Below are 61,375 nucleotides of genomic sequence, written 5' to 3' on the forward strand. Positions count from 1 at the left end.
GGTTCCGGCGGCGAGAGGCGCGCGAGAGGTGGAGGAGGCGGCGGAGGAGAGGGCACGGGGACGGTGAGAGCAGGGGCGGGTTCGTCATGGGCCGCATTTCTGAATGGTGGGCCGGAATTCGGTCGGTGGACCAAGCCATTTAGGCCCTGGCAAGATTGTCGTTTAGCCGATTCGTTTTACGGGTTTGGACTACAGCCCAAATAATTTTTTCCAAGGTTTCTAAGGGCACCTCCAATAATAATTATTTTTTTGAACTTTCGAATAATAATTTATGAGTTAGCTCTAAGCATATTATTTTATTTTTTAATATTTTTTATTTCAAATTATAAGATATTTTGGCTATATATCTAGACATAGTGTATACTCTTTCCGTCCTAATATATAAGGTATAACCACTTTTTATTTAAGTGATCAAGTCCTACAATACAAAACGTGTTCTCTCTCTATCTTCTTGAGGCATGTGTATCCATGAAGTAGTACTAGCATTATGAGAGAGAATTAAATATGTTCTTTGGCGTGGACCAAAGGTAGTTTACGCCTTGTATATATACTAGGACGAGGGAGTATCTAAGTGCATAGGAAAATCTATGTATCTAGAAAAGCTAAAATATCATATAATTTAGAATGAAGAGAGTAGAAGAGAAAGAAAAACTATATATTGATCAAGTGCTAGTATCGTACACATACTCCAAGATCATGTAGGTTTGTAATGTAGGGGTTATTCATATCATGAGAGATGTGCTTGTAACACTAGAGGAATAAAAAGAAAAAGGAAAAATGGAAAAGGGAGACTAATGGGAACGGGGATCCCAATCTTCTGTCAGGTGGTGGTAACTATCATTGTGGCGGAGAATGACACACTGATCCGGCTTCAGATCGAAAGATCGAACCCTGCAATCTTAGCACCACAGCTCCTCTAGTTATCAACCGAGTCATGGACCAAGTTGACCTCGCCAAGAAGGCTAATCCCTGCCTACGCAACGAAGAACACAAGCAAGAACAAGAAAGAATACAACCAAATTGTAGATGAATGATTAATCTCATGAAGTTGGGGTCTCACAAACCGATAAACAGTGAAACTATTCTTGACAAATTAATCTAAGCAAAACCCCCAAAGCCTAATGACGGCGGCGGCGTATGATTATAAAGGTCTTAGGGTTATCGCCTACCCTGGACGCGCCCCCTAATGGGCCCAAACACGATACACGGTCCAACGGACCAAAAGATGGTGTCGCAGCACCCTGGCAGATTTTGGATGCTGACTTATTTCGACGATTCCTGTTGATTCCAAAGAGCTTTTGATGTGAGACCACTAGGATTGGCTTTCTTATCAAATTATCTTTCTATCCATATATGGATCGTCAAAAACGGAGTCTGAATACGTCCTGGGTGACCAGTTTAAGGCAGACTGGTCCTGGAGGCCGAGGCAGACTCGAAATCATGTTGGACCGGCCGTTCGGTTCCTGTTGGACGTCCTTACTGGTCATCTTTGCCTCCACCATGTCCTCTAAGTCCTTCATGACCCTCTCCAATATTCCTAAGCAAGATAACATCATTAGGTAGTAGTATATTCTCAAAAGTATAAAAAGAATCGCTTAAGAACGACTCACCTCTAAATTAAGTTGACGCATTCGAGCCTGGGTCATTGGACCTTGCATAACGGTTGGAGGATCAGCGGGTACATCTATGTGGTAGAACCACCTAATCTAATGCCTCACAGGAGTGCTTGTCTTCCATTATACACTAAGCACTCAAGGGAGAACACTAAATTACTCGGTTCTGTCGGGCACACTCCAGGAGAGAACCCGAAAATCCACATTTTTGCCATCAGGATCTCAAATGAGAGGATAAAGCTTACATTATTCTTAATCATTTCTTACATCACTTTTAATACAACATTAGAGTATTTATTATTATAACAGTGGAATGAAATCATATTATCAGAGTTATGAATAATTTAATTGAACAGTGAAATATAAACAGATGATCAGAATTACTGCGGAAAATAAATAGCTATTCATAGCATGATAAAGCATTGATAAATAAACTATGATAACAGATTATAGAACTTCTGTTTATAAAAACATTTGGTGAGGGTTATAAATAACAACTACGATCATAGCGTAAAGGAATCCTCGCTGAGCCCACCAAGAGGAATCCACACACAAGAGTCAGCTTTAGCATCCACCTGTCACCTACAACAGGGAGAATAAAACCCTGAGTACTCAATTGTACTCAGCAAGACTTACCCGATAGGAGAAAAGAAAAGACTCCAAGGATATGCAAGGCTATCTGGCTTGTGGGTTCATTGCATTTGCAGGAAGCATTACTAAGCATGCATCCTTATATTCGATTTTTATTAACAGCCACATTGGTTCATTAACTAACCATTCTATGTAAGCACCTGTGCTACTTTCAAGCAGGTGGTAAGCAATCAGATTTCCTTTTTCCATCTTCCATCTTTTATCTTTCAATTCTTACTACGATGCTAAACCGCAGACAAGCTGTACCGGATTTCTCGGCGATTCACGAATCAATGCCCCCAGCTGGGTACCCCGAAAACACACGCCCCACTTGTACCTAAGGCACAAGCAGGACCAACCCATCACTCTCCTGTCCCGGGTGTCCAGGTCCCTGTCCAAACTGGGACTCTAAGCCCCCGCCCTTGAGTCCTGGACTCAGTGCAGTGCAAGGACCTCCTCCACCAAAATAAAACCCTGACAGTCGGTCCAGAAAGAGCCGAATCCGTGACAAGAGAGCAACAAGTCTTCCAAGTGCCCATACCTAAGTATGTGCTCGGGATAATAAGTCTGTGACTTGCCTAGAGCCTTATGCAACGATCGGTCCTTAACTGACCAGACAGGGAAAACAGTGTAACCAAGCCATGCCCCACATCCACGGCGACACAACCTCTTACACCCACCAATACCCAAACCATATCCCTGCCCGGTCACCATTTTTCCTTTCCACCATTTATATTTTCCAAGTGATAATAATTCGGTAATATATTTCCTATCTCTCGCGAGTGACAAACAATCACTCGACTTCTACCGGAGTTCTATAGCATAGCAATCTACACGATCCAATCATACTAGTAAGACTCATAGAATAAAGATATATATGCAAGTGGGTTTCATTCAACTCCTTAAAACTTAATGCACAAATATAATTTAAACTGCAGAAAAGTAGGGGTTATGCACCGGGGCTTGCCTTCAGCGGGCACGATGTCAGCAAAGTTAGTGACGGGTGGCTCCAGAACGTCCTCCTACATGAGGATCTCCTCCTCGTACTCATCGATGGCTTCGTCATACTCTTGCTCGCCCGCAGTCACAAACTCTACCAACTTGTTATCTACATGCATGAAATGATGATGCAACACTTAGTAATACGGCAACAACAACTCTTAAAATAAGAATACATCTACCAAGCTACTAAGCTAACTCTAATGACTAATACGCAAAGTTACCTATTATTCCCCACTAACAGGTATGAAACATTTCATGTATTATCTTAGCAACTAAAGGCATCCTTATTGTTAATATCAATTTACTATATAGATGATAAAACAAGGTGCACTAGCTACCATATTTATCAACATATTCTAAGGCCACAAAAATTACAGTGAGCACATAATAATACAATGAACCTACTGTAAAAGAATTTTAGGGCTAGCACTTCTACCAATACATCACAAAAATTTTCATTCTCTAAATAACCATAATACTAACAAGCAACCTAGAATTAATAAGTAACCATAAAACATTGCAGAACCATATGAACTAATTACACTAATAGATAGATCATGAATTTAGGAATATAACAAAATTTATTTCACAATTAAAAAATAAATTCAAATGAGCTCTAGAGATGACGAAAATGATATTATCGGAGGAGGCTAATCATGCTATTAGGCTTGTTGACCAGCATGTGACTATGAGTCTAGAAATAATAAAGAAGGAGAATGAAGGAATCCTTGCAGGTTAGCTACCTCGGTCGATTATAGCTCAAAGAGGGAGATTGACAGAGCGTAGCCTTCCTAGGCAAGAATAGAGGAACTCGATTTAGAGAGTAAGATGGTGAGCGGCGGAGTGGGACGGCTCGGTGGGCTTGGTGTGTCCTTTATAGGCAGGAGACACGAAGGCTAGAGGGGGAGCTAGCATTTAGCTAGCTGGTCATGTGAATTGGATTTCACGTGATAGACTTGGAGTGGGTCTTTGGTCATGAGTGAATTAATTTAGATGATGGACTTTGAGTGGTCTTTGGACTTAATGAGCACATCAGGACTGGAGTGTGCTTTAGGCTAAACTTGCTTGGCAGTGGGGTGCTAGTTCATTCATGTAGGTCAAGGAATTAATGGGGGAGGAGACCACAGGTCAAGGAAACATTAGAGAATGAGAAGATCAATTGCAGACTAGCTACCTCAGCTGATTATTGTAGCTCGGGAGAAATCGATAGATGCAGCTTTCACGGGCAAGAACAGAGAAACTTGATTTGAGATAAGCAAGTGAGCAGCGGAGCGAAATGGCTCAACGTATCCTTTTAAAGGCAGGAGACGCGGGGATGGAATTAAGCAAGGATAAGGAGGACGGCGAGAAGGTTAGGCATGGCTACTGTGAATGAACTAGAGAAGCGTAGGCGTGACAACGACACGTCGTAAGGTTAGTGGCTAACTAGCTTGCTTAAAGGTAATAAAGCGCTGCTCGTGCACGCCGTGATGCTCGGGTGAACAGTGTTTTCCACTGTGCTACAGTACTTTGCTTTGCTGCAGTGGTCCTATAGTGCTACAGTACCCCCCGTGTGGAAAGGGTGCCTGAGAAGTGGAGTGCCCAAAGGGCAAGTCTTGACTACATAGGTGACCATGACCAAAGTCTGAACCATCATCATACTATGACTGGCTAGGTATACCTTTTGAACACAATAGTGTAGTTGTGGTTGGCAGGCCAGCTTAGTCTAATCACTGTCATCAGCTTCTAGTCCTTTGTATGCTTCGGAAGTTATATTTTCTATTGGCTGCACCTGGTTCTGGTTGCGGTGACTCACTGGCTATACAACCAGAACCAATTCTAGGAAGATGTTGACTACCTGTAGTCAGAGTACATGGGAAGGATCCAGATTGTTATTAGTCGTGCATTACTTACGAGCATCCTAACTGTTAGTGGTAGACATGTGAATCGTGATATTCACAGTCGGCGTCGGCACGAGGCAAACAGAGGGATGGCGAGCTGGGGAGGGAGAGCAGAGCTGTGGCATTGGTGCACATACGGTAGTTCGACTCAGCAAATGTAGACCGAAGTAATCAAGTCAGAGACACAAGCAAAGCAAAAGCCAGGGAGCATGGATGCGGATGGATGAGGAGACTTTGCAATGCAGAGAATTGCAGGGCCACGATGAGAACGAGACAGTAATCAAAAGTAATGCCAGGCGAGTACGTTGCACGCCAAAAAAAATAAACGAAGCTGATGCGCTCTCTTTCTTGTCCGTTCGTGCTTAACAAAATAAACCTGTGAGTTTATATATATGTATCGTTCTATTTATTAATGGATTTTATTTTATTTATAAAAGTTGATTTTTATGCTTAATCTAACCGAACAAACCGTTTGCTAGAATCGTCGTCGGACATTCCTAAATATTTCTATGCACTGAGTAATTTAACTTGGGCGTTTATTTGAGTTCACAAAACTAAGTCACACATAATTCGCTTATCGCCTCAAGTACGTTTTAATTTAAAAACCCGAGAAACTCATTTCAGAAATTTTTCTTAGGCCTAAATCATAGTGCTAAACGACATTGTAACACTAGGGGTGTTACAACCAACCCCCCTTAAAAAGAATCTCATCCCGAGATTCGAAGTAAGAACCAGAAGAGGGGAAAATGCGATCTCATTCCGTAGATCAGGGATTACACAAAATATTACATGACTTCGAATGCTAACCACACGAGGATCTAGGGATACATGGTTAAGAGCAACCTGATACAACCGAGACTTAATCTAGAAGTCGAGATAGATGAGGACAATGGAGAAACAACACGATAATGATTATCCAAAACATGGCATAGCACCAATAGATCCAAAAACAGTCGACTGAGAAGTAAAACATCGCGAATCCTAAAACCGAACTATCCAAAGGAACTTGAACTTCTTTGGTGAACCAGATCCTTTCTTCTCTTCAGGTTACATCATCACCTCAGACTAATGAACCTAGCTTCACAAGGTCAACTGGATTTCATAGCTCTGCTTCGTATGTGAGGGGAATGGGGATAAAAAAGAAGAGCAAGGACCAAGGATATCTTATAGTGGTGAACGGAGGTGGAGCGCAAATCACTGGTAGTGGAGGCGGAGTGGATGGGATACATAGACGGTTCATGCTATGAAGATAAGATTGGACATGGTGCGCTTCCTACGTGAGCGATAGAGGAGGAAATAAAGGAGAAGAGAGGAGGTCTGCTCGAGGAGACATGCGTGCAGGCAGTTGTGTCACCAAAAGAAGAGAGAAAGGAGAGGGAAGGGGAAATGAGGGGGGGTCCGGTATGGGGAATGATGGTGTGGGGTAGAGAGCCGACCGGACGCCAGGAAAAGTAAAAGCGCACAGTGCACAAGGACAGCGAGTGCGGCACAATGCTGTGGCCACGTGAAAATGGGGCGATAATGGACCTGACACCGATGACGTTTGTAGGACACGCAAAGTAATAACCTGGCATATGTAGTGCAGTCAACTAAACACAGGGCTTGGGACATGACATCCCCTCAGGCTTTTCAATTACTCCCGACTATCCACTGCTAACTTTCCTTACTACTCTTCTTTTGCTTTCCTTTCCTTGACCACATCCGTCTTTTCTATAGACTGAGACCATGTCATATTTTCTTCCTCCAAAACCACCTCTTTTTATTTACCTTAAAAGAACACCATTGCATCAATCTATTGTGGATTTCCTGTTTAAACACCTAAACATTTCTAAGGAAATTATTTGTAGCAAAGCGGTATGGCAGTGTAACTTGGTAAAAGTACATGGTCAACAACCTCGATACCAGCGTGTGCCGAGTAGCGTCACCATGTGGCAGCTGTTCCATAGAGAGCCCTCGGTTTCATCGCGGCAGCATAAGCTTTTAACCAGGCAACTATTACCAACTTACACGCCATGAGGGTGGTGGGGTCATAGACTATAGAATAAGAGGAGTATTGCAAGAGAAAAATTCAAACAACAAAGGTTTCCGTCACAACAAGGGACAAGGAATTCAAATGCAATGGCGGATTTGTTTTAAAGAGATTCAAGTGTTCTGCTGGGACATCTACAATTAGTCGATATAGTGTCCTATGTTCATGGCTAATCTGCTGGCATCTGAATGTCAACTTCTCTTGCAACCCGCTTAAAATCGCCCATGAAACTCTTAAGCACATCTAACGAACTTAAAGTAGATAAATGCAATAAACACAACGAACTAAATAAAATGCATGTTCCAACGGTCTTATATGAGTACATCATACAAGCATTCAGGCTCCCATTCATGATACAGCATTCCCTATGGTCAGACGATCTCAACACTATGGATGACAGCAACAGCAAGAGTACAATATGAAGGACAACGATGAAAAACACTACTACTATAGGTACAACATCCCAAGGCAGCTAATCTACATCTTCTCATGGCAATGGCTGAGTGAGAGGAATCAAGGGCTCGACTTCTAACACTTCCGAGGGTGGGGGTGCTGGCGGTACTGCAACACCAATCCTTCTTCTTTCTGACGGGTGGATAGGGATCCCTTCCAAGATTGGGGCATCCTACCGTTCAACAGCCAGCGTCCTCCACTTGGCCCTGGTGACAAGATAGGCCTCACATAGCTGATGGACATGCTGATCTTCAGCCTCCTTCAGAGCTTCCGACATGACAGTCTCTCGGCTCTCAGTAGCTACAGCACTGGCATGCGCTTCAGCGAGCTGCACCACGAGCATCCGAGTGAAGATCTCAGCCTCCTCAGCTCGATGGAGGTAGATTCTCAGTTCCAAGGCTTGCCGGTTGTACTGCTCATCTAGAGCAAGCAGGTATGTGGTCAAGTGCACCATGGTGGGACTGTCATCTTGCGCATCCCATCCTTGCAAAGCCTCCATGCGGGCCCTCCTTGCCTACCGATTCCTGTCCAAAGGTGGAAAGAACCGCATGGGGGTACGGGCAATGGGCTCCTCATAGATTTGGCAGAGGTACCACAAGGCTTTGCGTGCCACAACCTAGTAGGTGTTGGTGAAGCTAAACCCAGTTGCGGTCACACTCCAGGCTTTAGTGAGGTCAGGGAACTCTTCACTCTTCCCGATGTAGACGGTAACCTCACACCGCTCGGTGCCATGCTCCTCATACTCACGGCCCTCATACTCAGGATGAGCTTTGACTCTGAGCTTTTGCAGGGTGGTATGTAGGATTTTGGGAAAACCCTCAACGTTTAGGCAGTAACTACTAACCCAGGCTCCTGCCATTTCTAGCGGTGGTCGTGAGGAAGGCTGAGCGAAAGCTTGCTCAAAGGAAAAGCTAAGCGAGCTAAAGTGCACTGAGTGGTGATACCAAGGCTAACACAGGCTCTACTTATAAAGGCGGAGCGTTCAGTGGTCCTAGCACGGTTCACCAGGGTTCCCGCATGAGATTTCTATGATGAATCGACCAAATTCCGCGTGTTCGAGGCGAGCGACGTCCAAGGCCATTACTGACTAGTACGACTGCAGGGCAAAGGTCCGATAAGAGCGTAGAAAAGGGGTATGGGGAGACATGGGTCACGACAGGCATGAACCATGGGTGAACACGAAACATGAAGCTATAGTGCAGACCTAACTCTGGAACAGGAACACATCCGTCGTGTACAATATGACACGCGTGACACCTATGGATGGCGTATAAGCAATACGGCACTACAATGCACAACCAGGATATGCATGAATGCACGTCCTATACGTCCTTCCACTGTTGGCAACATATAGGGCAATCGTTTTTAGAGTTTTGGCACATCGTTCTCTCCCTGTAACTAGTCGATACTATCAGATTATGCTCGAGTCAGTGTACCTGCAGAAACTTGATTAATCCTATCTAAGTCAGCAGAGTGCCATCTATCTTGGATACATAACCATAGTAATAGGGCTACTTATATAACTTCGCATGTAAACATCCTAACTTTTTACAAAAATGGGTTGTCAAATTTTTGCTTAGAAAAGGATTTGAAAGCTTTATTTCCTCATTTATACTCTGATACCACCTATGGCAGAACCGCCTAATCTCATGTCTCACAGGAGTGCTTGTCTTCCATTAGACACTAAGCACTCAAGGGAGAACACTAAATTACTTGGTTCCATCGGGCACACCCCAGGGGAGAACCCGAAAATCCACATTTTTACCATCAGGATCACAAATGAGAGGATAAAGCTTACATTATTCTTAATCATTTCTTACATCACTTTTAATACAACATTAGAGTATTTATTATTATAACAGCGGAATGAAATCATATTATCAGAGTTATAAATAATTTAATTGAATAGCGGAATATAAATAGGTGATCAGAATTATTACGGAAAATAAATAGCTATTCATAACATGATAAAGCATTGATAAATAAACTATGACAATAGATTATAGAACATCTGTTTATAAAAACATTTGGTGAGGGTTATAAATAACAACTATGATCACAACGTAAAGGAATCCTCGCTGAGCCCACCAGGAGGAATCCACACACAAGAGTCAGCTTTAGCATCCACCTGTCACCTGCAACAGGGGGAATAAAACCCTGAGTACTTAATTGTACTCAGCAAGACTTACCCGATAGGAGAAAAGAAAAGACTCCAAAGATATTCAAGGCTATCTGGCTTGTGGGTTCATTGCATTTGCAGGAAGCATTACTAAGCATGCATCCTTATATTCAATTTTTATTAACAGCCACATTGGTTCATTAACTAACCATTCTATGTAAGCACCTGTGCTACTTTCAAGCAGGTGGTAAGCAATCAGATTTCCTTTTTCCATCTTCCATCTTTCATCTTTCAGTTCTTACTATGATGCTAAACCATAGACAAGCCGTACCGGATTTCCTGGCGATTCGCGAATCAATGCCCCCAGCTGGGTACCCCAAAAACACATGCCCCACTTGTACCCAAGACACAAGCAGGACCAACCCATCACTCTCCTATCCCAGGTGTCTAGGTCCCCATCTAAACTGGGGCTCCAAGCCCCCGCCCCTGAGTCCCAGACTCAGTGCGGTGTAAGGACCTCCTCCACCAAAATAAAACCCTGACAGTCGGTCTGGAAAGAGCCAGATCCATGACAAGAGAGCAACAAGTCTTCCAAGCGCCCATACCCAAGTATGTGCTCGAGATAATAAGTCTATGACTTGCCTAGAGCCTTATGCAACGATCGGTCCTTAACCAACCAGACAAGGAAAATAGTGTAACCAAGCCATGCCCCGCATCCACGGCGACACAACCTCTTACACCCACCAATACCCAAACCATATCTCTGCCCGGTCACCAATTTTCCTTTCCACCATTTATATTTTCCAAGTGATAATAATTTGGTAATATATTTCCTATCTCTCGCGAGTGACAAACAATCACTCGACTTCTACCGGAGTTCTGTAGCATAGCAATCTACACGATCCTATCATACTAGTAAGACTCATAGGATAAAGATATATATGCAAGTGGGTTTCATTCAACTCAAAACTTAATGCATAAATATAATTTAAACTACAGAAAAGTAGGGGTTATGCACCGGGGCTTGCCTTCAGCAGGCACGATGTCAGCAAAGTCAGTGACGGGTGGCTCCAAAACGTCCTCCTACATGAGGATCTCCTCCTTGTACTCATCGATGACTTCGTCATACTCTTGCTCGCCCACAGTCACAAACTCTACCAACTCGTTATCTACATGCATGACATGATGATGCAATGTTTAGTAATACGGCAACAACAACTCTTAAAATAAGAATACATCTACCAAGCTACTAAGCTAACTCTAATGACTAATACGCAAAGTTACCTATTATTCCCCACTAAACTGGTATGAAACATTTCATATATTATCTTAGCAACTAAAGGCATCCTTATTGTTAATATTAATTTACTATATAGATGATAAAACAAGGTGCACTAGCTACCATATTTATCAACCTATTCTAAGGCCACAAAAATTACAGTGAGCACATAATAATACAATGAACCTACTGTAAAAGAATTTTAGAGCTAGCACTTCTACCAATATATCTTAAAAATTTTCATTGTCTAAATAACCATAATACTAACAAGCAACCTAGAATTAATAAGTAACCATAAAACATTGCAGAACCATACCAACTAATTACACTAATAGATAGATCATGAATTTAGGAATATAACAAAATTTATTTCACAATAAATAAATAAATTCAAATGAGCTCTAGAGATGATGAAAATGATATTATTGGAGGAGGCTAATCATGCTATTGGGCTTGTTGACCAGCACATGACTGTGAGTCTAGAAATAATAAAGAAGGGGAATGAAGGAATCCTTGCAGGTTAGCTATCTCGGTCGATTACAGCTCGAAGAGGGAGATCGGCAGAGCGTAGCCTTCCTAGACAAGAACAGAGGAACTCGATTTAGAGAGTAAGATGGTGAGCGGCGTAGTGGGACGGCTCAACAGGCTTGGTGTGTCCTTTATAGGCAGGAGACACGAAGGCTAGAGGGGGAGCTAGCATTTGGCTAGCTGGTCATGTGAATTGGATTTCATGTGATGGATTTGGAGTGGATCTTTGGTCATGAGTGAATTAATTCAGATGATGGACTTTGAGTGGTCTTTGGACTTAATGAGCACATCAGGACTAGAGTGTGCTTTAGGCTAAACGTGCTTGGCGGTGGGGTGCTGGTTCATTCATGCAGGTTAAGGAATTAATGGGGGAGGAGACCACAGGTCAAGGAAACATTAGAGAATGAGAAGATCAATTGCAGACTAGCTACCTCAGCTGATTATTGCAGCTCGGGAGAAATTAATAGACGCAGCTTTCATGGACAAGAACAGAGAAACTTGATTTGAGATAAGCAAGTGAGCAGCGGAGCAAAATGGATCGACGTATCCTTTTAAAGGCAGGAGACGCGGGGATGGAATTAAGAAAGAGAAGGATAAGGAGGACGATGAGAAGGTTAGGCATGGCTACTATGAATGAACTAGAGAAGCGTAGGTGTGACAGCGACATGTCATAAGGTTAGTGGCTAACTAGCTTGCTTAATGGTAATAAAGCGCTGCTTGTGCACGACATGATGCTCTAACTCATTGCATATGCATTTATGATCTAGTGGAGTGCTAACACCCTTGGTAATGTTTGTGAAAATATGCTAACACATGTGCACAAGGTGATACACTTGGTGGTTGGCACATTGGAGCAAGGGTGAAGAAGTTAGAAGTGAAAACAAGTTGGTCGTGAAGATGCTGGCGTCGGTCAACTGACCGGACGCTGGGTCGGAAAGCACCAGACACTGGCAGCTTGCGTCTGGTCGAACTAGTCGATCGGCATAGTACCTAGGGTATTGCACCAGACGCTGGTTTGTGTCCGATTAAGGTGGACCGGACGCGTCTGGTCGAAGAAATACGCCTCGGGGAGCTTACTGGAAACGACCGGACGCTGGGGCTTCAGTGTCTGGTCAGTTTTGCCAGAGCGTCCGGTCACCTCATAGCCGTTGACATCTAACGAACAACGTTTAAAGCTAGTGACGCATGGCGTCCATCGGGCAACCGGACACTGAGGGCTGGTGTTCGGTCAGTTCGACCGGAGCATCCGGTCGGCCCATGTTATGCCCAGTGAAGGGGCATAACGGCTCTATTTCATGGGGGCTTCTATTTAAGCCCCATGGCTGGCTATGGCCCACATCTTTGGCCATTTTTATTGACATAGCAACCTTTTGAGCCTAGCTAAAGTCCTCTCACTCATCTTCATCATTAATTCATCATCATAGTGAGTTTGGGAGTGATCCAAGTGCATTGCTTGAGTGATTACATCTAGAGGCACTTGGTGTTCGTGTTTTGCTGTGGATTTCACTTGTTACTCTTGGTGGTTGCCACCACCTAGACGGCTTGGAGCAGCGAGGATCGTTGAGCGGAGGGTGGTGATTGTCTCCAGCTCTGATCGTGGTGATTGTGAGGGGTTATTGACTTTTCCCCAGCGGAGTGCTAAAAGGTACTCTAGTGGATTGCTCGTGGCTTGTGTGATCCTCATCTTGTGTTAGTTGTGTGGCACCCTATTGAGGGTTTGGCATGTGAAGCCAATTAGTGCATGAACCTCTAAGTGAGTGAATCACCATAACGAGGAGTAGCTTGCTGGCAAGCAAGTGAACCTCGGTAAAAATCATTGTGTTCATCCTTTGATTCTAAGGTGATTGGTCTTCATTGTTATTCATCCTTGTGATTGATTGGTTCACTCCTCTACACAGCGGTATAACTATCTTGATCACTCTCTTTACATTATCGCAAACTAGTTGACAAGCTCTTTAGTGTAACTAGTTGTGAGAGCTTGCTTGGTTAGTTGGTGTGGCTCTTTAGTTAGCCTTTGAGAGCACACTAACATAGGGTAGTGTCATACCTCTTGTGTGAATCAACACTATCTAAACTAGAATTGTAGTAGGTGGCTTGCATTTTGAATAGGCTAGCGCAACACTTGCTTTGTCTCATAATTGTCTAACCTTTTGTTAAGTGTTGTTGTAGAAATTTTTATTAGGCTATTCACCTCCCCTCTAGCCATTAGGACCTTTCAAGTGGTATCAGAGCCGATGTCACCGTTATTTGAGGCTTAACAACCTTCGGTGTTAAAATGGCTCAAATCAACAACACCAAGAAGTCACCCCAATTTGATGGCACAAATTATCCTTATTGGAAGTCAAAGATGACAACACACATCAAGTCAATCAATAGAAAGGTGTGGAAGGTGGTAGAAACCAAAATTGAGATTGGTGATCCGAAGAATCCCACCGCCGCCAAAGAAGTGCTTCTCCAAAACAATGACATTGCTCTAAGTGCCATTTATGATGCAATTGATGAAAGAACATTTGAGCAAATCAAGAATATTGAGATGGCACATGGAGCTTGGAAGAAGTTGGAAGAATCATTTGAGGTCACTCAAGCCATGAAGGGTGCAAAGGCATATATCCTCAAAGAAAAGTTTGCAAGCTTCAAGATGAAGGAGGATGAGAGTGTGCCAGAGATATTTCATAGGCTTCAAGTGCTTATCAATGATCTCAAAGCACTTGGAGAAGAGGTGAAGGACAAGGACTTCTCCCACAAGTTCTTGAGATGCTTACCCTTAAGATTTGGTACATTGGTCACTATTCTTCACTATTCTAGTGAGGAGTGGTTTGGACACCATGACACCAAACCAAGTATTGGGAGATATAATGACCAATGATACTTATAGAGATGATGATAAGAAGGAAGAAAAGAAGGAGAAGAATGACGAGAAGAAGAAAAGCATGGCATTCAAAGCCACATCATCCAAGGGCAAAGCAAAGCAAGAAACTTCAAGTGAAGAAGATGAATCTTGGGATGATAATGATGATGAGAAGATGGCTCTATTTGTCAAGAGATTTGGCAAGTTCATGGTGAAGAAGGGCTACCGTGCTAGAAGAAAGAAGTCTTCATCCAAGAACAAAGAAGAGTTAAGAAGGTGCTTCAAGTGTGGAAGCAAAGATCATCTTGTTACTCAATGCCCATACAATAGTGACAATGATGATGACAACAAGAAGAACAAGAAGAAGGAAAAGAAGGAAAAGAAAGAGAAGAAGGATAAGATGGCCTTCAAGAAGAAGAAGGGTGGTTCATATGTAGTCACTTGGGATAGTGATGACTCCTCAAGTGATGATGATGATGATAGTGATGATCACAAGACCACCAAGAAGAAAGTTCTTGCAAGCATTGCCATCAATGAAAAGCCTTCTCTCTTTGAATCTTCATCATGCTTCATGGCTAAGGCCACTAAGGTACAATCTTGTGACGATGAAAGTGATGAAGAACATGTTGATGATAATGAACATGAAAATGAAAATGATAGTGATAGTGATGATGATGAACCTACTAAAGATAAATTAATTGACATGCTAGAAGATGCTAGAGAACACTTTGATATCAAGAGAAGGGAATGCAAAAGCTTGCGTAAGGAACTAAAATCCCTTAAGCAAGCCTTTGATGAGCTCAATGCATCTCATGAGAGGCTAGAGGAAGCCAATAAGAAGCTTGGCAAAGCTCACAAAAAGCTTGAAAAGGCTCATTCCACTTTGCTTGATGAGCAAAATAAAAGGAAGCATGTTGAAACTTGTAATGTAGGTTTAACTTGTGATATAATAGATGAATCACTATCTATGCCTATCATTGTTGCTCCTACTAACCCTTCTTGTAGCACTTCCACTTCTACCTCATCTAGTAGTGATGGTCTCACTTGTGACACCTCACTAGTGGTTGAGAATGAGAACCTCAAGAAGGAGGTCACTAAGCTCACTCACACCTTAGCTAAGGCTTATGGTGGTGAGGACCACTTGCTTATGTGCTTGGGTAGCTAAAGAGCTTCTCTCTACAAAGAGGGATTGGGCTATACCCCTAAGAAAGGCAAGGTGGCCTTTGCTCCTCACAAGACTAGTTTTGTGAAGAACAATGGTCGGTTTTGCACTAGTTGCAAGGAAGTTGGTCACAAAGAGCAAGAATGCAAAAATAAGAGTAAAAATGGTAATGTATCCTTCATTAAGCTTGATTCATGCTATATGCTTACTAAGGGTACAAATGGTGTAAAGGCTAAGTTCATTGGCAAACCATAGATGGGCTCAAAGAAGAAAGCCATTTGGGTTCCAAAGAGCTTAGTAACTAACCTTTAAGGACCCAAGCAAGTTTGGGTACCTAAAAAGAATTGATCTTCTTTTATAGGTCAATTACAAAATTGGAGGAAGGCATTAGGTTCTTGATAGTGGGTGCACTCAACACATGACCGGTGATGCAAGAATGTTCAACTCAATCAACACCAATGGCAATAATGGCTATGATAGTATCACATTTGGTGACAATGGCAAAGGCAAGGTTAAAGGGCTTGGTAAGATTGCAATATCCAATGACTTAAGCATATCCAATGTGTTGCTAGTAGAGAGCTTGAACTTCAATTTGCTATCCATGGCTCAATTGTGTGATCTTGGATTCAAATGCATATTTGGGATAGATGATGTAGAGATCATAAGTGTAGATGGCTCTAACTTGATCTTCAAAGGCTTTAGATATGAGAATCTATACTTGGTTGATTTCAATGCTAGTGAAGCTAAATTGTCCACATGCTTGTTCACTAAGTCTAGCATGGGTTGGTTATGGCATAGAAGGCTTGGTCATGTTGGAATAAAACAATTGAATAGATTGATTAAGCATGACTTAGTTAAAGACTTGAAAGATATTGTGTTTGAAAAGGATAAGCTTTGTAGCTCTTGTCAAGCCGACAAACAAGTTGGAAACACCCATCCTAAGAAAAGCATGATGAGCACTAGTAAAGCATTTGAGTTATTGCACATGGATTTATTTGGGCCAACACAATACACTAGTATTAGTGGAAACAAATATGGATTTGTGATAGTGGATGACTACACTAGATACACATGGGTATTCTTTCTAGTGGACAAAAGTGATGTATTTGCAATATTCAAATAATTTGTCATGGGCATTCACAATGAGTTTGAAACAACCATCAAGAGAGTTAGAAGTGACAATGGTAGTGAGTTCAAGAATACTAGAATTGATGAGTTATGTGATGAATTTGGAATTAGGCATCAATTCTTGACCAAGTACACACCCCAATCAAATGGCCTTGTTGAGAGGAAGAATAGAACACTTATTGATATGGCAAGGTCTATGCTTAGTGAATACAATATGAGTCAATCCTTTTGGGCCAAAGCTATCAATACGGCTTGCTATTATAGCAACCGCCTCTATCATCACCGATTGAAAGAGAAGACACCATATGAGCTCTTGAATGGTAGAAAGCCCAACATTGCATATTTTCAGGGTCTTTGGTTGCAATATGCTATATCTTGAAGAAAGGCACAAGATTAGGCAAGTTTGACAAGAAATATGATGAAGGATTCCTACTTGGTTATTCCACTACAAGCAAAGCATATAGAGTTTGGAATTTGGATAGTGATACTCTTGAGGAAGTTCATGATGTTGAATTTGATGAAACTAAGGGTTCACAAGAAGAAAATAAGAACTTAGAAGATGTTAGAGGCATTCAACTTTCAAATGCCATGAAGAACATGGATATTGGTGAATTGAGGTCTAGGCAAGTGATTGATGATGAAGATGATCAAGTGCAAGTGCTCTCCAACTCAAATGTGCAAGATGATACAAATCAAGTTAGTGCAAGTGACTCTCATGACTATGAACAAGATCAAGTGGCTAGTACATCATCTTAACCCAATGATCAAACAAGTGCAAGCAATCAAGTTCCAATACTCCAACCAACAAGTATTGCAAGAGATCATCCTTTGGATACAATCATTGATGATATTTCTAGAGGTGTACAAACAAGATCAAGATTGGCATCATTTTGTGAACACTTCTCATTTGTGTCATCCATTGAACCAAAGAAGATAGATGAAGCTTTGATGGACATTGATTGGGTGAATGCTATGCATGAAGAATTGAATAACTTTACAAGAAATCAAGTATGGGAGTTGGTAGAAAGACCAAAGGGACACAATGTGATTGGAACCAAATGGGTCTTTAGAAACAAGCAAGATCAATGATGGGATAGTAGTAAGGAACAAAGCAAGATTGGTAGCACAAGGCTATACACAAGTTGAAGGTCTTGACTTTGGAGAAACATATGCCCCGGTTGCTAGGTTGAAAGCAATTAGAATCTTGCTAGCCTATGCTTGTGCCCACAACATCAAGCTCTATCAAATGGATGTTAAGAGTGCATTTATCAATGGTTATATCAATGAAGAAGTATATGTTGAGCAACCTCCCGGTTTTGAAGATGATAAGAAGCCCAACCATGTGTACAAGTTGAAGAAGGCATTGTATGGCTTGAAGCAAGCACCTAGAGCATGGTATGAGAGATTGAGGGACTTCCTCCTCTCTAAAGGGTTCACAATGGGGAAAGTTGACACCACTCTTTTCATCAAAAAGATTGGAAAAGATCTATTTGTTTTGCAAATCTATGTTGATGATATCATATTTGGATCAACCAATCAAGAATTTTGTAATGAGTTTAGAAAGATAATGGCTAATGAGTTTGAAATGTCCATGATTGGAGAATTGAGTTACTTCCTTGGTCTTCAAATCAAGCAATTAAAGAATGGTACATTTGTGAGTTAAGGCAAGTACATCAAGGACATGATCAAAAAGTTTGGAATGATTGATAGCAAAGTCATTAGCACACCAATGGGAACCAATGACAACTTGGATAGTGATACAAGTGGAAATATGGTAGATCGAAAGTTGTATCAGTCTATGATTGGAAGCCTACTCTATGTGACCGCATCAAGGCCGAATGTCATGTTTAGTATATGCGTGTGTGCAAGCTTTCAAGCCTCACCAAGAGAAAGTCATTTGAAGGCTACAAAGAGGATATTGAGGTACTTGAAGCATACACCAAATGTTGGTTTGTGGTATCCCAAAGGAGCAAAGTTTGAGCAAGTTGGTTACTCCGACTTGGACTATGCGAGATGCAAGGTTGAAAGGAAGAGCACCTTGGGCACATGTCAATTGTTGGGAAGATCACTTGTTTCATGGTCATCAAAGAAGCAAAATAGTGTTGCATTATCAACCACCGAAGCCAAATACATATCCGCCGGTAGTTGTTGTGCACAAGTACTTTGGATGAAGGCCACTTTGAGTGACTTTGGAATCAAGTTCAAGAAAGTGCCATTGCTATGTGACAATGAGTGTGCAATCAAGCTAACCAACAATCTGGTGCAACATGCAAGAACAAAGCACATTGATGTCCGCCACCATTTCATAAGAAATCACCAACAAAAAGGAGACATTTGCATTGAGAGTGTAGGCATTGAAGATCAACTTGCTGATATATTCACCAAGCTATTGGATGAGAAAAGGTTTTGCAAGCTAAGGAATGAGTTGAATATATTGGATTTCTTAAATATGTGTTGATGCACCCCCATTTACATGACATGCCTCTCCTTCGAGCAATCTAAGGTAAAAGTTAATTGGCATGGCATACATCCTTGCTAAGGACATGTTTAGTGCATCTAGTCATATTTTCAATTTTATTAGGACCTTTCAAATGGTTCTATTTTATTAGGCTCATTCATGAAAATCAAATGATTTTGATGTTTATATGATATCACTATTGCTTCTATGCTTGATTTGATCTAGTGATAGCATATGACACGTTTATGGGCTTGTAAACCTAGTGTTTAATCTAGAAAATGAGCTATAAGTGTTTAACTCAACATGGTACAAGATAACCCTTATTTGGAGGTGTGAAGAAGCTTGTCCTTGGATCAAACCGAGTTAAATATCTTTGGTAAATGATCTAGACTAGACCAAATTTGGGAAAATGATCCTCACCCTATTGATTGACATTGATAATCTCGACCCTACAAGTAATACTATCTATATTTAGAACCTTTGTGGTCATTGATGACAAAGGGGGAGAAAAACAAAGATAAGAGGGAGAGAAACAAAGGGGGAGAGAAACAAAGAGGAGAGAAACAAAGATAGTGAAAAAGAGAAAGAAACATAAAGACATCTTGACATATGACATAGGGGAAGAGATATGAAAAAGGAAAGGGATCAACTAAAAGTAGGGGGAGGAAGCTCATGAACTTGTATGGTGCATTTGAATGTGCATTTCATATGTTTGCTTGTATGGCATAAGTATTAAATTTAAACATCCATGCTTGTGTGTTGAATGTTAGTTGTACGATTGAATGATGAAATGAAATCACTAAATAACTTTCATTTCCAAGTAAGTCTTTACAAGTGGTATCTTTCTAAAGTATGTTTCCAAGTGGTATTAAGCTAACCATGGTGCTAAGGATGATATAATGATGCACTCCGATTAGTATCACGCTTCAAAGGTCCATCTCTTATACCTTAGCATCATGTGGTAGACATTGACTCCTATATTTCCTATCTAAGCATATGTGCAAGCTTCAATCCAAACTCTTAGCACATATGTAGGGGGAGCAATTGCTACCATTTGGGGTTCATGAAACTTGTCCATATCCTTTTACACATGGTAAATATGCTTGGGCAAGCAACATGGATTCAATTGAATTTTAATTTATATCTTTGTATAAGGGTTGTCATCAATTACCAAAAAGGGGGAGATTGAAAGCTCTAGTTTGGTTTTGGTGAATTGATGAAACCCTAAGTGCTAACCTAGTTTATCAAGTGATCATGAGATAGGTAGCATACTTCAAGTGGAGAAGCTAATGAAGATCATAGCATGACTATGGTGATGGCATGGTGATGATCAAGGGCTCAAACTTGAAAAGAAGAAAGAGAAAAACAAAAAGCTCAAGGCAAAGGTATAATTTATAGAAGCTATTTTGTTTTGGTGATCAAGACACTTAGAGAGTGTGATCACATTTAGGTTTGATAGCCATACTATTAAGAGGGGTGAAACTCGTATCGGAATACAGTTATCAAAGTGCCACTAGATGCTCTAACTCATTGCATATGCATTTAGGATCTAGTGGAGTGCTAACACCCTTGGTAATGTTTGTGAAAATATGCTAACACATGTGCACAAGGTGATACACTTGGTGGTTGGAACATTAGAGCAAGGGTGAAGAAGTTAGAAGTAAAAATGAGTTGGTCACGAAGATGCTGGCGTCGGTCAACTGACCGGACGCTGGGTCGGAAAGCACCGGACGCTGGCAGCTTGCATCCGGTCAAACTGGTCGGTCGACATAGTACCTAGGGTATTGCACCGGACGCTGGTCTGTGTCCGGTCAAGGTGGACCGGACGTGTCCGGTCGAAGAAGTATGCCTTGGGGAGCTTACTAGAAACGACCGGATGCTGGGGCTTCAGTGTCCGGTCAGTTTTGCTGGAGCGTCCAGTCACCTCGTAGCCATTGACATCTGACGAACAGTGTTTGAAGCTAGTGACGCATGGCGTCCATTGGGCAACCGGACACTAAGGGCTAGCATCCGGTTAGTTCGACCGGAGCGTTCGGTCGGCCCGTGTTATGCCCAGTGAAGGGGCATAACGGCTCTATTTCGTGGGGGCTTCTATTTAAGCCCCATGGCTAGCTATGGCTCACATCTTTGGCCATTTTTATTGACATAGCAACCTTGTGAGCCTAGCCAAAGTCCTCCCACTCATCTCCATCATTGATTCATCATCATAGTGAGATTGGTAGTGATCCAAGTGCATTGCTTGAGTGATTGCATCTAGAGGCACTTGGTGTTCGTGTTTCGCTGTGGATTTTGCTTGTTACTCTTGGTGGTTGCCGCCACCTAGACGGCTTGGAGCAGCGAGGATTGTTGAGCGGAGGGTGGTGATTGTCTCCGGCTCCAATCGTGGTGATTGTGAGGGGTTCTTGACCTTTCCCCAATGGAGCACCAAAAGGTACTCTAGTGAATTGCTCGTGGCTTGTGTGATCCTCATCTTGTGTTGGTTGTACAGCACCCTATTGAGGGTTTGGCGTGTGAAGCCAATTAGCGCGTGAACCTCCAAGTGAGTGAATTGCCACAATGAGGAGTAGCTTGCCGGCAAGCAAGTGAACCTCGGTAAAAATCATTGTGTTCATCCTTTGATTCTGAGGTGATTAGTCTTCATTGTTATTCATCCTTGTGATTGATTGGTTCACTCCTCTACACGGCGGTATAACTATCTTAATCACTCTCTTTACATTATCGCAAACTAGTTGACAAGCTCTTTAGTGTAACTAGTTGTGAGAGCTTACTTGCTTGGTTGGTGTGGCTCTTTAGTTAGCCTTTGAGAGCACACTAACATAGGGTAGTGTCATACCTCTTGTGTGAATCGACACTATCTAAACTAGAATTATGGTAGGTGGCTTGCATTTTGAGTAGGCTAGCGCAACACTTGCTTCGTCTCATAATTGTCTAACCTTTTGTTAAGTGTTGTTGTAGAAATTTTTATTAGGCTATTCACCCCCCTCTAGCCATTAGGACCTTTCACCAGGACACAAACTCAACACAACGGACTCTGAAACCAAAATATGCAAAGGCTATGGCGTGGAAGGTTCTAGGACAGAGAAAAAAAATATGGCACTGGACTATGGGACGAAAGCGAAACACTCAAAACTAGGGGATAAATATAAACCTAATGGTATACCTTAGCTCTGATTACCATTTAATGGGAACATGGATCTCGATCTTCCGTCAGGTGGTGGTAACTATCGTTGTGGTGAAGAATGACATACCGATCCGGCTTCAGATCGAAAGATCGAACCCTGCAATCTTAGCACCACAGCTCCTCTGGTTATCAACCGAGTCACGGACCAGGTTGACCTCACCAAAAAGGTTAATCCCTGCCTGTGCAACGAAGAACACAAGCAAGAACAAGAAAGAACGCAACCAAATTACAGATGAATGATTAATCTCATGAAGTTAGGGGTCTCACAAACCGATGAACGACGAAACTGTTCTTGATAGATTAATCTAAGCAAAACCCCCAAAACCTAATGACGGCGGCGGCGTATGATTATAAAGGTCTTAGGGTCATCGCCTACCCTAGACGCGCCCCCTAATGGGCCCAAACACGATACACGGTCCAACAGACCAAAAGACGGTGTCGCAGCACCCTGGTAGATTCTGGACGCTGACTTGTTTCGATGATTCCCATTGATTCTGAAGAGCTTTTGACATGAGACCACTTGGATTGGCTTCCTTATCAAATTATCTTTCCATCCATATGTGGATCATCGAAAACAGAGTCTGGATGCGTCCTGGGTGACCAGTTTAAGGCAGACTGGTCTTGGAGGCCGAGGTAGACTCGAAATCATGTTGGACTGGGCCTCCGGTTTCTGTTGGACGTCCTTGCTGGTCATCTTCACCTCCACCGCATCCTCTAAGTCCTTCATGACCCTCTCCAATGTTCCTAAGCAAGATAACATCATTAGGTAGTAGTCTATTCTTAAAAGTATAAAAAAATCTCTTAAGAACGAGTTCACCTCTAAATTAAGTTGACGCATTCGAGCCCGGGTCATTGGACCTTGCATGACGGTTGGAGGATCAGCGGATACATACGAAGGAGTGATTTCCTCATCAGAGACTTGTTGGGCTTGCCTTGGGCAAGCCCAAGCTAACCAGCCCACCCTTTTCCTCTTCTAGACCGACACCTCATTATCCCATTCTTTCTCCCCAGATCCGACCACCCCTTCCTTCTCATGTTCCCCTACTCCTTCCCTTCCTCTCATAGGCTGCTCTTCTCTAAATTTCCTCTCTATAGCACCAAAAACATAGGGGAATCTTGCAAAATAGATCGATAACAGCGACAGGAGCAAGAAGAGGTACGTCTTTCGTGTAGATCAGTCCTTATATGAGGTGTAGATCTATACGAGAGGGTGGCAGGTCAGCGCCATGATCATGAGCTCTAGTATGCGCTAGAACAGGACAAAAGAAGTAAGGAGAAAAAAGGGTCGAGTGATGCTGCGCTGGCTATAGATGACAGTTGAACCCACGAGCGCTGCACCTGCTAGGGTATAGACACAAGTGCCAAATCACACACATGAGTATCATGGGTCCCACCCTATTATGAACAAGGATGGGGTATGTGTGCTAAATCGCACTCGCATGGTTCCTATTAGGACTCCGGAATACAAGGAACGTCCCATGTAATACAATCATGATGATATATTAACAACATATTTGGCACCTAAGTATCCATGTCTAGTTGCTAACAATATGTTTGGCACCTAAGTATCCATGTCTAGTTGCTAACAACATATTTGGCACCTAAGTACTATTTTAGTACATTTAAAAGTATATAATTACATGGCACCTATGTGGTGGATGACTAGATATGTGATACATAGACAACAAACTTTGCTTCTTTTCAATTTTCTGTAATTATTAATACAATCATGATGATATATTACTTGTGAGATTGCATTAGATTTGTCTAAATGGGTGATCAAAACCATCAACAAAAAGCGCTGACGTTTCATGTGGATAGAGCGTGACAAGATTAACGGAGACAATTGTTTGGTTGCTTGAAGAAGGTGTAGCGGCCGATCTAGTTTGGGGGACTAGGGATTCACAACTTGGAGAAATTGGGATGGGTGCTTCACATCAGATGGCTATGGCTTGAGAAAACATACCCTTTATGCATTTGGACTTGGTTACCTATTCAGGTTCCCCATAATGCCCGATCACTTTTTATTATGTTTATGGAGTTTATTATAGGCGACGGGCAGAGCACCCTTTTCTGGTCTGACCGGTCACCGGTGGCTAGATGGAAAGATAATCTCTGAGTTGGCCCATAATCTTGTCAACACAATTCCAAAAAGAGCCATCAAGCGCCGCACTGTGGCATAAGGCTTATCTAAATTCTAATCACATACTCCCTCCGTCCAAAAATAGATGTCACTCTCACTTTCTAACAAGTCAAAGATTTTTAACTTTAATCAAATATATATAAAAGTATTAATATTTATAATACATAATTAGTATCATTAGATAGATCGTTGAATATACCTTTATAATAAATTTATTTGAATATATAAATGTTGCACGTATTTTTTATAAACCTAATTAATTTTGATAAAGTTTGACCACCACGCATTCCATATCGACTTCTATTTTGGGACTGAGGGGGTATAGATTTCTGATATCAAGGGTGCCCTCTGTGTCAGGTCCTCAAAGAGTATCTTCTCTATTTAGGATTTAGTGGATGCTTTGGAGCTGCATCGAGGGTGGCCGATCAGGATCGCTGGAGACTTTCAAATTCCAGAGTTTATCCCAACAAGTCTGCCTATAATGCTTTCTTTATGGGAGCGATCCATTTTGCCCCTTGGAGAAAAAATTGGAGATCTTGGGCTACACTTCAATGCAAAAAATTATTCATGTGACTCATTGTGAAAAATGGTGTAGGACTACTAGCCGACTTTCCAAGAGAGGACTTTAGCCCTGGTTTAAATCCAGGTATAAAATTTTGGGGTGTCATATAGGGGTGTCGTATAGGGTGTTCGGATACTAATAAAAAAATAAATTACAGAATGCATCAATAATCCACGAGACGAAATTATTAAGCCTAATTAATCCGTCATTAGCACATGTGGTACTGTAGGACCATATTATCAAATCATGGACTAATTAGGCTTAAAAGATTCGTCTCTCAAATTAGTCACAAACTATGAAATTAATTATTTTTATTGTATATTTAATACTCCATGCATATACCCAAACATTCGATGAGATAGGAAGTAAACTTTAAAAGAATGAACTAAACAAGGCCTTAATTTCACATCCCGTTGCCTGCCCACAGCCCACTTTATGACCAGTTCGATGATCCATCCAACACATTCTAGTCTCATGTGTATTCGCGCAAGTGTGGTGCATAATTCTCCAATCTTTGGGCCAGATTGCTATCTCACCGGCTCACCACAACCCAACAATACCATGTTCTCTAGTTGGTGGTGCCATTCAATTAAGATTAAGATGGTGCGAAAGGAAATCAGGAAGGGTCTCATCAATTCTCTCATTATTCTCGTGTCCAGGGAGATTCGGAAACACCGAAATGCATCTGCTTTTGATGGAGCAAGACCTAATATTATGTTGGTGTTATAGATCATTGCAAATGGCTGGCACAAAGAGCCTACATGAGCTTCTGATCAGTGTTGAACTTAGAGCAGCTAATTTTGCCTCCGGCAGTGTTGGTCATGTTTTCTTTCCCAAAGGGCAAGGTGTGGGGCTGTAAGTTTCATTGTATGCTAGTGTGTTGGAAACTCTTCTCCCCTTGTACTTTACGTACACTCTTTTATTTTTAATGAAATAATGCGTAGTTCTGTTTAAGAAAAAAAAACCATGGGCACGGGCGCGAGTGACGGGTGTCACAATATTTTTGCAGGTGTTGTGGTGGACAATTATTTGCTCCACCCAAACCACATCTGACCTGTTGCATGTGGTGTTCGGATACTAATAAAAAACAAATTACATAATCCGTCAGTACTCCACGAGACGAAATTTTTAAGCCAAATTAATTCGTCATTAGCATATGTTTACTGTAGCAAAACATTGTCAAATCATGGACTAATTAGGTTTAAAAGATTCGTCTCGCAAATTAGTCGCAAACTATGCAATTAGTTTCGTAATTAGTCTATATTTAATACTCCATACATGTGTCCAAACATCCGATAGGATAGCGACTAAAATTTAGGAGGAGCAACCAAACACCCCGTAAGTCATGCCGTGAAGCAGTAAGTCATGCCATGAAGCTTGATGTGATCAACCACACGAGGGCTATAGGGCATGTGACACGACTCAGTCATGCCATTAAACGTGGCGCTACCGAGTCTGCCACTTCATCTCCACATGTCCGGCACCATCTGCACGCACTAGCATGGCATCTTGAGTCATGTCTTACGCAATGGCATGATGTAAAACTTAATCGGTTGAACTACACAGCTGCTGCTGCCGCAGCTGAACGAGCTTGTAGTATCCAATCGCGCTAAGACAAGTGAGGTGACTTAAACATTTAGTTTGAGTTTTTTTACTCCCTCTGGTACCAATTCTTAGGCGCAGGAGCTCAAATTTCAGATACCAAGGAGAGCTACGAAACCAATGTGGACTGTTATAAACAACACCAAATACTGAGGTAGCACTTGTCACGTTGCAACCTTGCTATTGAATCCAAGTTTTGCTGCATGGCTGTAAGGAGCACTCCGCCTGTGAATGCAGAGCTAATAAAAACGCCAACTGTTCGATTTCCATCCAACAGTTAATTCCCACATCAGTTTCTAAGAAACGCCTAACAAGAAGGACGTTTTCTAAAATACATTGACACCTACTCCCTCCGTCCAAAAAAAAAAAGAGCCATTCTCGCTTTCCAAAAAAATCAGCAACTTTTAACTATGACTAAATATATTTAACAAAATATTAATATTTATGGTACATAATTAGTATCATTAGGTAGATCATTGAATATACTTTCATAATAAACTTATTTGTAGATATAAATGTTGCACGTATTTTCTACAAACCTAGTCGAAGTTGAGAAAATTTGACCAGCACGATTCCCATAGCGACTCTATTTTTGAGACGGAGGGAGTAACAAACAGTACCAGAGGAATAATACTTCAGTACTCTTTGCGTCCCAAAGTAAGTGTCGTTTTGGGTTTCGTGGCGATCAAACGTTTCTAAGTTTGACTAGATTTATATAAAATATTAGCAATATTTATATATTTAAATAAAATTATTGTAAAAATATATTTAATAACTAATTTAATGATATTCATTATGCATCATAAAATATTAATAATTTGTTGTACATAGTTGATCAAAGTTACTCCGTATTTTAGAAAACTTAAAAAGTTCATTTTGACGTGGACGTATTGGCGACCGTGGCAGAACCATCCCAGTTTCTGACTGTTCATACGATCGTAAAAGATCGTGGATTATAAACCAGAACAGTATTTTTCTCTCACACAAAATCGACCAGCAGTAATAATGCATGATCGTGAGGCTGTTTGTCGTTTCCCGGACCGGGCCACGTGTTCCTCCCAGATCCCACGCCCTCCGAGCGCAGCACGTGCCCAGCGACCGATATGATCGGCCGATCGGCATCTACTACTTCTGCGCTCACTATCCAAGCTCGAACCAATCGAAACTCGCCACGTTTCTACCGCTGACGAGCCGGCCTCCCACTCCCACGCTTGGGCCCTCCAAGGTCCAAGCGTGCCCCACTTGTCAACGGTCTCTGCCTTCCGCCGGCTAGCGTATCGTACTTCGCTCCGTGCACATGCGCACCGCCTATCGCACAACAACGGACTAGAATCGTCCAGTCTCGCGGAATGCAATGCGGTTTTCTGCCACCTTCTCGGTCCCGCCGTTTGCTCCCCGCAGCCGCACGATAGCATCTCCTGCACCCGGTCCATGATCCCGACACCTCTCGAGCTCCGCACGGATCTGCCGGCAGGCTCTCACGAGCACATCCACCGGGTCCAGGTGCGCTCCCGGTCGCTCACGCCGTCTGCGTGGCCGAGACACTTGGGGGCGCAGGCCACCAGGAGGGCCGTTATTTCTGCCGTCCCCGCGGCCCCCCCGTTCCAAGTCCAACCCACCCCATTCCCCAATTCAGCATCAGCCTTTGCGAATTGCGACAGCGAGAGCGGGAAGAGGAGACTCGAAACCCGGCGAGCGGTATGGCTACCGGCGAGGAGGCGGCGGCGGCAGCGGCGGTCCAGGAGACGCCGGAGAAGAAGGAGCCCAGCACAACCGAGCTCCCCGCACCCTCAGGCTGGACGAAGAAGGTTTGCCCTTAACTGCCCGCTTGGCTGGCCCCTTCCAATTTTCCTCCCACGCTCTCTGCACGCCGCTTGCTTCGGGCCCGAGGGTCGCGGTTCCAAGGGCTCCGGGGGCCTGCTAGCGCTCGGATCCGGGGGTCTCGGGCTCTGTCTCTGCGAATTCCGCTGCGGTTTACCCTAACCGAACGGTCAGAGCTGGGGCGTCGGGTTCTAGGGTTTCGAGCTCGATTGATTCATGCCGTTCCTGGGGCGTTGTTATTTTGCTTAAGGCCATGCGAACACGGTTGTATGGTTTAGGAGCTTGATTTCAGCTCACTGTTCGTGCTCGCGATTGGCTTGCAGCATCCGAGTCCAACCCATGTGCGAGTGCGAGTATTGTAGACTGCAGTTTTATAGCTCTTGCTTTTGCAGCATCTGAGTCCATTTATGTAGATGTATTAGGTCCTCCATTCCGTTGGATTCGGTTTAGCTGATTTTTGGTTGTAGTTTTGTTGTAGCCGTGATGCTACTTTTATCTTTTGTTTTTGGACGAACAGAGCATAAACGTTTTTGCACTGTATAAGTTTCGCCTTTAGAGCTCTGGATAGTGTGTTTTGGTTCTTATTTGATTCAGTACGGGTGGATCCTAACATGGTTTACCATAGTTGCGCCATCTATTTTATCTCATGTTGTGTCTCTTAAGGAAGCCTGTTCGATGTTCCAACTATGGGCTATCCTCTGGTGATTTGATTGGATTGAAGTTTCTATGTTTCTAAATTCAGCCATTTCCTGAATTTAAATGAAATCTATGCTCAATCGGCCTTCTCGGAAAAGCTTGCTGCAGCAGCGCACTTGCAATCACTGTTCTTCTATAGAGGAAATAAACAGCAGCAGCTGCAGCCCACTGTGCTACTAGCACCGCCGAGCGAGCCCAATGCTTTCTTTCCAACTCCTAAGTCCTAATCAACGCTATACAACCATGAGTTGGGATGAAGCAGCATAGCTGAACTGGACGCCGGAAATTTGAGCTTTTAAAACAATGCCTTTTTTCTTGGGAAAGTGTCAAAACAAAGTTTGTCGTTTTGCCCAGGTTTTCTTCAACAAAATCATGAAATTTCTTGCTGCATACGCATAAAAGTTAAGAGCTCGCATGGAAACCTCAATTACCAGCCACGAGTCAGATGCGAATAGGTCTAGTTTCTTTCATTTAAAGGGAATTGGAAATCATGGTCCCACCTCTATACTGGCCTTTTCTGGCATGTGGAATAACTTATTGTAGATTTGGCTAGATTGTAGGTTTTCTAGTCATGTGTTGCTTTTGCTTACAGGTACGACAAATTGCTTCTGTTATTGTTTTCTATGGTAATTTTGGTTGGTGGATTGCTGAGTCTTGATTAATGTTTGAGTTGGCTGGCCTGAATTAATGTATTTAGTTCCACTGACATAGATAGATGCTGTTAAGAGACTATATCTCGATGACCAGTGTTAGTGGAACATGCACACCTTTTCTTTTGGCGTATTGACTCGTGTTGGACGCCAGTGGTCATGTTTAATGCCATACAGGTTGGCAGCGTAGATGTCTTCAGTGAAATGGAGGGTAGCACAAAGGATAAATGAGGTGGAGGCAAGCAATCTGTTTTGGTACCCATTGGTGAGAGATGGTGTCTAGGGGAGGGCTTATGTGGCGACGACACAGCTCTAGTGCTTGTAAGATCAAGGCAGTAAGGACTGGTGACTGGTGGCAGCTCTGCACTTTAGTCCATTGAGTTTATAGGGATTAGGTCAGCCACAACAAACGAAGAGGTGGGCTCTGTGGGCCAGTAAATGTCAGCCTATCTCACTCTTTTTTTTCTTCTTTCTTTTCCTTCTTAATCTTGCATTATTGGATATATATATATCTTGTGGATTTTTAATTACAATTTGGACTCTAATCTGTTTCCTCTTCTAACATACTAAGGAAGAGGCAGAAATATACTCTTTAATTTTCCTTACATGTATATAGTAGGTGTAAAAATCAAGATAACAGTAATATTTGTTAGACGATTCTCTGTTCCTATTTTTGTATAGTACACTGCACCCGAATCGGACACTTGCACCTGTAACCCGGTAACACTGGAGTACTTGACTAGACTATACCCAATCGATCATGAGTTCATCTGGTCCTTAGCAACATCTTAACCTATATTGACATCTTCTCTTTTGATTTTGGCTTATTTTGTTATAGGATTTTGGCTTATTTGGTTATACTGTGTAACTTCTTTGAAATTGTTTTTAGCTGATCTGTGTGGAGGCTTGGTGCGTGGTGCTGCTAGCCTACTAAGCATGATTTTGCATCTGCTATGAAATGAAAGGAAAAATAAGCATAATATGGAGAGTTACCTTCACTTGGTTTATAATGCTGATAGTACAGATAGGATCCTGGGAACATCTTAGCACATTGTTTTCAAATTTTCTTCCATGAACTGAAATGTAAACCTTTCAGGATTCATTAGATAGACACTTAGACATTAATTGCCTAATAGGGTATGGAAAATTCAGATAGGTAAGGAACAATTAACACATTGTTGTAAATGCGTCAAATGATTATAACATCCAACCCATGTTTTTCATTGGATAGTAACAGTGCCCTGGCATTTTTGTGAGGATTCCTTTGTCCTTGCTCATTGATTACATCTTTGGCTTTGGGATGATTTATTGTTGTGGTAAGTTTCATATGCTTGATTGTCGATTTCTATGTTTAAAACAAGTGATAATCATGCAGGACTGTTGGCTTTATTTTTGTTTTGTGTAGATCATGAAATTTTCCTTCTTCTTTTTTTAGGGGAAATTTTTCTTCTTTTGGGTGATAGTACATGGTTTGAAAATGAGGGCTTCAGCTAAAGATACTGGGAGAAAGAGGATCAATAACACTGCGGATATTTTCACATATATCTTGCTTGAACTTCTGTAATCTTGTTCATGTTATTTATTATAGTCTCGTGTTGCAAGAGATTATGATGATTTGAAATCGGCTGGTGGCATGAGTCTACTTTATCACCTTTTCGGACTGGTTGCATTCTTAAAATTGAATATGGGCCTACTAGCTTAATTATTTTCTGAAGGTTGGCAAAAAAGGTTTTCCTCAGATGTGTTCATTTTCCGGTTGTCTATTCATGGAATGAACTGCAGTTCTGTCCTAGTTATGACAGTGAGCCTGCTGCTGTGGATGTATTTGTTGAAATGAATATACTTAGAAACTGGCAGACAATATTTGTTGAAATGAATATATCTATAACAAGTTGGCCCTTTGCTACGGTGGTCGTATTATATAAGCACATTACCAACAAGCAGCTTGAATTAGAGTTCAAATTGGCTCATACCATGTTTGATTGTTTTAGTTTCATTGCATATTTTTAACGCTAACTTGTTCATGTTATATCCCAGCTTGCCCCAACTCGAGGTGGACGATTTGAGGTTATTTTTGTTTCCCCAACTGGTGAGGAAGTTAAGAGCAAGAGACAGCTGACCCAGTACCTGAAAGCTCATCCTGGAGGCCCTGCATCTTCAGAGTTTGATTGGGGAACCAGTAGGCATCTAGTTTCATCATTTCTTTATCACTTCTTCTTAGTTATATTGTAAATTCATCTCTTTTGGTACTAGTAGGTTTCCCAATATTCAATGTCTTGCTGCTCCCTCTAAAAAGCTTGTAAGCAGGTGATACTCCCAGACGCTCAGCACGCTTAAGCGAGAAGGTCAAGGCAACTGAGAGCCCGGAGGGTCAGAAGACCCCTAAACGGGGAAGATCAAGCTCTAAGAAGGGCAAAAAGGAGGAAAAAGAAGATGCAAATGAGGTTGGAGAAGATGGTGCTTCGGAGGAAGGTAAAGGTACCGATGTGGAGATGAAAGATGCTGAAAATGCTGAAGACAAGAAGAAACAGGCCCCAAGTGCAGATGCTGCAGAGAAGACCGAGGAAGGTGAAGATAAGAAAGAGGAGGCCCCTGCTGTAGATGCAGCAGAGAAGACCGAGGAAGGTGAAGATAAGAAAGAGGAGGCCCCTGCTGTAGATGCAGCAGAGAAGACTGAGGAAGGTGAAGATAAGAAAGAGGAGGCCCCTGCTGTAGATGCAGCAGAGAAGACTGGTGAGAAAGAGGTGGCCCCTGCTGTAGATGCAGCTGAGAAGACTGAACAAAACACCGAAGGCCAAGCACAGCCTAATAATGTTGCTGCCCCAGAATCTGAGAATAAAGGAGACGGAAAGCCAGCTGAGTCCGAATCAGCTCCCCCTGCAATTGTTGATGAAGAGAAGAAAGAGGAGAAGACCGAGAATGGTCAGGCAGCTGAATCTGCGGTGCCTTCCGTGGCATCTTCAGAGGGAGAGAAGAAAGAGAATGGAGGTGCCACTGAACCAGCAGCCCCGCTTGTGTCTGAGACAAAGGCAGATGCTCCTCCAGCTGAGGCAGAAAAGGGGGCCGAGAATTCAGGCCAGGTGAACACTTCCCCCCAAGAACCGACGGCAGCGAACTGCGACAAGAAGGGGCAGATCCAACCTGGTGCCTCTGCTGTGAGGTGCACATAAGGGAGATTGGTCTCAGATGGGACTCTGTTGCGTTGTGTGTTTAGGACAATACCCCGCATTTGCTTTGAGAATTGTAATCGTGTTTAACCTGACAGCGCTGCGTAGCATTAGGCTGCTCAGCACGTAGTTACCCTTCCGTTTTTTTATGGCGGTGGTGTGTAGCAGGGGCAATGGACCGGCCTGTACCGCCTCAGCCACCTGCAGCCACCTTAAGCTCTGTCTGTACTACCCGGTGTAAGTGTAACTCGTTATTAGCGTGGTCTACATTGATCTCAGGAGAGGACTGGAGGACATAGTACTGTCTCCGACTGTTGTAACGTGACGTTGTGTGTGTTGTTGCCTTGTGTTATTGAACTTATTATGATCCATAAATAAAGCCATAAGCGTGGCATGGTCATTCCCTGACCACCTTCAGGCACCAACCAGCTGCATCTATTTGTTGGCCGTATTTACAGTACTCAGCTTGCTCGGTAGCTTAAAAATTGAGAAAATTTGCTCATTGCCATAAAAAATTATAGGGAATATTGTGTTTTTATCTTTACTTCGATGTCCAATTATGATTTTATCCTTGTGTTTTGTCATCGTTGTGATTTTACCCCTGCTTTGTAACTACTAAGGCTCAGTTTATCCCTACTTTTAACTCTGTTAGTTGTTTCCGGAATACAAAATATAAAAAAACAACAAAACCCTTCGTAATAAGACCAAAGACAATCATACCCCTTATCCAATCATACCTTCCCCAATTCCCCATTCTCTCTACCGTATCCTCTCTATCTCTCCCGTTCTTCTCTGAAACCCTAGCGGGTGCGGCTGGGCGACGAGGGCACGAAAGCTGCTGGGCGGGTCGTAGCGCCGCGTGAGGAGGGCACGGGCGCGGCCCCGAGCGGCCAGAGCGGGGCGCGTCGTGGGCGGCCAGGGCGGGGCGCGTCGCGGGCGGCCAGGGGCGCCGTGCGTCGCGGGCGGCCAGGCGGGGCGGGAGCGGACAGGGCCCAACATGGTAGGGCGGCAGGCGCCCCGAGCGGGCAGGCCTCCAGGCGCTACGCCACGCGAGGACAGGAGTAGCGACCCCGGCGAGATGGATTTATGCGATGTTGGTGAAGAGACTAGGTAAGATTTGGAGCTCATGTGATTTGGTATGTAGGAAAATTAGTGTCAATCTGTAGGAAGAAGGAGTTTCTGTTTGTAGAGCGATTTAGCTAACTGTGTATTCGGTGATGTGATTTGTAGACCAAATCACATGGATATGAGCCTTGTTGTTAGAGTTCTGTCATTTTTCAGTTTGCCTGTTGGGGGACTAAAAGGATCAAGATGCCCAAGAGGGGGGGTGAATTGGGCTAATTCTAAATTTTCTTGCAATAATCAAATCCTACGGTTAGCCCAATTAACCCCTTGTACATATAAAAGTGTTTCTATTACTCTAATGCACAAAGGACTTGCAACCTATGTTCCAAACTTACTCTAGCATGGCAATTCTATAAATGTAAGAACAAGTATTGAATTGCTCAAAGTAAATGCTCAAAGTAAATGGAGAGAGAGGAACGCGACGATGTTTTACCGAGGTATCAGAGAGTCTCCACTCCCCACTAGTCCTTGTTGGAGCACCCGCGCAAGGGTGTAGCTCCCCCTTGATCCGCGCAAGGATCAAGTGCTCTCTACGGGTTGATTCTTCGACACTCCGTCGCGGCGAATCACCCAAAGCCGCTCATAACTTGAGTTGGGTCACCCACAAGCTCCGCCGGGTGATCACCAAGCTCCCAATCACCACCAAGCCGTCTAGGTGATGGCGATCACCAAGAGTAACAAGCACGAACTCTCACTTGACCACGCGAAGCCTAATGAGAAGATGGATGCACACTTGGCTACTCTTGATTCACTAATGAGGCTACTCTTGGATTCTCAAATCTCAATCACCTCACTAGGACCTTGCTCTTCTTGGCACTCACAAACGTGTTTCTCAGCTGTTGGAATGAGCAAAAAAGTGACTCCACACACGAGTGGAACTTCTATTTATAAGGCAGCCTAAAAAACGAACTGTTATGAGCTTCTGCGGGGTGACCGGACGCTCCGGTCATATTGACCGGACGCTCCGGTCAGTTCAACCTGTGAACCAGTGAAAATGTGTTGACCGGACGCTGGCAGGGTCCGGTCACCACTGACCGGACGCGTCCGGTCGCATTAAACCCTTACTGAAACCTTACTGGACTTGACTGGACGCGTCCGGTCGTAGATTCCCTTCTCTAGAACCTTACTGGAGTCGACCGGACGCTGCCTTTCAGCGTCCGGTCACTTGACCTCTCCAGCGTTCGGTCGCACCGAACGCAGTCTGTTGATCAAATGAACTAACCAGACCCTGCGGCCAGCGTCCGGTCACACCGGGGCCAGCGTCCAGTCAGCATTTGACCCTCCATTTACTTCCAACTCTCAATCATATGTGAATGAAATTTGCTCCAAAGGATCTTAGGCATTCATAGGAGCTACCTAGAGCTAGTTTTAACAAGTGTACACCACACCTAACTCACTAGACTCACCTAGGTCAAGCTACCCATCCATACCCCTCTTAATAGTATGACCAAAGGAAAAACAAAGTCCTAAACTACTCTAAGTGTCACTCCAACTCCAATCGACACTTAGAACTAGTCATCATTAACCTTGTCGTCCATCCTTTGAAAACCGAAACAATTTCCATCATAGGGGCATGACGACCTCGATTGCCCAATTGATCTCCATTACCATGACCTAACTTACTTGTCTCTGCAAAACACATGTTAGTCATAGTAATCTTGTATTATCATTAATCACCGAAACCCAACTAAGGGCCTAGATGCTTTCAATCTCCCCCTTTTTGGTGATTGATGACAATACCACCTCGAGTATGTGAAAGTGTGAGGTTTTTGACGAGCTTGGTTCATATAAGCTTTTGTCAATAAGAACAAAAGAGTTAGTCAAGCTTATATGACCCAAGCCAACACAATGTACTCAAAGAATATAAATTAAGCAAGAGTACAAGTACCAAAGCTCATTTGCATTGGAGTATAAAAGCGGAAGCAAAGGCAAATGAGCATAACACAAGTGACATGACATATAAATAATGCAAAGTAGAGAGCACACATGTCATTTATCACAATCACGTAGATATCACTATCACATAGATATAATAATATGCATGAAAGTAACACACGAATGCATAAAGTAATAGTGTATCACACAGATAGAACTCCAAATGTATATAATAAGCTAATACTAGATAACTAGCTCCCCCTAAATGTCGCTTCCCCTGAGTCTACATACTCAAACCCTCTCCCCCTTTGGCGTCAAACACCAAAACCTAAGGGTCGGTCGGTGGGGCTGCAGCGGATGAGCCGGGCGCTGAGGTACGAGGGGCAAGCTGAAACTGGGTGCCATCATCATCTGACCCTGAGCTCTGAACTGACTGACCCTCTGTGGCTGGCAATGTCGCTGAAGCGGTCTGGGTCTGAGCTGGGGCAGGTGCTGCCTGTGATGCTGCTGGGACGTCTGTCATAGGATCTGATGAGGCGACAGACGAGGGGAGCCTATGAGAAGTCACACCGACTGGGGCTACTGTAGAAGGACCAGCGGTATGCATATGAGGCGGTGTAGGCATGACGGTCAACTCGCTGAAAGATGCTCCAAGACTCCTGAAGACTGATGTGTCGGGCACGAATAGCGAGGGTGACTGCTCCGATGAGAAGCCCATGTGATATGGAGTGAACTGTGGGGCTACCACTGGTGAGGACAACCACTGGGACACCTGAACTATAGGTGAAGCAAACTGAGCTGGAGGCTGTCCCTGACTCTGAAGCCCACTGGGCTATACAGCTGGAGTCGACGAAGTGGTGGCAGGCTGAGCAAGCTGGGGTGAAGGTTGTGGTAGTGGGGCCCTAAGTGCTGTCACTACATGCTGCATAAATCCCATAAGCTGCTGCTGCATGAGTAACTGCTGGTGATGCATCTGCTGCTGCTGCTGCTGGAGGAGCTGCTGCTGCCGCTGGAACTCGTCCTGATGAGCCTAAAACTGTGCGAAGTTGGCAGCTGTCTCCTGAGCCTGACATGCCTAATCCTGCTGCATTCGCTCAAGAATAGCAATCAACGCGGGGTCAGTCTGTGGTGCAGGTGGAGCGGAGCTAGAACTACCGGCCTCTGCATCGTGTCTGCGTGGAGGCATCTGAGGAATCGAATGATAGTCATCATCCGAACTGTCACTGGACTCGGTCATCTCCTGCTGTGCCTCAAGCTGCTCCTCCTCAGTGGCGGCAATGCCTCTAATGATCTCGTCCTGCTGAGCTGCTGACTCTAGAATATCTAGACGATGACTAGGACGAGCTGGTGCCTGTGGAGTGTTGTACCTGATCCTCTGTGCCATGTTATAAGCCAGAAACTCTATGGTGGCACCTCTGTACTCGGCAACCATCTCTGGGGTCCTAACATGCACAGACTGGAGCATCAGGAAAGTAATCCAATGTGCATATGGAAGCTGTCTACGACCCTTGAAGCCCTCAGCAATAGTATCCTCCATCTCTGATAGAAGGAGGTCCCAAATGTCGAACACTATCTGCTGCATCATGGGCATTAAGGAGCCAGAGCTGCAAGCGAGTCAGACCCTCTCTGTAACCCAACCTGAGAAGTAGTGTCCTCCTAATAATGGCCTCTAGCACACGAGCTGTAGGAGTTAGGTCACTGGGGTTCCTCCTCGACCCCTCACCAAAGGGCTCCTTGAAGCAATGGCGCACCAGATCTGTAGGGGGCACCAACCCTCCATGAGGGCACCTGGGAGGCTCCTGTTGTCCATAGCATACCTCATGCAATCTGACAGGCTGATCCTGTAGCCTCAGTATCTCCTGGGCCCTAAAACTCATCACCCTATAGTCTCTGCCGTTGAATGCAAAGTGAATGAAGTTGTGATGCAGATCAACATAGAGTGAAGCATAAAACTGCCGAACCCAAGATGGTACATATACTCCTATCCAGCCAATCAGATCTATGAGCCCTGGCAAATATGACAAGTAGGGGCAGATATGCTCTCCGGCTGCTGCCACAATAGACTCTATACTGCAGACTCTCTGAGATCTGAACATTGCCCCACTGTTGAGATAGGCATTATAGAAATCCTCCTGGAGCGGTGTATAGAAGCCCTCTGCTGCTCTCTCATCCCTCCTCGGAGGGAACCACACATCGAACTCAACAAATCTCAGCTAGCGAACCTGTCTGGCTGTGGCGGCCCTCAAGTCAAGGTGTACCACTAGAGACGGACCCTGTGGTCTAGGCGGTGGGCGTGAACCCCTGCGCTGTGTAGCTGGCCTCGGTGGACTGTAGCACTGGTACGACCAAAGCGGCGTAGCTGGGGTGCCAGCTCAGTCTCCTCGGTCTGCTGGCCCTCCTGGGCCTCCTGAGCTGGCTGAGGCTCTGCTGCTGGGGCCTGCTGCTGTGGCTCCTACTGGGGCTCCCCCTAAGGTCAAGGCTCTACAAGAGCCAGTCGATGTCCTGCCATCATGAGAGTCCTAGGTGGACCACCATGACAATGCTCAACCTCCTCAACTGCTGCCCTCTGTGCCGGTGTAAGCTGCGGATCTACAATGACCACACCACTGCGAGCACCTCCTCTCTCGGCACACTCTGTGGCCTCAGCAACTGCTATTGCTCTCGCTGTCTCTGCGTCGGGGTACTTGCGCTTCTTGGATGTCACCTGCTTCGTTGCCTTGCCTTTCGATCCTACAGGCTGGCGAGGCAGGGGCCTCTGATCGTCATCTCCTGGACCACCACCAACATTCTTGGTGCGAGCCATCTGATCTGACAAGAAGATGAACTGCCGCTGACGAAGATCAACTGTCAAACTGACACTCCCGAGGCTTGGCCTCGATCCGTACTCACGAGCTTGGCTCCGAGTTATCTAACAACTGCCACAAGAACCTCAACGGCACCGACTCGCTACACGATGGAATAGATGGATATACGAATAAATACAATATATCTAATAGATGCGAAAACCCTAGGAAGCAAGCAATGTAGGTACAAAATTGAGATGACGGGCATGCTACCTGACGAACCGGTGATCCAAGAAAAGAAGAGACGTCATGCAGGGAACCTCAGAACCGGCTAGGGTTAGGGTTTGCGAACCACTTTGATGAAACGGCGGCCCTGGATGATTTGAAATCAATGCTTGGAAATTGATCTAGGTCACAAGCGAAGCAAATTGAGAACACGGATTTGGCCTTACTGAAAGGTCCTAATATGGCAAGAGGGGGGGTGAATAGCCTATTTAAAAATCTACAAATTAACTAGAGCAATTTGATTAGTATGACAAATAGCGTAATGCAAACTTGCTCTAGCTCTACAATGATTGCAAGCCACCTATCCAACAATTCTAGTTGCAATGATTACTTAGGCACACAAACTTGCTATGTAATTACTCACTAAGAGCTCTCAACCTTGCTACTCTAAAGAGCTCAACTAGATGAATGTAAATAATAAAGCAAGCTCTCAATTCTAATTACACTAAAGAGCTTGTATCAACTAGTTTGCAAGAATGTAAATGAGTGAGTAGAGTGATTATACCGACATGTAGGGGATGAACCAATCACAAGATGAATATATAGCCAATCACCGGGAGAATGTCAAAGAAGAGAGACAATCAATTTTCTCTCGAGGTTCACGTGCTTGCCAACACGCTACGTCCCTGTTGTGTCGACCAGCACTTGGTGGTTCGGCGGCTAAGAGGTGTTTCACAAACCTCGTCCACATGATTGGACACCGCAAGAACCGACCCACGAGTGAGGTAACTCAATGACACGAGCAATTTACTAGAGTTACCTTTCGACACTCCACCGGGGAAGGCACAACTCCCCTTACAATCACCGGAGATGGCCACGAACAATCACCAACTCGTGCCAATCCTCCACCGCTGCACCGAGCCGTCTAGGTGGTGGCAACCACCAAGAGTAACAAGTAAAATCCGCAGCGCAACACGAATACCAAGTGCCTCTAGATGCAATCACTCAAGCAATGCACTTGGATTCTCTCCCAATCTCACAATGATGATGGATCAATGATGGAGATGAGTGGAAGGACTTTGGCTAAGCTCACAAGGTTGTTATGTCAATGAAAATGTGCAAGAGCGCTCCCTTGAGCTAGCCATGGGGCTATAAATAGAGCCGTTATACCCCTTCACTGGGCAAAACGCGCTCTGACCGGACGCTCCGGTCATACTGACCGGACGCTGGCCCTCAGCGTCCGGTCGCCCGATGGACGCCATGCGTCACCAGCTTCAAACGCTGTTCGTCAGATTTCAACGGCTACGAAGCTGATCGGACGCTCCGATAAAACTGACCGGACGCAGAATCCTCAGCGTCCGGTCATTTCCAGTAAGCTCCCCGAGGCGTATTTCTTCGACCGGACGCGTCCGGTCCACCTTGACCGGACACAGACCAGCGTCCAATGCAATACCCTCGGTACTGTGCAGACCCGTCAGTTTGACCGAACGCAGAAACCAGCGTCCAGTGCTTTCAGACCCAGCGTCCGGTCAGTTGACCGACGCCAGCGTCTTCGCGATCAACTCGTTTTCACTTCTAACTTCTTCACCCTTGATCCAATGTGCCAACCACAAGAATTTGCATCCAGCGCAATAGAAAATAGGCATTTCATTTTCCCAAAAGCGCTGAATGCATATCAAGTGTGCCAACACCACCAAGTGTATCACCTTGTGTACAAGTGTTAGCATATTTTCACAAACATTTTCAAGGGTGTTAGCACTCCACTAGATCCTAAATGCATATGCAACGAGTTAGAGCATCTAGTGGAACTTTGATAACCGTATTCCAATACAAGTTTTACTCCTCTTAATAGTACGGCTATCTATCCTAAATGTGATCACACTCACTAAGTGTCTTGATCACTAAAACAAAATGGCTCCTACATTTTATACCTTTGCCTTGAGCCTTTTGTTTTTCTCTTTCTTCTTTTCCAAGTTTAAGCATTTGACCATCACCATGCCATCACCATTGTCATGATCTTCACCATTGCTTCATCACTTGGAGTAGTGCTACCTATCTCATAATCATCTTGATACACTAGGTTAGCACTTAGGGTTTCATCAATTAACCAAAACCAAACTAGAGCTTTCACTTACCAACGAGGGGGAAGGGCTAGGGCATGGCAGCTGGATGGCGCTCGGTGGCAGGGGAGCCGACGATGGCGCTGGGTCACGGGAGGCGCACGGGTTCGGCTTCGACGGCGCTGCAGGCGTCACGGTGGTGGCGCGCTGTTGCTTGGGCATGGGAGGTGTGCAGTGGCTCGGAGCAGGGGCGAGCGTAGGTAGGGGAGGCGTGGTGGCGTGAGAGGCTAGCGCGAGGTGCTCGACGGTGGCGCTGGCTAGGGCTCGGTGAGATGCGGGGCAAAAGGGTACGGCCGGCTTGAATAAATAGGTCCCCCAACGTAATAGATAAGGAAACGAAAAAGGGTCCTGATACCGTGCGAGATCCACTGACCGGACGCTCTAGTGGTAGCGACCGGACGCTACCACCTAGCGTCCGGTCGATTCCAGAGAGGTCCAATTCCTCTAGAATCACGACCGGACGCGTCCGGTGGTCCATGACCGAACGCAGGCAGGATCTAGTCAGTACAGCCTGTTCCTTCTCCAAACGACCGGACACTGGATCCCTTCCTGATCGGACGCACAAACGCAGCGTCCGGTCACTCCTTCAACAGCAGTTCACCTCCTATGAACTGACCGGACACTAGACAACAGCGTCCGGTGCACCTTTTCTAGCAAAACTTCAAAGTTCCTTCGTGCTGCCTGTTCCCAATCAAGTCCCAACTTGAGTAAGATCCAAATAAACACTAATTGGGACTGATGTGAGTGACCTCTCTTAAACCCTCATATTTTTCAAAATATTTTGCCTTAGGCTATAATTCTTTTTAAGAAAATAGGCAATAAGAGGGCAAATGGAACAAAACGACAAGACAACATCCATGCATATGCAAAACTTTGTAAGTAAATCTAGTTGCTTGTCAAGTTTGATCCAAGGTTAAGCTTCTTCACACACTTTTTGGTGGTTATCTTAACCATGTTAGACAAGCCCTATATGCATTGCCAAAAATTAAACATGTTGTATATTACAATGAATGCAAGGGACAACACAAGCTCAATTTTTAGTGAAGTTGCTAAAGTCAAATACATTGAGCTCATTCCGCAATCTACAAAATATAGCCTCATCTAGCGGTTTAGTGAAGATATCCGCTAATTGATCTTCGGTTCTTATATCTTCTAGTGATATATCATTTTTAGCAACATGATCTCTTAGAAAGTGATGGCGGATATCTATGTGCTTGGTGCGAGAGTGTTGAACCGGATTTTTTGTAAGTTTTATGACACTTTCATTATCGCACAAAAGAGGTACTTTTTCTAGAACTACACCATAGTCTAGCAAAGTTTGTTTCATGTATAAAATTTGTGCACAACAAGCACCCGCGGCAATGTATTCCGCTTCGGCGGTGGACAAAGCCACACTATTTTGTTTCTTGGAGGACCAAGACACAAGTGATCTACCAAGCAAATGGCACCCTCCGGATGTGCTTTTTCTATCCACTTTGCATCTGGTATAATCCGAATCAGAATAGCCAACTAATTCAAATATAGCTCCTTTGGGATACCAAAGGCCAATGCTTGGTATGTGCTTAAGATACCTAAGGATTCTTTTTACGGCAATTAAATATGTTTCCTTAGGACTAGCTTGAAATCTAGCACACATACACACACTAAACATGATATCGGGCCTAGATGCGGTTAAATATAACAAGCTACCAATCATAGAACGGTAGAGAGTTTGATCAACCGGGTTACCTCCCTCATCTAGATCAAGATGTCTATTGGTAGGCATTGGTGTCTTGATTGGCTTACATTCATCCATCGTGAATCTCTTGAGAAGATCTTTTGTGTATTTTTCTTGAGAGATGAAGATGCCTTCTTTTATTTGCTTGACTTGAAAACCAAGAAAGAATGTAAGCTCACCAATCATGGACATCTCGAACTCCTTAGACATTAATTCACCAAATTCTTTGCATGAGTCTTCATTTGATGATCCAAAGATGATATCATCAACATACACTTGACAAATGAAGATATGCCCATCAAGCTTCTTGGTGAATAGTGTGGTGTCGACCTTCCTAATGGTGAAGCCCTTCTCAATAAGAAAGTCCCAAAGGCGCTCATACTAAGCTCTTGGGGCTTGCTTAAGCCCATATAGTGCCTTGGACAACGTATAAACATGATTAGGATATCTAGGGTCTTTAAACCTGGGAGGTTGATCAACATAGACTAGTTCATTAATAAAGTCATTTAAAAATACACTTTTCACATCCATTTGATATAGTTTCATTTTATGATGTGATGCATATGCAAGTAGGATACGGATGGCTTCTAATCTTGCAACCGGTGCAAAGGTCTCTCCAAAATCTAAACCTTCAACTTGAGAGAACCCCTTTACAACTAGTCTTGCCTTGTTCCTCACAACAACACCTTGATCATCTTGCTTGTTGCAGAACACCCACTTTGTTCCAATGACTCTTGCACCTTTTGGTCGCTCTTCAAGAGTCCAAACTTCATTGCGAGTGAAGTTGTTCAACTCTTCATGCATGGCATTGATCCAATCTAGATCTTTAAGAGCTTCTTCTACCTTGGTAGGCTCATAGCAAGAGACAAAAAAGTGATGAGCAATAAATAAAGTAAGTTTTTGAGATCGAGTCATTACTCCCTTTGATGGACTCCCTATGATGAGATCTTGTGGATGATCTTGTAGGAGGGGTGTATTTCTTCTATTGACCACTTGGGGAGGAGGTTGTGGAGCATCAACATCTTGTGCTTGTACCACCATTTGCTCATGAGAGATATGAGTATCTTCATTTTCTATTCTCTCATCTTTTTCACCATCTTGTGGCACACTTGATGAAGAGGGTTGATGAATGACTTGTACATCATCTTCATCATCTTTTGGCTTGATGTCTCCCATCAGAATATTCTTCATAGCCTCCCTCAATGGTTCATCACCTACATCATCAAGATTCTCATGTGCTCCTTAGGAGCCGTTAGATTCATCAAATTCCACAGCATATGTTTCTTCAACCAAGCCGGTGACATGATTAAATACTCTATATGCTTTGGACTTTGATGAGTAACCAACAACAAAACCAATATCACAACATCTTTGAAACTTCCCTAGGTGTTGCCGCTTCTTGTAGATGTAGCATTTGCAACCAAACACCCTAAAGAAGGAGACGTCCGGCTTCTTCCCATTAAGCAACTCATAAGGTGTCTTGCCAAGGAACTTTTGAAGGAATAGATGGTTGGATGCATAGCATGCGGTGTTGATTGCTTCCACCCATAGAGCTTCGGGGGTGTTGTACTCATCTAGCATTGTCCTTGCAAGAGTGATCAAGGTCCGGTTCTTCCTCTCAACTACACCATTTTGTTGAGGAGTATAAGTTGCGGAGACTTCATGCTTGATCCCAACTTTATCACAATAGGCTTCAATGTTTGTATTGTCAAATTCTTTGCCATTGTCACTTCTTATCTTCTTGAGCTTCACTTCAAATTCATTTTGAGCTCTCTTGGCAAACTCCTTGGAGCAAGATGCAACTTCAGATTTATCATGAAGGAAGAGTACCCATGTATACCTTAAATAGTCATCAACAATCACAAGACAATAGAGATTCCCTTCTAAACTCTTATATGTTGTTGGTCCAAATAAGTCTATGTGTAGGAGTTCTAGCACTCTTGTGGTTGGTATGAAAGCTTTGGTTGGATGAGTATTTGCAACTTGCTTGCCGGCTTGACATGCACTACAAAGCTTGTCCTTCTCAAACTTCACATCCTTCAATCCTCTCACCAAATCATTCTTCATAAGCTTCTTGAGTGAGCTCATCCTAACATGAGCAAGTCTTCTATGCCATAGCCACCTAAGTGTTGTTTTAGTGAATAGGCAAGTCTTCAAATTTGCATCTTCGGAGGTGAAGTCCACTAGATATAAGTTGTTGTATCTAAATCCATTGAATATCACTTGATTGTCATCTACCTTGGATACAACAACCTCCTTCTCAGTAAACAAGCATTGGAAGCCAAGATCACACAATTGTTCAATTAATAGCAAGTTGAAGCTCAATAAAGCAACATAGAGCACATTAGAGATGGAATGATCATTTGATATTGCCACTTTGCCTAATCCTTTAACCTTGCCCTTTGAGTTATCTCTAAATGTTATTTTCTCTTGTTCATCTACCTCTTCATCTAGTGAGGTGAACATACGAGGATCGCCGGTCATATGTTGAGTGCAACCACTATCAATAACCCAATGATTTCCATCGGTCTTGTAGTTCACCTACACACAAGAGATTCAAGCTTTAGGAATCCAAACTTGTTGAGAGCCCTTCACCTTCTCAATAAGTGACTTAGCCACCCAAATCTTCTTAGGCCTATTCTTGTTAGGGGGACCTAAGAACATGACTTTCATCTTTCCACTAGAGTCCTTTCTAAGCATGTAGTGAGCATTGAAGGCAAAGGGTCTAGCATGCTTGGGCAAGGGTTATGGCGGTGGAGTTTGATATTCATGAGCAAAGTGGCCTTCTTGTCCACATTCAAAACATCTCTTTGGCTTTGGCTTTGGCTTTGATTGTTGTTGTTGAACTTGAGCCTTCTTCTTCTCTATACTTGCCACATATCCAATGCCACTTCTATCCATCTTTATGACGGTGTTTATGAGTAGCTCACTTTGGAGGTGCTTGCCTCTAGCAAACTTGCTCAATCCAATCTTGAGATGCTCTTTCTCCAACTTGAGCTTCTTATTTTCTTCCTTAAGAGCATCATCTTTCTTCTCTTCCTTGAGCTTCTTGTTTTCTTCTTTGAGCTTCTCATTCTCAAGAATCAACTCTTTGTTATGATCAAGAGTTTCTAACATAATGGTGTTGTAGCTTTTCATTTCTTCAAGATCTTTCATGAGCTTCTCATTTATGTTCTTGAGCTTGACATATTCATCATAGTCATTGCACTCAACCACTTGCTTGCCTTTGCCACTAGATCCTTGCTCAATGCTTTCATCAATCAAATCATCACATGATGTAGCTATATCAATCTTAACAACATAGTTAGTAGCATCATGTGGCTCATTTGGTAGGAATTCTTGAGCAATGACAAGAGTATCATGATTGATCTTAAGAGTTGTATACTCATCTTTTAGCTTGTTGTGACTAGTGATGAGCTCATTATGCACCCACTCAAGTTTATCATGTTTATCTTTAAGCTCTTTCTTAGAAGATTTGAGCTCCTTGAGTTTGGATGATATAGCATCATTAGTTTCTCTAAGCTCATCATTAGCCTTTTCTAATGTATCGCACTTAGCTAAGAGTGAATCATTTTTAGCATCAAGCTTTTCATTTGTAGCTCTACTCTTTCTAATGATCTTAGTGTATTTTCTTAGTATTTTGATAAGATCATCATATGTAGGTGAATCATCATCATCGCTATCGCTATCATCATCACTAGCTTGCTCATCATCACTACTATCATCATTCTTAGTTACCTTGCGTTTACCCTTGGCCATAAGGCATAGGTGTGTAGAGGATGATGGCGATGGTGGCGGTGAAGATGCAAGATCAATAGCAATGGCGGCCACCTTCTCATTGTCACTGTCATTATCGGATGATCCACTTGATGAATCAATGTCCGTGAGCCAATCACCGACAATGTAGGCCTTTCTACTCTTTTTCTTCTAGTAGAAGTCCTTATTTTTGCCATCTCTCTTCTTGTATGGCTTGTTCTTTTTCTTCTCATCTTCATCTTCATTGCTTGAGTCATCTTTCTTGCCATTGTTCTTATTCTTAAACTTGTCTTTCTTGGGCTTTGTGCATTGATGAGTTAGATGGCCAAGTTCGCCACAATTGTAGCAATCCATCTCGGAGATTGGCTTTCTTCTTGAGCTAGTGAAGAACTTCTTCTTCTTGCCGTCAAACTTAATGCCACTCTTGTTTAGCTTCTTTAGCATCTTGGCGGTCTTCTTCACCATGAGAGCAAGACTTTCTTCATCATCTTCATCACTTGAGCTCTCATACTCAAGTCTTGCTTTGCCCTTATCTTGGCTAGCTTTGAATGCTAAGTCCTTCTCTTTCTTCTTTATAGAGGATGAGCCATCTTGTGGCGTGATGTGCATATACATCTTATGAGCATTGATCTTTCCTAAGATTTGTGTTGGTGTAGTGGTGGAAAGATCACCTTGATGTAGCACGGTCATAATGTGCCCATATTTGTCAATAGGGAGGACACTCAAGATCTTTCTCACAACATCGGATGGTGACATTTGAGTAAGTCCAAGCCCATTGACTTCCTCTACAAGAACATTTAAACGAGAATACATCTCGTTAGCACTTTCTTTGGGAAGCATCTCAAATGAATTTAGCTTTTTAATTACAAGATGATAGCGTTCCTCATGCTCACTCTTGGTTCCCTCATGGAGCGCACAAACATCCGACCATAGTGCATGGGCGTCTTTGTGGTTCCTTACGTGGTTGAACACATCTTTGCAAAGGCCACTTAAGATGGTGTTGCGAGCCTTTGCATTCCATTTTTCATAATTAACCTCATCGCCTTATAGGTTAGTAGCATCTCGAGGTTTTGGGAAGCCTTGTGAGGCGGCTCTAAGAATACCAACGTCTAGAGCTTCTAAGTATGCCTCCATGCGAATTTTCTAATATGGAAAGTCATCTCCCTCAAAGATAGGAGGAGGTCCATCCCCGTGAGACATCTTGCTCTAAGCGGTTAAGCTTAAAAACGTGAGCACAAGGCTTTGATACCAATTGAAAGGATCAAGATGCCCAAGAGGGAGGGGTGAATTGGGCTAATTCTAAATTTTCTTTCAATAATCAAATTCTACGGTTAGCCCAATTAACCCCTTGTGCCTAGAAAAATGTTTCTATTACTCTAACGCACAAAGGACTTGCAACCTATGTTCCAAACTTACTCTAGCATGACAATTCTATGAATGTAAGAACAAGTATTGAATTGCTCAAAGTAAATGCTCAAAGTAAATGCTCAAAGTAAATGCTCAAAGTAAATGGAGAGAGAGGAACGCGGCGATGTTTTGCCAAGGTATCAGAGAGTCGCCACTCCCCACTAGTCCTCGTTGGAGCACCCGTGCAAGGGTGTAGCTCCCCCTTGATCCACGTAAGGATCAAGTACTCTCTACGGGTTGATTCTTCGACACTCCGTCACGGCAAATCACCCAAAGCCACTCACAACTTGAGTTGGGTCACCCACAAGCTCCGCCGGGTGATCACTAAGCTCCCAATCACCACCAAGCTGTCTAGGTGATGGCGATCACCAAGAGTAACAAGCACAAACTCTCACTTGACCACGCGAAGCCTAATGAGAAGATGGATGCACACTTGGCTACTCTTGATTCACTAATGAGGCTACTCTCTTGGATTCTCAAATCTCAATCATCTCACTAGGACCTTGCTCTTCTTGGCACTCACAAACGTGTTTCTTAGCTGTTGGAATGAGCAAAAAAGTGACTCCACACACGAGTGGAGCTTCTATTTATAAGGCAGCCTGAAAAACGAACTGTTATGAGCTTCTGCGGGGTGATTGGACGCTCTGGTCGTATTGACCGGATGCTCCGGTCAGTTCAACCCGCGAACCAGTGAAAATGTGTTGACCGGATGCTGGCAGGGTCCGGTCACCACTGACCGAACGCGTCCGGTCGCATTAAACCCTTACTGGAACCTTACTGGACTCGACCGGACGCTGAACCCTCAGGGTCCGGTCAGTACTGACCGGACGCGTCCGGCCGCAGATTCCCTTCTCTGGAACCTTACTAGAGTCGACCGGTCGCTGCCTTTCAGCGTCCGGTCACTTGACCTCTCCAGCGTCCGGTCGCACCGAACGCAGTCTGTTGATCAAATGAACTGATCAGACCCTACGGCCAGCGTCCGATCGCACCGGGGCCAGCGTTTGGTCAGCATTTGACCCTCCATTTACTTCCAACTCTCAATCATATGTGAATGAAGTTTGCTCCAAAGGATCTTAGGCATTCATAGGAGCTACCTAGAGCTAGTTTTAACAAGTGTACACCACACCTAACTCACTAGACTCACCTAGGTCAAGCTACCCATCCATACCCCCCTTAATAGTACGGCCAAAGGAAAAACAAAGTCCTAAACTACTCTAAGTGTCACTCCAACTCCAATCGACACTTAGAACTAGTCATCATTAACCTTGTCGTCCATCCTTTGAAAACCGAAATGATTTCCATCGTAGGGGCATGACGACCTCGATTGCCCAATTGATCTCCATTACCATGACCTAACTTACTTGTCTCTGTAAAACACACGTTAGTTATAGTAATCTTGTATTGTCATTAATCACCGAAACCCAACTAGGGGCCTAGATGCTTTCAGAGACCAAAATCATGGCGACAGGGTAGAACCTTGCCTACTTAAGTTGTTGACATGCATAGCTTTGACCTACTGTAGCTACAACTAGTTAATTTCATAGCTGAGCACTACATGTGGGGTTCAAAACAGTACATAAGTTTGTGGCGTGCATTGGATAAAATTTCTAGAGGACCTTCTATTGAGATTAAAACTGATGAGCAGTTTCTTGAGTGGTTTGAACTCAATAAGGATAAGGGAAAGGTGTACATTAATGCCCAAATTAATGATTTTGAGGGTCCATTGCGATATTCACCAATAAAGCGTAGGTGCCACTCTTCTGTAAGGAATAGAGTGTCCACCAATAAGACAAGCACGGCTAAGAGAGCTACATCCACAAATAAAAAAGAGAGAGCCACCAAATCCAAAGCAAAAGGCGTACATCATGATGAGGGTGTAGGAGTTGATGAGGAGGGCATATATTCTGACACTGATTCACTTGTGGCAGCAAGTGATAGTAGCTATGATAGTGACTTGGCTGCATTCTCTGATTCTTGTGATGATTGCTCTAACCCTGAGTTTAATCCCTATGGTGAAGTTGTTGTTGATGATGATGAATATGACCCTCCACCCTTCTCATATGATGTTGATAATCCATGTATTGATGTAAATGTGGTGTTCCTAGACGTGGATCAGTGCAAGTCTGTAGTTACATATCATGCCATCTTGAATGATCATGCTTTTGAGATTGTGAAAAAGGACAAGAGCAGATTTAGAGCCATATGCAAGAGAGCAAATCAGGGTTGCAAGTGGAAGTTTTTTTGCATCTACAAGTAAAAAGTACATTGGTTGCAAGGTCATTTCAAATTTTTTGTAACATTCAGCATCGGTTAAAAAAGGCACATGCACGTTCTTTCAATCCAATGACATCCAAGGATAATTGGTCACATGTTGATTTGGACTATAAAATCAAGAAGCCTAAACTGAGAAGAAAACAAGGAAGACCAAAAAATTCTAGGATCAAGTCCTATGATGAGGCCACCACCGGTAAGAAAGGAGACCATGTTCTAAATGTAATAAACTAGGCCATGTAGCGAAGCATTGCCAAGGAGATCCAACGGCTTGTCAAAAGAGGAATCGCTCATTTTCTCAAAATGAATCATCTTCACAAGAAATGTGAGTTATGCTCATTTGTATTTTTTTCTTCTTTACTCATGCTTATTTAGTCAACTTGTTTACTGAACCATTTTTCTCCATGTGAAGTGCAAGTGCAAGTGCAAGTGCAACTACAAGTGCAAGTGCAAGGGGAAGAGGAAGAGGAAGTGCAAGTGTAGGACCTAGAACAGAAGGAGCAGAAGGGGCTGGAACAGAAGGAAGAGGAAGAGGAAGAGGAAGAGGAGGGAGATTGGGTGCATTGTTAGGAATAGATGCATGAATGTGATGCATGACATTGAACATGTAATATCTCACTATTAGCTACCACTTTTGTTGAACTTGTATGTTGGATGAGGCTTTGTACTATATGGATACTTTTGCTATACTTTCATTTGATGTGATATTATCTATCTATATTTGCATGCCGTGTGAAATCATATGTAACAAGTTGTGCAATGATGCTGCTAATTTAAAAAAAAAACAGGAGTAAAATCACAATGTATTCAAATAAGTAGGGGTAATTTCGCATGTGCAAACTTATCCTTACTGAGCTCATTTGACACCGTTACCTACTATTCCCGGAGTAGGGGTAAACTTAAGCTTCGTTTAAAAAAAACAGATGTAAAATCACAACGATGACAGAAACATGGGTAAAATCACAATTAGACGTCAGAATAGGAGCAAGAACGCAATAGTCCAAAAATTATACCACTTCCTTCGTTGCCATAAAAAATCACCTTTTTCCTTAACTGCCATTAAATTATTATATTTCATTCCTTGACTGTCACCACCATTACATAGATGTGTTTTCTTTCCTTAACTGCCATCTGATTACAAAGTTGGTTTCCTTAATTGCCATTGAGCAGACGGCGTGGCGTGTGTGTGCCTGTTCACCTCGAAGTAGTGTCCGATTTTGCCCCTGCCCAGATGAAGAGAAGCAGCCATCGGCGGCCATCGGATTCAACACAGGGAAAAAAAAAAACCGACGAACCATCTCCAGCTTCAGTAACTTTGCTCCGCAAAGTCACGACGTAACTTTCGCTCCATCTCCAGCGTACAATCTGGATCCAAGGGTTCACACTGGTTTAAAGCAAAACTACCAAAGTTGGATATTTATCTCTTGTTCCGGTGGCAAGCAAGCAGGCGGAGGAGCAGCGCCGGCGCCTGGCAGGGCTGCCACCGTCGCGGGGCTCGGTGGAGTGCCACATGAGCAGCAGCTTGTAGCGGCGGGCCGCTCGTGCTTTTGCGTTGCTAGGATCTGGAGCTTGGAGGGCCTTGTTCAGCAGCTCTGCAGTCCTCTTGCGTGGCCGCGATTTGCAAGCGTCGTCGGGATGATGGCACTCAGTGCAGCGAGCGCCTGTCACGCGAACCTCTTTCAACTTTGCCGCAGAGAAACAATTTCTCAGCATCTTCGAAGGACTAGCACATAGCGAAGTATTGGACCATGGGATGGGATTCATCAGCAGGTGAAATGCACTTGCAATTTCCTCGACATCTCTGGAATGCAGCACCGGCCGCCGCTGCGGCAAATCCGGAAGGGGCCCCGCACTCGCTCCTGTGCGTCTCCGCCATGCGCGTGTGCCAGTGTGCCAGGCGCTCGCCGCGCTGACTGCCTTGAAGCCCGCCTCCTCGATCGTCCCCGTGGACACTTGCAGTCTTGCACACCGCGGCTCTAGGGAGCCGCTGGACGACGCCATCCAGAGCTCCTAGCTGAGGTGAGGGCGACTTGAGCGGCCCATGGCGACACGCTCGCGCGGCCAGTGGCCCTCCGCCGAGACCCACAACGGCGGCAGCCCTGCCAAGCCCACAGCCAAGCCGCTCCTCACCTGCCTTGCCAACGACCAGAACAAGAGAAGAAAATCCTGGGAAGTTTTGCTTTAAACCCGTGTGAACCCTTGGATCGAGATTCAACGCTGGAGATTGAGCGAAAGTTACGTTGTGACTTTGAGTAAAGTTACTGAATCTGAGTCATCCCGACCCAGGATCCGGGCGCATCCGGCGATCTCCGCGAGCCAGCGCCCCGCGCCCAAGCCCGTGCATCCGCGCGGCCGGTCGCCGGCGTCGGCGCCGCCGCCACCCGCGGGGCCGGGTTCCACCGCCGCGACGCGGGAGACGCGCCGCCGCCGCCACCAGCGGGCCTCACGCCGGCCATCGGGCGCGCGCTCTCAATCTCGCTACGTCCCTGCCCTCCACGACTCCATGTTTGCGACTGCTACTGAGAGTCGCTGACTCCACACTTGGCAAGGACAGCAGCCTCTGGTCAGGCGGCCACTGCCACTCTGCCAGCATCCAGCAGGGTCAGGCCGCGTGCTCCTACTGCTCAGCCCTTGTTTAGTTGGGCTAAATTTGGGAATTTGGCTACCGTAGTACTTTCGTTTTTATGTGGTAATTAGTATTTAATTATGGACTAATTAGACTCAAAATGTTCGTCTCGCGATTTCAACCAAACTATGCAATTAGTTTTTTTTCGTCTATATTTAATGCTCCATGCATATATCGCAAGATTCGATGTGATGGATACTGTAGCACTTTTTAAGTAAACTTTTTGGAACTAAAACGAGGCCTCAGTTCTTTTGCTTTGCCTTTGCTTTGCTATTTTAAGTTCTTTTTATTTTCTATTTTTCTTTGCTTCCAAACCCTTTGATCTCTATAATCCGTAGGCTAAGCAGTTGATTGAGTACTATTCTGGACATCAATAGCATGCAAGGAATTCTTGGGCAGATTTTTTTAGGGGTAAAACTGTGTTCCCCGTCCGGTCTAACAGATTGCTAACGGAATTGGGCTCTTCCTTAGGATAATGGCAGCTGAGGAAAAAAACATAAATTGATGGCAGATAAGGAAAGCTATTATTTTTTATGACAACGAGGTAAGCAGTATAGATTTGGATGACAATGAGCGAATTTTCTCCTAAAAATTTGACAAGGACGAGAGCTGGCTGCTGAGCTTGGCAGCTTGCTCGGTACCATAAATTTGTCAAGAGAGCTGGCTGCTGCAACAGTAGTACCACCGAGCAAGCTGGGTATGGTACTTGCTACTGAAGTGTGCTGCATCAGCTGACTCATGATCAGACTAGGCCGTGTTCGTTTTGCTGAAAAGCCTGACTGAAAAATACCGTTGGCTGATTTGTTGTGAGAGAAAAATATTTACCATGACTGATATATACATTTTTGTTTCCACAAGTCGTTAAGGTTTTCTTGACAGTTTGTTTGGTGCTAGATGTTCTGTGATGGCTGTAGACCTTAGTTAGCCGTTGCTAGCCTGCTTTGAAAACGGCAAGGTGGCTGGCATTTCACCCTCCTTTTTAGGGGGGAATTTTTTCTGTGTGCCGTTAAAAAAAGATCACAATGCTTCGTGTGTTTCTGAAAAAGTTTAGCGGTCTTCAACGTCATTGCTTCAATTTTTTTTATGCCCTCCATGTCACTGCCGTCAGTTTGGCCTCTAACGCCGTCAAACTGCAGGTGTGAAAAGTCGAAAATACCCTTAAGTCTAAATATGTCATTAATTTTTTTTTAGCATCTTAACAACTTCAAATAAAAAAACTCAAAACTAGAAAGTTGTAGATCTCGTCGAGATCTATAATTTTCATATAAAAATTATCTTTATTTAATTCCGCAAAAAAATATAATTTTTTAAGATATATTAGTCATATCAAATCATATTTTTTTGCAGAATTAAATGAAGATAATTTTTATATAAAAAAAATTATAAATCTCGACGAGATCTACGACTTTCTAGTTTTGAGTTTTTCCATTTGAAGTCGTTAAGATGCTAAAAAAAATAATGACATATTTAGATTTAAAGGTATTTTTTACTTTTCACAACTGCAGTTTGTCGACGTTAGAGTCCAAACTGACGGTAGTGGCATGAAGGACAAAAAAAAAAAAAGTTAAAACAATGACGCCGAAAACTGCTAAACTTTTTTAGAAACACACGAATTACTATCTTTTTTTAATGGCACACGAAGAATTTCCCCATTTCTAGCCGTTGCAAGGCACTGCGCCCGCCCATCCCAAATAAAATTATAACAGACAAAAAAACGCGCAGAGAAACTGGCCGTCCCCTGCTTCCCCTTCGCTCTCCCCAATTCCACTTCCCAGAATCTAGCAACGGCCGGCAACTGCGACTTGCGAGTGGCGATCACACCTCAGGGCGAGAGTGAGTGAGTGAGTGAGTGAGAGTGGACGGAGGCGAGGAGAAATGGGAGGGCTCAGATCGAGGATCCTCAGGACCCTGCAGTCCTTCCCCAACGCCGCCGCGCAGTCGTCCTCCAACCTCCTCCTCGCGCTGCCTCCCGGTGCCGGGCCCTCGCCTCAGCCGCCCGCGACGCCGTGCGGCCACCTCCAAAAACCGGCGCCGCAGGAGCCGCCGCTGGTCGATGAAGCGGGGGCTGCGCCCGAGGTGCCCGGCGGTGGAGGCGATGACGACGACGGCGACGACAAGGAGAACGTCTCGCCGGGTGTCACCCCGCGCAAGGCCAAGAAGTTGAAGCTCAGCTCGGACCACCATGACAAAAGCTCGGGCCTCGGGGAGGAGCCCGCTGATGGTGCCACATGCTACCGCCGGCCGGACCTCGCCTCGGCGACGCTCTTCGACCCGGACCTCCTCGCCGCCTTCCGCCGCGCCATCGACGCCTACGCGCAGGCGCTCGAGGCGGCCAAACGCCGCGACGACGTCGACATCGACGATGGCGAGGACGGAGCCGGCAACGGCAGCGGCGAAGGACGACCGGGCGTCGCGGATCCCCTGGAGGCGTTCGAGCTGCGGTGCCCTCCGGGCGGCGAGCGCGCTGTGGTGCTCTACACCACGTCGATCCGCGGCGTGCGCAAGACGTTCGAGGACTGCGCCCGCGTGCGCCGCCTGCTGGAGGGCCTCCGCGTCGCGTTCCTGGAGCGCGACGTCTCCATGCACGCTCCCTACAGGGAGGAGCTCCGGGCGCTGATGTGCTGCGGGCAGAGGCAGGAGGAGGGCGGCGGCGGCGCGTTCCCCCTGCCGCCGCGGCTCTTCGTGGACGGCCGGTACCTCGGCGGCGCCGAGGAGGTCGTGGCGCTGCACGAGCGGTCCCAGCTCCGGCCCGTGCTCCGCCGCGCGCCGCGCCTCGGCTCGGGGGAAGGCCCGTGCGCGGTCTGCGGCGGCGCGTGGTTCGTGGTGTGCGTCGGGTGCAGCGGCAGTCATTGGCTCCATGACGCCGGCAGTGCCACCGCCGTCGCGGCCGCCAGCCGCGTGCCGTGCTCCGCGTGCAACGAGAACGGACTCATGCCCTGCCCTCTCTGCAGCTAGATCCAAAAGGGGAGATGGTATGGTATGTGCAGCAACCTGATTTGGGAGGCATTCTTTTGATGATTTCGTCATGTGTACAATAATCCGATCCTCCAATCCAATTAAATCGCGCGTGTGTGATTCTAGCTCCGGTCACCAAATTGAAGCAGCATATCAGTGGCTGTAGCTCCCGCTCCCATGGTTGCTCTTGCTGCCGGGGAACTGAAGGGACCATTTTTGGCAGAACAAGCTGTAGATTGTTCTTTGTTCATCCATCGAATTCAATAGACTATTTATTAAAATCATTGGCTGTGGCTCCCTTCTGTCCAGCTCTAGTCTTTCGGTCAGGCGATTTCTGCGATCTCCAACCCTTCGTTCTGCAACAGATGACATGGTTTTTGGAAGTGAGAGAGGTGCTAGTGTGGCAGTGACATGATTATGTGGATTTTTTGGGACATGTCAAATGGCATGCACTGGGGAATTCATGAGAGAGGTGTTAGAACCTGATGCGGGTGCGAGGTGTGTGACCCGGCCAAAAAAAAAAAGTTCAATGCATCAGAGATCTATTAATTTGTGAGCAAGTTTCAGTTGGGTCCATCAACTTTCAAAGTGCCTTTTTGGGTCCATAAACTTTTAAAATGGTTCAGTGCAGTCCATACCTATTTATTTAACCTTAAATTCAAAACACATTTGTAGAAAACCCCTTCCCGCACCACATCTTCTCCATGCAGTCCGGGTGGTTGAGCGCCAGCGCCAGCGCCCACTCCACACTGGTCGTCGTGGTGTCGGAGCCGGCCGTGAAGATGTCCAGCACGAACGCCTTGATGTTCTCCCTGGTCAGCTTCACCTCGGCGTTCACGTCCTCCGCCGCGTCCATGAGGATGTCCAGCAGGTCCTTGCTGCTGTTATCGGTGGTGGTGGTGGTCTGCCCCAGCCCATGCTGCCGTCTCCGGTTCTCCTCCTTGCCCGTGATCATGATCTCCAGCAGCGCGTCGAACTTGTCCCGCACCACGCGCGTCCTCCGCGTGAGCCCCTGCAGGTCCCATCCCCGGCAGAGCCCCACATAGTCCTCGACGTTGAAGGCCCCCACGAGCTCGGCGACGTGCTTGGCGCAGTCCCTGGCCGCCTCCGTCATGTGGCCCGGCAGCGCGCTGGCCACCATGCGCATGATGGTGTTGTTGGACATGCTGATGAGGTGGCGGCTGACGTCGATGGCCAGGCCAGCACCAGTTCAGTTGCCCCGCCGCGCTTTCTTCGTGTCGGCGAGTGGTCCTAGTCCGGGTGGCGCAGCCGGCAGAGTACGACGGCAAGGAGGTAGGTGTCCGGTGGTGAGGTTCAGCACCAGCTCCTGGTTGGCGTCGCGGGCGGTCTGCGGCGGCGTTCGGGGCCTGCGAGGCTGAGGAAGATGGCGCGGCGTCGTGGGCACATCCAAAGTCGCCGTGGCCAGTGTTGGAAGTAGTAGGCGTCTGCGAAAACGGCGGTGTGGTTCGGGGTAGGCATGGAGGTCGACGATCGGAGCTCGGCTGTTCGGTAGTGTCCGCGCTGCGGCATCACGCCCTCACCATGACGGCCGGCGCCGTCAGTGCGCGCTTAAGGAGACCCCGCCGCGCGGGCATGTGGTCAGCTGCCTCCGTTGCGGGCCTCGAGCTGCCGCCGCCGTGCATAAGGACCCCACGGAAAGGGCGCACAGCGGGAGCTCTCGACGGAGCTGCACATGACCAGTCGCATGCGCGCGCCGGCGAGATACACCACTGCAGCGCCGACGGTGGATGCGGCTGTGCGTGGGAGAAGCAGGGGAGAGAGAGTGAGAAAACGTAGTAGATGATGCAGGTGGCCCACACCGGCATGCCGTGGTGGGCGTGTCGTGCCTGGTCGGGGAGCAGTGCGAGTAGGCGGAGGTGGAGTGGGTGCGCGAGCATCAGCAGCTCCCCGTGCCCCTCCTTGCGCCAGGCGTAGTCGACGGAGAAGGGCCGGTCGTTCGGGTTCAGCGCGGCGTGCCCCGCGGTCGGGTAGCAGCGGCTGTAGCGGTCGAGGACCGACTCTAGGAGGTAGGCGACCCGGATGGCGCCGGCAAAGGCGGTCGCCGAGAGCTGCGTGGGGCCGGCGCGTAGAGGAGGAACGTCTGGCCGATGTCCATCCGGAGGCGCCACTTGGTGCCGGAGGAGCCGTGGTGGCAGTAGCAGGAGCTTGAGCCGACGTCGACGAAGGCGTGGACGGACGCGACGGAGATGTCGATCGGGCCGGTGGCGGTGGTGGTGAGGGTGACATAGGGGCAGCCGCGGACGAGGTGCGCGCGGAGGGACGGGGACACGTCGAGCGTCACGGAGAGGTCGTCGAAGGCCGACACGACGTGGTGCTGCGCGCTCCCGGCGGCTGCGACGGAGGCGTCGGAGACGGGTAGCAGACATCGAGCGCGCCGCCGCCGGGGGATCGGACGGCGTACGGGTGGATGTACTCCGGCATGTCCCCGTCCTTGAGCACGAAGTTCTAGAAGGAGGAGTTGGTGGGCAGCGGCGCGGCCAGGAGCGCCGGCGCGAAGAAGCGGGACGGGTCCGGCACCACCGTGGACGTTTAAGCCCGAGCGCTTCATGCCCGGCGGCGCGGGGGCCGGCGTCGACCCCAAGGGGCAGCACATGCACCTCATGCCGTTCGGGAGCGGCCGCCGCGCCTGCCCCGGCATGGGCCTGGCCAGTGCGCCCGCAGCAGCGACGGCGGGCGCCATGGAGCCGTCCGCGTACGTGACCTGCTGGGGCAGACCACCACCACCGCCGACAACAGCAGCAAGGACCTGCTGGACATCCTCATGGACGCGGCGGAGGACGTGAACGTCGAGGTGAAGCTGACCAGGGAGAACATCAAGGCGTTCGTGCTGGACATCTTCACGGCCAGATCCGACACCACGGCCACCAGCGTGGAGTGGGCGCTGGCGCTGGCGCTCAACCACCCGGACTGCATGGAGAAGATGTGGTGCGGGAAGGGGTTTTCTACAAATGTGCTTTGAATTTTAGGCTAAATAAATAGGTATGGACTGCACTGAACCATTTTAAAAGTTTCTGAACCCAAAAAGCCACTTTGAAAGTTGATGGACCCAACTGAAACTTGCTCACAAGTTAATGAATCCCTGGTGCATTTAACTCAAAAAACAATTAGGCTTGTTTGATTCCCGGGTAACACTGCTGGCTGGTACCTGCAGTATCAACCTGAAATATACTTGGCTAGACAGATCGAAGTCTTTTCTTATAACGTCACGGCTAGCACCGGACGTCTGGACGGCCGCCATGGTTGCAATCTGTTTTCCCGTGTCTACGCATAGCCCCGCACCAGCCGGACATTGCTCGCCCGTGCATGCGTGTCGTGGCCATGCCGGGCCGCGCCTAATTTACTTTTAAAATATTAATGAAATACTTGAAACATGCGTCAGAATCACTTAAAAAAAACACTTGAAAACCATTGCAAAACATATACAACATCGAGTAAAACACTTACAATATATGTGTGAAAACATATACAACATCCAAATAAACATGCTTGCAACGTACGTCTAAAAAACTGATGAAACATTGCACAGACTCTTGCAACATACGTGTACAACCATTACAACTTATGCAACATTTCAATCTACTTTTGCAACATCCATATGAAACGCTCGCAGCAGGCGAGGCCGGAGGGCTTATGCGCTAAGGCCTAACGCTTCTCTTTGGCTGGCGGCGCCTGTCGGTGTCGTCAGGCCGGACGGGTGGCAGAGCAGGCGTAGCGGTCGCGGGCGGCGGAGCAGCGAGACGGGCACGTGGGGCAGGAACAGGCACAGCAGCAAGAGCAGCGGGGCGGTCATGCGGAGCAGTGGCATGAGCAACGGGGTGGGTGGCATAGGAGCAGGAGCAGCGCGAGATGAGTAGCAGGAGCAACGAAAGGGGGCGCGGGTGGTAGCGGAGAAGCAGGAGCAGCACGAGGCCAGCTACGGAAGGAGACGGACGTGGGGTTTATTGGGCTGGATGGTTTATCTGTTTTCTACTTTTTTTTTCAAGTGAAAATTAATCGATTCACGTGGGATTCCTACAAAATTCTTGCATTCTTTGGATGCACCGACTACTTGTATCTGTTTCAAATGGCTGTATACACTTGTAGCCGGTAAGTTCTGTGATCAATTTGCTCAGCCACACACGCTGCTTCTGCTATAGCAGCTGTACTCCGGTGCAAGTGCAACAGTATGCATGCGAGACGGATTTGAGCCGAGGAAACAAAAAAAAAACCTGGTTGTGCTCTTGCGCACATCCACATCAACGGCATGGTCACTGTCTCTGCAGTGATCCAATCCTTCGCACTTTTTGTACCGGCGTCCATAGTTAATCATCCGCGCCAGGTAACGGAGGAGAATCCGTTTAACCGCCGCACAGTGCATCTCCGATGGGTGCCTCCACGAAAGGTGAAACGGCTTGCCTTCCCCACAGGCCACAGTATGAGTGATATCAAGCTACGGCCCTGTTCGTTTTGTTAAAAAATCATGGCTAAAAGTATTATCCGCTGATTTATTATGAGAGAAAAATATTATTCGTTTGCTAAAAAGTCATGGCTAAAAGTATTATCCGCTGATTTATTATGAGAGAAAAACATTGTTCGTTTGCTAAAATAGTACGGCTCATAAGACATGTGAATAGGGCCATATGTATTGACGTCTTCACGAGGTAGTGGAGGAATGGAGGCTACCGATGATGCTTGTGTACTTGGTCGCCTCTAAGGCCCTGGCACCGCTGGTGGGTTGACGCCAAGTACTGGGCGCCCCATGCTGCGCGGCATAACGGCAATGTTTGGAACAGTTTATCTGACCACGCTTTGACTGAAAGCTAAGCCAGCTTTAAAACGAATCGTGGATAGATAAGCCCTGTTTGTTTGGCTGATAAGTCATGACTAAAAGTACTGTTGGCTAATTTGTTGTGAAAGAAAAATATTATTGGTTGGTTGAAAAAGTACGACTTATAAGCCCAGCGATAAGACGATGAAGCAGGACGTTTGGAAGATCTCCCGGTCAAGAAAAAGCTTCGGCCATCCTCACTGCAGTCAAAGGAGAAGACGAGCTCGGACTAGTGCACGCAGCTGGAGAGGAAGACGAAGTGAGCTCGGACCAGATCTCGATTCTCAACCGCCGATCATCCCTGTGGCGGACGACGAGTTTACCTTACGGATGCTATATCATATCTAATATATATGACCAAGTGTTTCAATGGACTATACTAAACTTTAGCCCATATTTTGGCTACCAAATAAAAGATCAAATATGAATTAATCATTATCTAACAAAAACTAATCTATATCTAATATTAAAGAGGCAAAATTTCTCTCTCATTTTTTTTTCGGTCTAGCCTTCCTCTAACTAACTTGTGGATATGGAATTCTATGTTGGTCTGTCTACGCCCTCATGTTTTTTTATATGACATATATGCATGGCTTAGACACGGATTAGGAATCCTATATTCTTCCAATTCCTGACTAATAAGCTGAAAAGAAATCCTAATAGATATAGAAATCCTAATAGAAACAAAAAATAATAAAAATAAAAATGACGAAACCTTATCTTACTCTAATCTTAC

General features: G+C 45.2%; 4 protein-coding genes across 4 annotated transcripts in view; 2 read left to right on the forward strand and 2 right to left on the reverse strand.

Annotated features, from left to right (window-relative positions):
* The window catches only part of LOC136538557 (uncharacterized), a 3,672-nt gene extending 3,575 nt beyond the window's left edge, over positions 1-97 (reverse strand). The window contains exon 1 of the mRNA XM_066530509.1: positions 1-97. This exon is cut by the window's left edge and continues 170 nt beyond it. Coding sequence (XP_066386606.1) covers positions 1-97 — 97 coding nt within the window.
* A 27,874-nt stretch (positions 98-27,971) lies between these two features.
* LOC136522312 (methyl-CpG-binding domain-containing protein 11-like) lies at positions 27,972-33,379 on the forward strand. The gene is given in 4 exon segments (XM_066516146.1): positions 27,972-28,024; positions 28,026-28,425; positions 31,822-31,963; positions 32,092-33,379. Coding segments are annotated over 4 exon segments (1,458 nt in total). The 3' UTR covers positions 32,955-33,379.
* A 21,272-nt stretch (positions 33,380-54,651) lies between these two features.
* Positions 54,652-56,108, forward strand: LOC136538558 (uncharacterized protein At3g28850-like). The gene has a single exon (XM_066530510.1). It carries the CDS (start codon positions 54,732-54,734, stop codon positions 55,809-55,811), a length of 1,080 nt encoding a protein of 359 aa, XP_066386607.1. The 5' UTR covers positions 54,652-54,731; the 3' UTR covers positions 55,812-56,108.
* A 361-nt stretch (positions 56,109-56,469) lies between these two features.
* LOC136536391 (cytochrome P450 93G2-like) lies at positions 56,470-57,001 on the reverse strand. The gene has a single exon (XM_066528701.1). It carries the CDS (start codon positions 56,974-56,976, stop codon positions 56,470-56,472), a length of 507 nt encoding a protein of 168 aa, XP_066384798.1. The 5' UTR covers positions 56,977-57,001.
* Positions 57,002-61,375: the final 4,374 nt, after the last annotated feature.

The sequence above is a fragment of the Miscanthus floridulus genome, chromosome 2, assembly GCF_019320115.1.
Source record: "Miscanthus floridulus cultivar M001 chromosome 2, ASM1932011v1, whole genome shotgun sequence".
Taxonomy (NCBI): domain Eukaryota; kingdom Viridiplantae; phylum Streptophyta; class Magnoliopsida; order Poales; family Poaceae; genus Miscanthus; species Miscanthus floridulus.

Coding starts and splice junctions, on each gene's coding strand:
- LOC136538558 (XM_066530510.1), top strand. CDS start 54,732: ATGGGAGGGCTCAGATCGAGGATCCTCAGGACCCTGCAGTCCTTCCCC.
- LOC136536391 (XM_066528701.1), bottom strand. CDS start 56,976: ATGTCCAACAACACCATCATGCGCATGGTGGCCAGCGCGCTGCCGGGC.